We start from the raw sequence: 72,089 nt of genomic DNA, 5'->3' as shown, positions 1-72,089 counted from the left end.
GCCTGGCCAGGTGCTTAGGGTTCATCACTCGCAGTCTGAGAGTCGCAATTTCGCATCCCCGTCCCATCAAACATTCTTGCTCTTTCAGTCTTGGGGGCATTATAAAGTGATGGTTAATCCACTGTTTAATATTAAAAGAGTATCTCAAGAGTTATAGGTGGGTGGCGATGACTAGCTGCCTTTCCTCTAGCCTTACACAGCAAAATTATGGACGGCTGGCGAAGATAGCTCTCGTGTAGAAAGACAAGCAATAAAAAGAACATTTAACAAAAGGCTTCATAATCTATGTTATTTTTCTATCCTTTGGCTAATCAAAGCTTATTCAAATGTTAAGTACGATTGTGGTTCATAAGGATAACATAATTACTATAATTATTGCTCTCTGCGTAAAAATAAGGACGTATCGTGAGTCTAAAAAAATCTTTTCAAGACTTTGTTGCAGAATAAGTGTGACGATTCTTCGGAAAGCGTGTTTTACGTATATATATATATATATATAGTTATGCATGCCGATAATTAATACTTCATGTAATTATTGTGGTTACAAGAAAGTACTGAAAATTTATTATTTCAAAAGGCCAGGGATAGTCAGTTGGTTAGGGCACTCAACTCGTAGATTTCGTAGGTCGCGGTTTCGAATCCCCTTCGCACCAAATATACTCACCCTATCAGCCGTGGGGGCATTATGTGATGGTCAATCACACTATTCGTTGGTAAAAGAGTAGCTCAAGAGTTGGCGGTGAGTGGTGATGACAAGCTGCCTTCCCTCTAGTCTTACACTGCTAAATTAGGGACGGCTAACACAGACAGTCCTCGTGTAGCTTTGCGCGAAATTCAAAACAAACCAATACATCAATATCTCTCGACATTCCACTTCATGTGAGAAATATTTCTAAAAAAATTTGTTTATCTCTCACAAACAATAGCTGTGCTGGAAATGCCCTTTAGAGTTCATTCTTCAAATTAATTTTATAACAAGCTTAAATGACAAACTATATAATAACTTGAATATTCAACAAGTCTTTATCCTACAATAAGTTCCATCCATCTCTCACATTGTGTTTTTTGTCATTTATACTTGCAACGTTTTCTATCATCTCGTTCTTTTCTTTCACGTTTTCGTATTGTTATTGTTACTGTTATTTTTCTCTTGAATTCTTCTTTTATTTTAGTAATCTTATGATATTACCTCAATCATTGGCTCAATAATAAGTTTGACGGCTTATATTGTTAAAAATTCAGCACTCAATTCCTTAAGGTGAGCACAGCTCAGACAGCCAAGTGTATTGTTTTGAGCTTAAATCAAATAAATAAACAATATCATTTCATGTTTTCGCTTTTCAAATTCTCTGTAATTTATTGTTACTGTTTCTTATTTCACACGTTTAATACTTTTCCCTCTTTCATTTCATGCAATGAAGGAATCAAAACTAGATACATAAAAAAACAATAAATTCGTAGTATTTACAAAAACCCACTTTAGTTCTTTCGATTCCTTGTAACATACAATTACATAAGTTACTATTTATGTTCAAGATATTTTACAAAACTAAAGTTCAAAATTCAAATTAACTGTTTACAAATTTTTCCTCTCACTTTCAGGTCTTATATAAGGATATTTTCGAAAACTGTCGTAGAAACTTTTTTTTAACCTAGAATTGTCTTGCTATATTAAAATAATATATTTTGTCTCCTTGGTTCTTAATTTTCTGAGGGTCTTCTCTCTAGTTTTATACTGCTAAATTAGAGAAGACTAGTGTAGATAGCCCTCGTGTAGCTTTGTGCGAAATTCAAAACAAACCAAACCAAACTTAATTTTCACACAGAAAACTTTCTCAACTAAAACAAACACAAAACATTGTCCATACGCCTAAAATCACCTTTCTCTATAACGTCGTTAAAAATAAGTCGATAAATGAAGAACTCTGATTTTTTTTTCATAGATTTGTTTGTTTGTTTTGGAATTTCGCACAAAGCTACTCGAGGGCTATTTGTGCTAGCCGTCCCTAATTTAGCAGTGTAAGACTAGAGGGAAGGCAGCTAGTCATCACCACCCACCGCCAACTCTTGGGCTACTCTTTACCAACAAATAGTGGGATTGACCGTCACATTATACACCCCCACGGCTGGGAGGGCGAGCATGTTTAGCGCGACGCGGGCGAGAACCCGCGACCCTCGGATTACGAGTCGCACGCCTTACGCGCTCGGCCATGCCAGGCCATTTTTTTCATAGAACAATCATTATTTGCTTATCTAAGTAAGATTTTATACGAACCTTGCTAGATTACACAAACATGTAGCGCTGAGACACTGGTTGGTCAAATCCTTGATCTATCTCTAAACCTTCGTATCGCCATCCTTTGCGAGGTAGAAGTTTAAAGATGCACTTTACAAAATAAAACTTTTGAGACGGCTTGACTGGGTCCCGAAAAGCATTATTATGAACGTACAGCTATAATAACTTTTCTTCATTACCCAATCAAGTCATCTAAAAACTTTTACTTTCTAAAAACTGGGGTCTTCGTTATCAAGTTTTAACACACTTTAAAAATTTATTAAACTTTGTGTCGGGTTGTCAGGGTGGAGTTTTTGTGTTTGTTTGTTTTTACAGTGATAGTATGTCTATCTGTCAGACGAGTATTCTAATATCAGAATGTAGTAATACTATACAGAAATAGATAATTTGTTAATACTACTTTGGAACAGTTGTAAAAATGCTATTGAGAATTCATTTTTGAATCTTTGATCGCTGGAATTTGTAACCAGTCCCTTTTAAAATAAATCATAATTATGTTACCCTTAATATAAGGTTTTAGTGGTATGGGAATTAATTCGCTGATAGTGAAAAAAACAACAACAACTAGCTAACGCAAAAAAACAAACATATATATATATCGAGAAATAATGGAAAACAACAAGCTAGTAGGTGGAAGTTAGCTGAAAGGTAAAGAAGTGTTTCTGATTCGAGTAGCTTGTTTATTAAGGCTCGTTAAGGTAATTACAACGTTAATTAAATGTCTTTAATTATATACGTTATATAAACCAGATTTGGCCCGGCATAGCCAGGTGATTAAGGCACTCGACACGTAATCCGAGGGTCGCGGATTCGAAACCCCATCACACCAAATATTCTCGCCCTTTCAACCGTAGGGGAGTTGTAATGTGACGGTCAATCCCACTATTAGTAAAAGAGTAGCCCAAGAGTTGGCAGTGGGCGGTGATGACTAACTGCCTTCCCTCTAGTCTTGCACTGCTAAATTAGGGACGGCTAGCGCAGTTAACTCTCTTGTAGCTTTGATCGAATTTCAAAAAGAAACAAACTGACTAAAACAGATTTTCTGTTACTTTCCAAAATCACTAGCCGTCAACAGTTGAAATAATCGTAAATATTCTTCACGTACTAGTTGGGTTTGCGGTAGAAATTTATCAATTGATAAATCATTGAGATTTGTACAAATGTTTTGATTGAACAACATCAATTAAGTAAATAGCATAAAATAAATATATTTCCAGTTATATAATAATATAACCTTAATAATATATGCTAAATCAAACGTCAAGAAGGAGAAACTGGTGAAATAAAAGTAGAGAATGAAATAAAACAAAGAGAAACTACGTGGTTGGCGTGAGTTGTTAAGCCTTGTACACTGTATAAATATGTATCTAATAGCGAAAATCTTGTAAATACTGTACAGACGAAATAGGTTGATAGGTGTTTTAATTCTTTATTTAATGTAAATACCTTTGCCCAAGACTGATTCTTCAGACGTTAATAATATTTCTAAATATAATGTCAAAATAGAGTTACAATTAATTTTTCTTAATAACAAATAAAAATTATAAAGGACAAAACCATGTACGAACTCCATGAATTGTGTGATGGTTAGAATAATTTTATAAAACTTCCTTCTTATGCTTTTCGCTCTATTTCGCTGTTAAAATAAAACCAAAACATTTTATAAGATGGAAGAATTAGAAATTCTCCATTGCAAAAAGTGTACAAATGTTAACTCAATGGAATTTTGCGTGTTGATTGATCGTGAATTTATCATAAATGAATCAGCTCTCTTCCACACAGTTTCTTTCCAATTTGAGGTTTAATTTCAAAGGTATTTGGAACTCTTTATACAAATGTTAGGTTGTCATATCTACAGTTCATGTTAATATTAACTTTGAAGAACTTACTTCTAATTTAATCGTGATTTCCTTTTCGGCTTGTTAGTATTTACATATGTCTGAAATAAATTAATGTATTTATCTAATTATTCTGGAATAAGACATCCACGTAATAACAGTACTCACCTCAAGGGTAGCATATAACACTAATACATGTGTGTATATATATATATTTGTGCATTTAGAGAAGAATGGTGTATCGTAAAAGAAATACATAAGCCTTTAGTACAAATGATTTATGATATATGTAAGGAAAACTCGAACACGTATATTAAAACATTTGTTAACGAAACTTCTGGTGGACAGGGCACTGATAGACCATTATGTACCTTTGTGAGTAATTCCAAAACAAACAAATCATCCACATTATCTCTCACAAGAACTCAAAAACTGTTTTATAAGCTCCCATTTCGCAACAGTAGGTGTCAGGACATGTTCAGATACTATGAAACTGTTAGCAACGAAATGGTACTGTGGGTTAGTGGTAAAATAACAAACAAAAAAACAAGTTTTGCCCTAGCAAAGGTATTGTGTTAAACAATATATTAATATTATATGTCGCTGAATTATATTCTTACCTTTACTTTCCAAATGGTTATACATATTAAATTTAAAATTTGTAACTTCGAATTCAGTGCTTTTACATAGTGTTTTGGAACGACATGGGATATTGCCGGCAGTATTGATCTATCTCGCGCTACTGTTTCATCCTCTAAACTAAATTAAAATAATTAAAAATATAAGTAAAAAAAAAACTAAAGCTAACCCTTATCATTCAAAGTGACTGGAAACTTGAAATTTTGAACGACTACCGTTAAAGTTTAAACTTGAGACTATCTTCATTCAAAATAAATACTTTTAAACAATTTGAATGTTTAAGGAATAGATAAAAAACTATAAAGTTAAGTAGATACAAAGTTAGTTTCATAATAATTGAAGGTAAAAGAGTTAGCATTTTTTCTTTAGACTTTAGGATGACGTGATAAGTGGTAAAATTGTACCTTAAACTTTAATGAGGATCCCCAGAGTAGAGTTCGTTTTGAAACGACTTAAAAATTAAAATTTCTAACTGCTAAAATTACAGCATCATAATTTTGATTTAATAATAATATCGAATTTGCTACGAACCTTTCTAGAACAATGAAAACTTCTAATTATAACAATTTGTTAGAATATTAGTGCAAAAAATGCTTAGTTTTTTGTTTATTCCTTTACTTTTACTCAGTTTTAGTAACATAACTTGAATAATTTGCCATAAATATTTCTATAAGCTTACTTAAAAGCCCCCAATGCTCAAAACCTGCTCTCACTTGTAACATATTTTAAACAGTTCTCACTGGTGTCATTTTGTTCTTCCTAAAAACCATTTATTCACTAATACTAAATTAGATTGAGCTCTTTCTACCATTAATTCAATTCTATACATCAAATTATTTAACCTGAAAACGTAAATAGATTTCAGTGATCTCCTTTCTAGATCTTGTACTCTTTTGATATTTAAAATAATTTCTAAATTAATTATTATTTTTTATTCCTAAAGCAGTAGTAATCCTTTGTGTTTGCTATTTAATTCTGCCATTACTCGTATCAGTTGCTTTAGTATTTGTGTCTGTTGGGCAAGAGTAGTAATAAATCAGTTTCAGACAAAACAGAATTACTGAGTGTTGGTAAAGCTCAAACATTTTCTGACTGTTGCAATCAAAATACAAATTGAGTTCTTAATCTATTCATGTGCATTTCATATTTAAAGCAAGTAGCTGTTGCAACTTTATTTACAACTATATGCAGTTTTTGTCCATTTATAATTGAAACAATATAATTATATTGGAAAAGGTTGCTGAATGATATTTATTTAAGATAATTTGTGTCCTGAGATTTAAGAGATTTTGCCTTTTTTTCTGAACAGAAAATTTAAGAGGGAACTTGTTTAAAATGTACAAAATTATTAGAAGTTTGTACAATTCCACTATAAATAGTCTGAGTTGCAGAATGGAAAATCTGTATGTTCAAAGTTCAATACATAAATGGAGTAAGAGGTTTAAACTATGAAAGGAAGGGTGCTGTTATTTTGAATTTTATTTTCCAATATGAAGGACTATGCTTTAATTTTGATGCACATTGTTTGGCTGCATTTTTGGCTAGACTTAATTTAGTGTTGATGTTTCGGTTGACATTTGTTGAAAAGTAATATTAGTGGAAATTATGATCCTTTTGCTCCTTGTATTTTTCTTGTTCTTTTATCTTTAAATTTCATACTTTAAAGAATAATAGGTTTCTCAAATGTATTTCTAACAAGATATTAGTGCTTTTTGTTTTTTTAAATTTATATCTAATAAAGATTTGGTGAGCAAATAAAACCAAAGTTTCAATAAAACATTTCGTTGAGAAATGAAATAAAATCACATGATTAAACAACATAATGTCTTCTACATAACTGATATCACCTGAATGAGAAATATGTAAATTTTAATTAATAAAATATACTCTGGTGTAGAACTATCTCTGAGGTACTATTTATAGTATTATTTCTATAACTTAAATAACAGTGTTATTCAAGTGACAAAAGAATACCTTTAATTATATTCATATGAACCTTCTACAGTTAAAACATTGTATGATGATAATGAGATTTTGATAATAGTTTTTATTAATGTAGTACTCAGGAATTGTGTTGTTTATTTTGTTCCAAGTTTATTCATTTAATTTATGCACAGAATTAATTGACAAGAATGTTATTTTTATAATGCATTAATCTCTAGTATGTTTATTTTAGTTCAGAATAAAATGGCACGGAGGTTTGTCTGTGAACTTGCAACTTTAGAAACTGGGTTTCAATACTCGTTGGTAGAGCACAGATAGTCCACTGTTTAGTTTTGTGCTTAACTTCATACAGACAAACAAAATTAAAGCTAATTCCAAAGCATTGATACTCTGTTTAATTTGTACCTTTCAATGCTACAGGTATATTGTTTTTTCAACACGTGTCTTGAAAAGAATCTGTTGATGTGTCACATTACACAAATAGACAGTTGAAGTGAAACGTAGCACGTGTATGATTTTTGTTTTCACCCAGTGATGCCAATGGAATGCACTCCTGTGTGTTTGGACAAGCAAGCATCTGAAACATTTCTTTCACTACAAAACAATATCATTCAAGTATGTGGAGTTGGTGAAGTGGAGATTCCTCCTGATCGTGGGTTATTACGTGTTACAGTAACAAGTACCAAAAGTACTTCAGAAGAAGCAGTGAATAGTGTTGAAAGAAGATTTGAATATATTCTACATACATTAAGAACACATGGGGCTGAGGTAATTGAACATTTCAAACATAATTTTCATATAACTATTTATGTTATTTTAATGAGTATGTAGTTTTCTCTCTAATATTGCCATACAATATAAAATAATTTAAGAACAGATGAATAAAAGGTAGAACAATTATAAACTGTGATGTAAGATATTATTTAGTAGGTTCCTTACATATCATACACTTTTATCATTTATTCATGTTGCTTTAAAATTTGGTAAGAAACGTAATTCTAAAGGACATGTGTTAAAGTGCTATGCAAGTGTAGTATCAAAATAAACTACAAAAATAAATCTATTTTACATTAATACTATACTGAATTTTTAACTACAATTATATCAAATATATTTTTTAAAATTAAGTGTTCATTCCCATAAGGTTATTCAAAAACATGTTGGTTACTTTTACTAAAAATTAAATTGAAATAGAAACCCTCATAACCCAAGTGCTTTGGAAAGGTGAACCTTTCTTCTTCAGGGGCAATCTGGGAAGAAGAAAGGTCCACCTTTAGAAAACACTCTGGTTATAAGGGTTTCTATTTAAGTTTTACACAGTTTTAATGTTGATAACAGTGTCATAATGATTACTTAATAAAGTGGCATGTGTAGCATCTTTATATTTGGTTCATGGTGAATTCCAAAATATGCATTATTAAAATAACACCACAGTAGTACTTGTGGTTGATGGAATATGTTACATTGCTGTCAAAGAACGTATACAGGTATAATGTGATTAACCATTTTTTTTTCAGACTAAGGTGATGTGATTAATATCATATCTTCTTAGAATTTCAATGTTTTTATTGATCAGTAAGTTACATTTATATATCTGGTCAATTTTAGTTTGATTGATTTTCTGTAATATATTTCTATTGAAACTTTATTTTGCCAATTGCAGTAGGTACCACTTAAAAAGCACAGTATAAACTTAGAGGTTTATTAGTAACTTAAAACCTGACCTTCCAAGATAATGTCAGGTCAGGCTAGGTTACAGTATTTTTGCCAACAATATTCTTTGTTGAAATTAGTTTATAATCTATAAATATAGTTTGTTTTCATGAAATTATAATATTCATGTGAAGTGTTTGAATATGATAAACAGTAATATTCAATAAATAATGATTTGAGTTAATAGAATATACTGCCACTGTTACTGTGCTCTGTAAACCCCAAAAGATTTGCCTAATGTCTTTTTATAGGAAAAAATTGCCAGAACATTTTTCTCAATAGGAATAAATTTTCAAAAATGTAAAAGAGTGTCTAAAGGCAGGTCTTGTGTTTTTTTCTTGTGTCTTCTAAGCTTCATACCAAATTCTGTTGTGTTCTATGGTATAACTACACGTATTCACATACTCACAAAACATACTATACTTTTACATCAGTTTGTTTTACTCAACATTATAAATATTTAAACCTTGCTTGTACAGATCACACCGAATTTTAACTTCACAGCTTATGGTTGAACAGGCTTGTATTCAGAAAGAGGAGAGTCATGACAGGAACAAGACTTAGGATTCCCAATCAAAATTTATGTATTGGGATATTCTAAAAATATCTGTGTTGTTTTAAACCTTAGAGCTGTATAGAAATGTTTGAACTTTTTTTTTTCATTTTTCTTTATGAATTACACTAAATGTTACAAGATAATAAAATATAAAATTTAAGATATATTTCTGAGTAAAAAATGATTGAAATAGAATTGGAATTATTATTCTCACTTAATTTTTGAAAAATTTGCAATGCAGATTGTGATGGAGTTTAAACAATTTGGAGTCAAAAGACACAACAGTACAAAGACTGAAACCTTTGTTGTTCCTCAATAAAAGAACTTAATGCAGTGGAATGTTTTTAACAGTATTGGATTCCAAAATTATATCCAAGCTAATTTGGAGCACACACATTTGTAAAGTGAAAACTATGGTTCATTGTAATGAAGTTGGACATGTCAACTATTAGGTTGAGGAATAATTCGTGAGCGTTTTTAAATAATTTCATTCAAGCATTACATGCAAGACTATACAATACTTCAATGCATGAACACATTACACCCAAAACATTTATTATGATACTTTATTTCATGTAATACCTAGGTATATAGTATGCATTGTTTTAAACGAAATTGCAAGAAATTAAATGCGAAAAGCAGATGGTGTCAAATGCTCGATTTTGTCCACTTGACATTCCATTTAATGAGCTGAAAATGAAAGCAAAAATTAAAGACATATGAAAATCAAACACACCATCTATTAGAGCAAAAAATTATCTACCAAATGACATGAAATATTTTGTGAAAGCATTTCATTTATGAATATATTTTTTTTAACTTGAAAAAATGCTCACGAATTATTCCTCAACCCAATAGTATTATGAATTTTACAAAAACTCATAAGTCAAAATTTGTCAAATATCTAGCCACACTTTGAAATAACAACAGTTGAATAAAGTGAATTAATATTAATTTTATTTAGCCATTTATTTGTCATGTCTCATGATGTAGTCTTAATATGTCAAAGTTAAAGTGGTCAGAATTTAAGACTGATTGAATCCATCTGTGTAAGCGGTATTTGTGAAAAGTAACAAGTAAATTTCTCAATCTCTAAGAATTAATGTATTTGTAAGGTATGCTTCTGATCAGTATTATGGGCAATACAGACTCATTTTTCAGACATTCTTATGCCATACTCTGTGATATTGCTTACTGAGCAAAGTTTGAAACTTGATGTTCAAGGAGGTTACAGGGTTATTCTATGGGATTTAGATTTAGGAGTTCTTACTGGTTAGCCTATGTCCTTTATGGTTTTTTTTTATTTCAGGTAATCAATCACAATCCTGGGAGTACAAAAGTAGTCATTATTGTACATCTTAATAATAGAAAAACTAGTTTCTCCAACATGAAGACTTCTGGCTGTTTGTTCCATTTGCTGTGGGTTTTTTTTCCCCTAACTGCTACACACAGTTTTGTGCTATTTTATGGTTAGTCATTATCATTCATTAGGAGAAAATGTATTCTGGTTATAATTGTGAAACATTAAAAAAGTTCAAAATATATGTAATAAAATGGTAAATTAGCCTCTTCAGAAGCAAAATAAGAGCTGTACATCTGGTATTACTGAAACTTGCCCACATCATAAATAAGTCATCACCAGAACAGTCATATTCAAAAGTGATGACGAGAAAACTCATTTGTAGAGGAAATATATATGTAAAAACGGCTGGTTTGGGTTGAGAAAATTTTTATGTAGGGGAGAGAACATATCAACCTTCTTCGGTCATCGTCAAGTTCACAAAGAAAGAAAGAGGTAACTGACCGATAGCTGACCGCATGTTTGAAAAGGGTTGTGTAACTGAGTGTAGGAATGTAGAGGGCATGCTTAGATGTTTGATTATATTTATTAATATAGGCATAAATGTGTTTCTTTGTATTGGTTTATTTTGGGCTTGAGTTTTACAAGTAAGGCTTCTTTAATTTTGAGTTTGTTTATGTTTGTTTCTTTATTTAGTATTTGGGTATTTTCTATGGTTATGTTGTGTTTATTTGATTTACAGTGTTTGATAATGTGTGAAGGTGACTTTTGTGTTCTTTGAATCTAGTTTCCATTTTCCTACTTGGTTCTCCAATATAGAAGTCGTGGCAGTTATCACATTGTATTTTATAAATAATGTTGGTGTTGTGTTTGTCAGTGTAGTTTTTACACAGTACAGACCTTAGTTTTGTGCCTGGTTTTTGAATAAATTTGGTATTAACAGGAATGTCATATTTTGTTGCTAGTTTTTGCCAAATTTTATTTTTCTGCTGATATCGGGAATATATGGTATGCAGCAGTATATGGTTTCGTGATATTTTGATTCGTGAGATATATTTACTTTTGTTGGTTGATTTTGCTTTCTCTCTAGGTGTGTGCGTATAATATTTTTTACGGTTTGTGGAGGAAACTTACTGATGTTGATGAAGTATTGTTTTATTTTGTCTAATTCGTCATTAATTTTATCTGGTGAGCATAGTTTTATGGCTGTGTTTATTTGATTTCTTAGTATGTTGAGTGTTTGTTTTATTTCATATGCTGTGTCCCAAGGAATGTATAGTCTAGTATGGGTGATTTTTTGGTGGATTTCTGTTTTAAATTGTGTATTGGTTCTTATAATTTTGAGGTTAAGAAATTATATTTGATTGCTTTCTTCCTGTTCACATGTGAATTTAATGTTGGGATGTATAGAGTTAATGTGATTAAAAAAATTAAGTGTGTGTTCTGTAGATGTGAATCCCACAATCATGTCATCTACGTATCTGTACCATTATAGTGGTGGATGCAATGCTGTGTTAATTGCTTGTGTTTCAACTTGTGTCTCAAAAATGTTGGCTAGAACTGGTGATACTGGGATGTCATATTTAACAATATTGTACTGACCATACTATTCTTATCTTGACTTTCCAGCCATGAATTTGTCATTGGTAGAGATATGAATCCATGACCAATCTGTGAAGAGTAGAGGTGCATATGGCATTGTTACAGCTTCTGGTGACTATAGTAAAACCAAATGTACTTTGCCATTAGCTGTGAGGGTGAAGCAGATCTTCTTTATATTAAGCCTTAGATAATCACTTTGTTTGAAATTAATATTATGTCTATTAGTAGTAAAGTGTTAATTCCTAATGACCATATAGAAGTAATGATGATGAAATAGTGTAGTTGACTTTCTAAGGCTTTGTATGTTTAATGCTAAAACCAGTTTTCTTGTATGCCTGCCATTCCATTATGGATCTGACAAGAATGAGTTGCCATTTGTCTGTCTCTGCATTTATCTCATTCTAACACCAGAACAATTCCAAGACACTGAACTTCTGTTAAAAGCCACTGCCCATCATCATAAATTTGTTTCAAAGTGTTTATAAATATCACCAAAATCAAGACAACTTTAATAGGATTCATTTGTTTTTGACACTTAATTGTTACTATGTCACCATATGTTTGGTCAAATAACTTTAAATTTGTGTTCTTATTTTCCAGTGCTATAATAATCTATTCATAATATAATTATGTGGGTTAGGAAGAAAAGAACACAGTCACTCGTCACTTAATACGCCAAAGTCCAGACAGTTATATCATGCAAGCAGATGTAGAGGCATCTTTTAGAAGAATTGAAGATTGTCAGACTGCTGCAGTAAAACTAGTCCAAAAACTGGACTCAACTGTCCATGTGGGCAAACCGGAGTTTTATCATAGCTCTCCTGCTAGAGAAACAGCTAGGTGAGTAGAAGAGAAGTTAAAAAGCACTGAAAATATTGTCTTGCAGAATATATATATGTAGAAATTATTTAAATCATTGAGATGGAAGAGTATCAAGCTTGTTAGCAATGAATTGGTTATTCTTATTTTACATGAAAGAAAAAACATAAAAATTCACGGGTGTCATATATCAATATCTGAAATATGTCACGTATAGAGTTTGATAAGTATTATTTCCTTACATTCCAATGTGACAAAAATCATATTAAAGTATTTAAGATAATGCAAAAACAATTGCACGTTATAAATTTTTATATGGTACTCACCAATTTCCTTATAATTCATGCCACAAACCTTCTTCACCCCCACACTATTGAAGTCGAGAATTCTAACATTTATTTCATGCAAATCATCATGCATCATCTCTACAATTAAGAGAGCACCACCATAACGTGAAATGTGACACCATCTGTGTGCCACAGTTGAACCATTACTTTTCATCTGGCATTCCTCAAGTTCAGACATTTTTCTTTTGTTCCAGTTCTGCTCGGAGTAGTTTACCTCAGTTTAGCTTGCACTTCATTTATTTTCAAATAGTTTTCACTTTCATTTTGAAAGTATTTATTTACCCATGTTTTGTTTCCAAATATTTTGCTTGCTTATTTGATGTCAAGCATATACTTCAAGCTCACGCTACCACTTCAGGTCCATCTAATTTGTCTGAAATCATACTTCAGGATGTAGCTGAGGGTGACTTATCAGCATTTATTTCCAAGTAGATCAAGCATTATATGGAGACAACATTTATCTCCACCATTGCTCCTCTTCCTCCTTAGCCTTTCACTCTTGGCCACGTTGATGAGAATTTTGTTTGTTTGGTCCCCCACGTGGAGCTCTGTATGCCTTCCTGAGGATACTGTTTGGCCCACATTAGCTTTTTCAGATTTTATTTCTCAGGTATGTGATGTCTATTGCAACTATTTCTTATGAATAACTCAGGTCTTTCCCTTTTTCATGATCCTGCCTCCCAACATTATTTAGTTTTCCTCCTTTTTCTGATATTCAGTTTACTACTGAGCATTTTACTTTCCAGTTAGGTGATGGCATGGGATTTGCATGAATCCACTCTCCCTCATCATTGGGCAGCCTGTCCTTGTTTGGACCAACTTCCCATTCATCTAACAAATGCCCAGTTTCCCACTCTTCATTTTACCATAATGACTCTGCAGTACCTCATCTTTATCCATCTCCTGTCAGAGGCTCTTCACAAGGATTTTCTGGAGACATCCTCTTACTTTCATATTGGTTTACCTGTCATCTTAATCTCTGGCCTTGGTGTGTTTTTTCTGGAGACATCCTCTTACTTTCATATTGGTTTACCTGTCATCTTAATCTCTGGCCTTGGTGTGTTTTTAGAGTGTTTTTCTTATAGCAAAGCCACATCAGGCTATCTGCTCAGCCCACCGAGGGGAATAGAACCCCTGATTTTAGCGTTGTAATCCGGAGACATACCGCTGTACTAGCGGGGGGCCTGGCCTTGGTAAATACCCAGTAGGTTTAGGTCCAGTGACAGCCTTTGTGGTTTAAGGGGTTTAATCCCCACTTGTTTGTGGTTCCTAAAAAACTGGGGACTGGAGGCTAATCATCATACTGTCTCATTTCAGTCAATACATTTGTGTCTGATGCTTTACCATTAAATTCCACCTTACTCTTATTTGGCCTAGTTATCAACCTCTAATTTCAATCAGTATGTTCAGGACCCATGCTTTACCGTTACTCTTTTTTGTGTTTTTCTCAGAGTCCTTGGATTATCAAGATGGACATCTCCAGTGCTTATCTACATATTCCCATCTCTGAGCATTCTCATCCTTATCTTCAATTTGTCTATTGTTAGATTGTGTAATAATTTCACACCCTATCCTTTAGGCTGGCTTTGGTACTGTACATATTTTGTCAAATGGTGCTAACCTTTGCTCTGTGTCTTCAAGCCCTGGGGTTGTGTTTTCTCTTTTAAATGGATGTCTGGTTTCTTCTCACTTATTCTGAACAGCAGTAAGCCTGTTATACTCATCAGCTCTTTATAAAAAACAGCTTAGATGGGCTGGTTGACAAATCAGAGAAGACCTTCCTATGTTTTATTCAATATTTGTGCATTTGGGTGTTTTCTCCAATACTCATCTCAGTTGGGTCCTACCTTCTCAACTCCAGCTTTTTTCTGTGGAATTAACTGTTTCAGCACTCTTTTGGGATGTGGTTTTTTAATAACTCCTCTCATATCCCTCATTCAGGCTTATGTGTAGTCCCTTCACTGGGTTCTCCACGATAAATGGAATCTTGCTTAGGATCCCTTGGATTAATCCATCATCTTTTCTTCCTATATTATGGACAATCTCTAATGGTGTTTGTACAATGTTCATATTTCAGAATGCATTATGCTTCATCCACCATGACCAGGTTTACATGTGTCAGCAGATGCATCTCTTCAGAACTAGAGTGTATGGGTTGACCATCAAGTGGCTTTGGGTTGTTGGTCTGTGGAAATTCATTAATATCAACATCCTTAAACTCTTTGATCATTTTCCACTCTGACATCTCAACAGTGAGGGGTCATATCAATCAGCAAGGAGGCACCAGGTTGAGATCCCTGTGTTATCTCAACAGTCATCACATTCATTTGATAGTGTGTCACATAACAGGTACTTTCAACCTTGTGGTGGATCATCTTTTCCAACCAGACCAGTTTTAACCAGTGGAGCGGTCCATTCATCCCCTTGTTTTTTGTAGCTTTGCAATCGATGAGATATTCTTCATGTCAATGCATTTGCCACCTTCTTCAGTCACAAGTTATGTTTGTTTTGGCCCCCTGTTCCTTGTTCTTGAGCTTTAGTTATGGATACCTTCAGCCAGGATTGGTAAAAAATTTCCTTTATGCATATCTTTTTATCCTATTACTTCATCAGGTAGTCTCTCTCATCTGTACTACTCTGTCCAATGTACTTCTGATTGCTTCTTACTGTTCTGCTGAACAGTTTTCTCACTTACTTCAGTTACAGTTGTTCCTTCCCACTTCCCTTATTCCTTAACCTCCTCCCTTGGTGTGGATTGCTGTATGTGGTGAGGGGACCTCCCAGGGAAGTTTCTATTCTTTCAGTTTACCTCCTCTGGAATCTAAACATCCACCCATGTGTTTGCTGTGCGTGGTGACCCATGAAGGGGAGGAGAGGATCCTGGTGGTTGATGGGTCCAAACCTAACACACCACTTTGGCCTTCAATCCTGTAGATGGGAAGCCTTGGGGTAGCCCCCTAGAGTCAATCAGCTGGGCCAATTCAGCTAAGGTTAACCAAGTACCAATGTTGGATGTACTCAACAGGTGTTGTGGACATTTTATCTGATGCTGGTATTTGGGTATTGTGCTCATGAAACCCTGGTGTTGCTGCAGTGTCCTTGTTTGACATTGTAGTGTGTCCCCTCATAGGGCTACATGGTGGGTGGGGTCAGTGGCCACCAAAAATTCATTTTTTATCATGGATTCTTCAAATAAAAACTTAAATAAAATAGCTAAAAACAGTCCAAAGATAAGCGTCCATGTCTTGAACATTCTGAGCAGCAATCTTCAACATCTGTAACTCCTGTACCTTGTTTTCTTATACTACATTCTCTTTCAGACAAACCTTTAAGGCAAATGTCTCCCTTTTTCATTCAGAAGGGACTAGAGATACTTTTTGGCTCTCCAAAGTCAGTAAAGAAGCTTTGCTCTGGTGCCATATTGGTGGAAACATTCATATCTCAACATAGTGAACTCCTCTTACATTCAAAAGCAATTAGGGATATACCTATTGAAGTTATGCCTCATGCTACTTTGAATTCATCATGAGGAGTTATTGTTGAGAGGGATTTGAAGAACATTTTTGAGTTAGAGATTCTCGTTAGGTTTCTCTACCCAAGGAATTTCTGTATTGAGGCATATCTCCACTTGCAAAGATGGAATTGTGATGCTGACCAATGTCCTCATTTTAACATTTACATCACCACATCCACCTCCCACCATCAAGGTGGGTTATCTTAATTGCAGGGTACAGCCATACAATTCAAACATTCATAGATGTTTCCAATGTCAGCAGTTCGTTCACTCAAAGACATCATATTGTGGTTTTCTTTGATGTGTGCTTATTGTAGTGGCAAGGACCACAATGCTTATGAGTGTGAAACAGACCATCATTGCATCAGTTGCAATGGCTCTCACCCATTTTACTTTTGTTCTTGCCCTAAATGTTTGGAGGAAAAAGAGATGCAGTGTTTGAAGACAATTCAAAACATTACTTACACTGAGGCTCGAAAGTTGCTATCCACCATTTCATCTCGGACGTATGCTGCTGCAATTCACTTCACAACTACAGTGGGAATGCAGAAGAATCTCTCTGTGCCTCTGAAAGAATCATTCTCAAACCATATGAAAAGGCTTTTGACCTCCATGGTTAAAAAAGTTGATGAATCAATGTCAACACCCATCTCTGTCTGTAACATTCATTTCAGCAAACCCCAAGATCCACTTCCTTTGGTTCTAGATATGAACAATTCCTCAGGTACAACTTCTCCCACCCCAAGATGCAAAATGATCATTTGTTCATGTCCTCAGTTGCTGGAATCCTCTTCCAAAAACAAAGACCTGTACAATCAACCCAGGGCAGGATCCATGAAGGTCTCAGATAAAGACAATAAAGAAAAAAGATGTGGTCATAAACAGAAGGGCTTTCCACTCAATTTGCCTACACATAAATGAAAATGGCCACCTTGATACAATGGACCTGTCAAGGTTTACTTTCTAATCTGGATGACATCAAAGCACTCATTGCTTCCTACATCCTGTATGTCTTTCCTTACAGGAAACATTTCTAAAACTTGCTGATACAGTTACCTTTTGTCAGTTTTTTCTTTGTACAGAAATGACAGGCTGTATGATAGACAAGTCCATGGAAGGGTGACACTGTTGGTTAATCAGCATAAGCCCACTCTGTCTTTGCCACCCAATACACCCTTGGAGGCCATAGCCATCCGTGTTTTCTTGGGTCATACCATAACTGTTTGTTCTCTCTACCTCTCACCTGGAAAGACCTATGATCAATCAGACCTTGATGCTCTCATTGAACAGTTGTCATTTCCCTTTTTAATCCTGGGGACTTTAATGGACATCATCCCCTCTGTGGAAGTACTGAAATTGATGGGAGGGGTCATGCCATAGAGAGTATGCTCTCTGATCACAACCTTTCTCTTATCAATTCAGGTTCTTATACTTATTTTAATGTGCCTAGTCAGCCCTTTGCTGCTATTGATCTCTCAGTTTGCTCCCCTTCACTATTCTCCCACTTTTGATGGAGGATTGACAATAACCCATAAGGCAGTAATCATTTTCCTATGTAATAATTTTGAGACTGGCTATGGTTGGTGCCACCCTACCTGCATGCCCTGATGAAAACTGGATCAAGCAAACTGGCTCTCTTTCACTGCTCTTGCAGAACTTGATCCTGCCATCATCTGTAAACCATCAATAGATGACTGTGTGGCAGCAGTGACTGACTATTATATAGGCAGCTGCTCAGCGTATTCCTAAAATCTCAACATGTCTTCCACAATATCCTCATCCTTGGTGGAATCCTGCCTGCTACATGGCATGGAAGGCTCAAAAATGGGCCTAGGATACTTTTCACAGGTATCCCACACTCTTGAACCTCACCACTTTTCAGCAGGCCCATATCTTCTATCACCAGTTCCAAAGTCATAAGGGACAAGATTTGAAAGGTCAATGGGCAATATAATTCTGTCCTACTCTCGATCACACTCTCTGATGGCTAGGATGTAGCTGATATCCAGAGCATCTCCGATACTCTAGGTGAAAGCTTTTATCAGCTATCTAGCACTTCTATTTCATCCTCCACCTTCTTAGCCATTAAGACTTTCAAGCTGATTGTCTCTATGACTATAAACGTCCCTTTACACTGGTGGAATTCAAACTGACCCTTCATTGGTCTAGCAGTACATCAGTCGGAGCTGATGATGTATGCTACGAAATGCTGCGTCGTCTATCTCTTACTTCTCTTGATATTCTTCTGATTGTTTTTAACTGGATCTGGCAAGAGAATGTTTTTCCTGATGCCTGGTGTGGGCTATTGTCCTACCTTTCTCCAAGCCTGGGTAGGATCTCAAGATGCCTTCAATCTACCATCCAATTGCTTTGACGAGCTGTCTCTGTAAGACCTTAGAGAGGATGGTTAATGCTCATCTTATTTGGCTCATTGAGTCAAACAACCTGCTCTCTTTCCCCTCACCCCAGTGTGGGTCCCAATGACAGCGTCCACCACGGACCACCTGATTCGACTAGAAACGTCAGTCGGAGAAGCCTTTCTCCAACAACAACATCTTGTATCAGTATTCTTTGACATTGAGAAGACTTATGATACTACATGGAGGTATGGCATTTTGCAAGACCTCCATTTATATGGGTTACGTGGTCATTTGCCTATTTTTATGAAAAATTTTTTAATGCGCAGGCAATTCAAAGTTCATGTGGGCTTGACACTTTCCCATTCTTTTCTACAGGAACTTTGAGTCCTTCAGGGGTGTGTGTTGAGTGTCACACTTTTCAGTATAAAGATTAATGCCATCACTGAACAATTCCCTCTTACTGTTGCAAATGGGCTCCATGTCAGTGACTTTCACATTTCATGTCAGTTGTCGAACATGAGGTATATTGAGGGGCAGTTACAGACTGCCCTCAATCATTTACTGAAGTAGGCCACAGCAAACGGTTTTAACTTCTCTTTCTCTTAAACTGTTTGCATGCACTTTTGCTGCTGACAGGGTATTCACACTGATCCTGAATTCTGTATCGGTAAAGTTGTGCTACCTGTGGTCCCTGAAACAAAGTTCTTGAGGCTTATCTTTGATTGTAAACTGATCTTTTCTTCCACACATCAAGCAGCTAGCTATGGGTCAAATGTAGAAGAACACTGAACATCCTCCATGTCTACTCTTTTACCATTTGGGGAGTAGATTGATGTTCTATGCAAAAGATATATCGTACTCTTATATCAAAACTAGACTATGGGTCACTGGTCTATGGCTCTGCCAGGACCTTGGCCTTGAAAATGCTGGATCTTATTTATCATCAGGGACTTCAGATCTGCACTGGGACTTTCTGCACTTCCCCAATCCATAGCTCATACACAGTCTCATGAACCTCCTCTTCATCTTTGCCATTTGCAGCTGCCTTTACTGTGTGCTTCGAAACTTCAATCCTTACCACAGCATCTCACCTGGGTTGTGTTTTCCTTCCTCAGTGGGCCATGTTTCTTCAGAACAGACAATCTGCCATTGCTCCTTTTGGTCTTCGTATCCAGGCACAGTTGGATGAATTGGATCTGTCCTTGGACAACATTGCTGTATCCCACTGGTCAGCCCATTCCACCATGGCTTATTACAGTCCCAAATGTGACCTCTCTTTAAGTCATCTGAGAAAATTGGATACTCTTGGTTGGAAATACTGTCTGTTATTTGCCAAACATCTTTCAAACCATCCTTCCATTCATATTTATATGGATGGTTCAAAATCAGATGACTCTGTGGGCTTTGCCATGGTTTGTTGTTATTTGGTGGTTGTGTGCAGAATCTCCTCTGCAGTTTTTGTGTTCACTGCTGAACTGTATACCATTTCACTTGCCCTGGATCACATAGAAGCTAAGCAGTACTCAAATTACACTATTTATAGTGACTTGCTTAGTTCTCTTCTGGCTGTGGAATTGTTTCACATTTGTTCTCACTGATATTTAAAACTGTCTGGCCCATTTCTCTTTAACATCTCCTTCTATCCGGTTTTTTGGATACCAAGCCACATTAGTATTCACGGGAATGTGCTCGCCGACACAGCAGCTAAATCTGTCTGCTCTGGCACTATCACTGCTGTGCCTACTTTTTACATGGATTATAGTCTTGTATTCAAGGCTTGGATCCATGCCAGTTGACTTGGAGTGAACAACGTGAAAACAAGCTTTTCCAAATAAAACCCTCTATTGGAGTTTGGCTTTCTTGCTTCCATAAGGATTGGAAAGAGGAAGTTGTCCTAACTAAACTACACATTGGTCACAATTTTTTAACTCATTGTTTTCTTTTATCTGGGACTGATGCACTAATGTGTTGTCTGTGTAACACTCAGCTCACAATAAGACACATTTTACTGTCTTGCTGTCATTACGACTCTCAATGACAGCACCATTTTAAACATGTTTTGTTACAAGGTTTATCCGTAATGTTAGACAGTGTTATTGGTGATGGTGACACTGTCCATCTCTGAGATGTTTTTAGTTTTTTAAAGGCCATTAATCTTTTTAATGCTATTTAAGTTTTTAATTTATAAATTGTACCTTTTTTAATGTAATTCCCTTTTAAAAATCAAAGTACATTTAGTTCTACTTGAAATTAGTAAATAGCCATAATGTCAAATAACTTGAAAACAGGACTGGACAGGCCAACTTCACGTGTCTAACACTGATGTTTGAACAACCTGTTAGTCATCCTAGTGAGTTGTAATAATTAAAATTTTGCTACAAGTCTTTTAAAACTTGTATTACTTTCTGAAAAAAGCCATAAAGTCAAATAACTCAAAACCACAACTGGAAATGCCAACTTCAGGTCACTAACGCTGATTTTCTCACTTACCCGTTAGTCATCCTGGCAAGTTGTGACATTTACAATTATGCTACAGAAAGTCCTTTACAACTTGTATTACTGAAGTTTTTATCTTACTTCTGTAGACAATAAGCATAAAAATTGGATTTTTATGCTATTTATGTTTTTAATTCAAAAATTAAACTTTGTTTTGTTTTACCTTACTTTCTTTTTATGAATTTTAATAATATTACTTTAATTTTAACTTTTTATTGGATGTTTGGTGCAGATAGTCTGGTTGCTTTGTGCCATAAAACACCAAGCCAACCAACCAACCTTAGCCTCCTCCATCCCTCGCCTCATGTCCTCCGTTTTCATGCCTGGCTTTTGTTCATTCACTGGCAAGGAGATCTGATTTCTGACATTTGGTAGCATTCCTATTAGCTCATTCCAAGAGATTAAATTTGAAGCAGAGGACCCTGAAAGAAAAGAAAGCATTAATAAAGTCTTATGTAGTGTCTTAGCTGCACAGAAGTCTTAAGTATAGCTATAGGTTGTAGGTAATACTTTGAGGATACAGAAACTATCATGTGTTAGAGATAATAAGAGACAAACAACTGAAAAGTGGTTCATTTGTCCAATTGCAGAATTTCATCCAAAGACTGACCAAGATAAAAAGCAAGAGAAAATGTGACATTTTGGATTTAATTGGAGATAATAAGTCATAATGTACATTGGGAAGGGGACAAAAAGAAAAATGGAAAGTATGGGATAGAGCTACATAAAATCCAGATATCAAGAAGACTGAATACCCCTTCCCAAAAAGCTATGAAAAAAATGCAGAGATATCAGCAACCATTGGACAAGAAGCTGGCACCACTTTGAGTCAGGAGCTAAGTGCAAAAAACATTCCATTTCTGATTCAACATAATCTGGAGAATCAATAGCCTTGTGATATATGCTTTATAAATAAGTCCATCCTAGATCATACCACCCACAGATGGCATGGATGAAGCAGAAAAGAACAGCTGCCCATCTCTACCATGTCTAGATTGAATAAAGCAGTATGGTCTGCTTTCCATAATTGGGTTTTGTGACACACATTGCACTGTCTACTGTGTAGAAAGCATTTCATCCTCTTTTAATGATGCATACAACAGAGTGAGATGTCTAACTACGTTTCACCTTTTCTTATTGAACACTCTTATCCTACTCTTGCATGGATGTCAGGTACACCATGAGCTGGTTTAGGATATCTAGTGAACCAATCAACATAAGACCTCACACAGGTTTTGGGTTGTTCATCTTCTTCCCTCTGTATCATGGGTCATAGAAAGTATACATGGGGTGTTTCCATCTCTATCCTGAACATTCCCTCATTTTCTTTTGTGATGGTGATATTATTGACTGTTGAATGTTTCAAACCAATCTCATGATCATGGAAGTTTTGCATGAGATGGGCTTCTCTCAGATACTGAAATGACACATTCCTGGATCCCTGGTTTAATGCCACTTGTGTCATGCTGTGGAGTGGGTCATTTCCTCAGATCTTCAAATTTAGGGCTTGAAGGGAAAATGGTATGATTCTCATCTTACCTTTATGTGGATGTTGGAACCCAATAAAATGGTTTTGTACATAACTGACTTACTGAGTATTGTCCACTCTGCCCTAGCCATTCCATACCATGAGATGCATCCTCTTTTACCCACCTCTGTGGGATTGAGTTGTTTATTTATCTTATTTGAATCACTTTTCTGGATTATTTTCTCACATTCAGATGTGGTCCCTTCCTTTTCTGTCATGTGTGTTCATAATTGTTCATGGCAATAAGATACCTGGTTCAGAAGGAGTACAGTGCCCCTTCCTCAGATCTTATGATCTGTTTCTTTCCTATACAGAGCTATACTTTGAACACTTTTGGGGGCATGTCTGTTATTCCCTTACACTGGTCCCTCCTCCTTTTCAGTATGATATTCTAGCTAATCTTGTGAGAGGAGGGAAGTACCATATCAGAAGTTATAAGTTTCCTAAAGTAAATATGTTTCCAATAGGTACTTTCTTCTTCTTAAACCTCCCAACTTCTTCCCAACAATATTTCAGTACTTACATCTTTTTCCAAACTTCAAAGTGATGGTACAATAGTGATGCCTCATATGATGGTGGAAAAATGATGCATGGTGATTTGCATGCGAGATATCCTGTAATTTCTTATTATTTCAGTTTGGTGTGTGGAAGGCTTATGGTTATATGCTTTATTAAAAAGTTTACATGTAGAGGGCAGCACAAAATGGGACAAGCTAATGTTGTGAGTGGAGGAAATTACCTGTTGGAAATACATTTTCAGTTCAGAAAACATATAAAAAATATATGACTTTGATAAGATATTTTTTCATTTGTTAAGAAAAACATATTTTTCAGAAATGAGTATTATTTAATACCTAATATTTTAAAACTTTGCAAAATAATTTGCTTTATAGTAACAATTTGAAAAGTAAGATTAAAAATAATTGTCTACTAAATGGATACTTTAAGAAACTGATATGTTCCATAGTATTTTAAAAGGTTTTTGTTTTGTATGACATGTTATTTTCAGCATCATTTTTAATGTGCTGTATTATTTTTCATGAATAAAATTAAATATTTCTTTAACATGTGCATACTAAGAAGTTTTAGCCATCCTATGAATGGAAATGCTATGTCCCGTAACACAGTGATTGAAATGTTATATAGCAGCAGGAAGGCTAGACTTATATAACAATAGTTTAAACCTGGTACTGCAACCAAATGAGATTGTTTTTTTGTTCATTTAACTTTTGACGACAGATAAACAGAAAATTAATTTTCTTGCAATATCCTCTTTATTGTTTGTGTTAGTTACAATAAGTAATTGAATATATAGGCATTAAGAGGATTCTTGTAAAGTTACATAGCTTATTTAACCATTCATAACTCAAAAACTCTTCATCAGTGAGCTATGATTTTTGATAGATAACATAAGATGATGTTAAAAGTCTAGCATCAAAATGAAACCTCATCAGGAAACTCTAGTGCATTTTACATATCAGTGACAAAAGAACATTAACACATCAAGATATATTTTGCCAAATGAAGCGACTCCTTGTAGTTTCTCTCTGAATATTAAAATTTTTCTCATACAGTATTACTGCAACAAAGGCAATAATTCTGGCAAATCATTAATATAAAAATTTTAAAAACAGTTAGATGGAACCAACCAAGGGTAAGACTTAAGGAAAGCTTATAGACAAATTTCATCAGGGAGGATCAAGTGCACCTTGGAAAGTATTATCATTTGTAATCTTTAAAGAATAATTTTAAATGAAAGTTCTTCATACAAGATTGAGTCCACTCTTCTTTACGTGGACTTTCCATATGTATATTTTCCACTTAAATGACCTGGATAACCTTCATATCTCATCCATGTACTTTAGTTGTAGGGCTATCCCAAGTCTTCAGTTCCCTGTAATTGTTTCTGATACCTTGACTGATCTAAAAAAACTATAATATAACACTGAATAAAGTGCAGCAGTTGGAGGTCAGACAATACCATTTTGATGTTTCTCATACTCTCGTGAATGGAAACAGTGCTGGACATTATTCATAGTCACACTGACCATTGTGTGTAAACTGATCAATTCATATCTTCTTGTAGTAATGTTTCCAGCACTGGAGTCATCATTTCAAATATTTCATCTCTCTGTTTACTAGTTTTGAAACTATATATGTCACAGTATGCCAACTGACTTTAGCATAATTCTGTATTTAAATTGACACTAACTTTTTCACCTGTTAGAATAAGATATGTGTACTTGTATTTCATAAATTATGCTTTGAATATGCAAGCAACAGCAAATACACAAGGAAAATCCATTCAGATCTTAAAATGAGGCCTATTGGTTATGGCATTCAACTTTCAATCCTCAGATTTCAGATTCAAATTCTATCTATATGTCACAGTATGCCAACTGACTTTAGCATAATTCTGTATTTAAATTGACACTTTTTCACCTGTTAGAATAAGATATGTGTACTTGTATTTCATAAATTATGCTTTGAATATGCAAGCAACAGCAAATACACAAGGAAAATCCATTCAGATCTTAAAATGAGGCCTATTGGTTATGGCATTCAACTTTCAATCCTCAGATTTCAGATTCAAATTCTATCATTGAACATGCTTGCTCTTTCAACCATGGGGTTTTTATTATGTGATGGTAAACTCCAATACTCAGTTATAGTTGCCTAAAATTTGGTATTGTGTAGGGTTGACTACTCTTATCTATCACTTACAAATTAGGGGTGGCTGTTGCAGATAGCCCTGAAGTAACTTTAGAAAAATTCATTAAATAATCTTAAAATATTGCAAATTTTCTATTTGATATACATTTTTAATTTAAATAAATGTGATTATGAAGTTATTATGACCATTTTTCATGTTCTCCAAGATCTAATTCACTACTGTTTTGTTCCAGAAAGAAAGCTTTTTCTGAAGCTGTTTGTAATGCACAAGAAAAAGTATCTGATTTAGCTTCAGTGTTTGCAGTAAAAACTGGCGAGCCTTTGTTGATCCTTGAAGAGTACAGTGAAGTACATCCTTTCAGAGAAACTAGACAGTTAAAAGAAAGCAATGAAACAGTAAGTCCACTCAGACGCTCCTTACAAGAAGAGACCTATTTTGCCAAGAGCAAAATACTTGTAAAATTTGAAATTGGTACAAAAACTACTCAGGAATGTTATAAGAAAGCAGAGAAAAAAAATTAAGTGCACTTAGAGCATCAAGTCTTAAACCACAATATCTGAAAATATGCAATACTTAGCATATTGTTTTGAGTGTATAGTATGAAAAAAATATTGATTAGTGGATATGACTCTTAATGTTGTCTATTCATCAAAAGCTAGATATCCCTTTGTTTATTAATTTTTTCAAATGCATTAAAGTGTAAAAACATTTTTAGGTCATAAATATTTCATTATCACAAAATGTTCTTGAATTAATTGGACTGTACCTGATATAATCTGTCATTAGGGTGGCATGACTTTTAAATAATGATAACAGATACAGTAACCATCGGTTACTAATTAAAAAATAAATACATCCTTTCTGATATGTTATAGAAAAATGGAGGTTTAATTTCATTTTACTGGTTATCTGATGTTAGATTTCCATTTTTTGCTCTTTCTAAATGTAAGTAGTGTTTACATTATAGTTTGACATATAATTGAGTGTATCATTTGGAATATTTTTTCAAGTGAACCTAATAGAACCATGAGATCCACAGTGAAAGAAACAACATGTATTTTTTATTTGTAATTTAAGTCATACACCTAATATTTTAAAAGTACCAGCTAAACACCTGCAACATTTTCCATATAAATATGATACCATGAAAATTTAGAATGTGCCTTCTAAAAATTCATAGTGGAAACTTTCATGTAATTACATTTTGTAGATATAGATTTGTCAGAAACATTTTATCTTGTACAGTTATGTATTCTCATCCTGTGGGTTTTTCCATTATGCAACTTAGTAAAGCTCATATAAAAAGTAACTTCAGTGCTTATCATCAGAAAAAAAAATCAGTCCATTAATTTTATTCTTTTTTGAAAGATATCTTTTTAGAGTTCATAGTTTAAGATATTTTGAATAAAATTGTTTAATAAAAATACCAACAATTGTTCAGTTTCTAAAAATGTGACTGCCTCATATGAAAAGCAGTGAACTAAGATGAACCTTTCCAAATTCCTTTCATTCATGAAAAAAAAAAATTTTTTAAAGAACCAAGTTTGGACAGTTTCACATTTGAAACTGTATACAAAGTAACACTAGCACAAGAAGTTGCTTCGAGGATGAACCTTTGTATTGTTATGGTTTTATGTTTTAGTGGCATGTATTACCATAAGTATACTTGAACGTGGTTAAATTACTAACTATATTGTACATTTAGTTTGTTCGTGATAATAATCAACTGAGGGAAATAGCATTTGTAAATTACCCAATTGGAGTCACAAAGAGGCTTTTTTGTATATTGGATTACCTTCAGCATCTAGAACTTTAACTGAACTTTTGTCCAGAGGAGAACTAGAAACACTCTAATCCAGAAGAGAGCTAAAATCTCTCTTTGATTCCAATTTCTAGCTCCCAATATGAATTTAAAGTGATATTTTCTCAGTATCCTCACGAGTTTCTAAGTAGTGTACATAGCTACCCACAAGTAGTTCTCACACTTCATTGGTTAATTTCTACAGCTCATTATACTTATCACAACAAAACTCTCAAGTAATTTGTCACCTGTGTGGAGCAATGAATCGGTAGCTTTCCAACTTGGATGACTACACCACAATCCATAACTGATACAGCCTCAAGAATTCCAACTATAGTAGTGTTAACCTCAACTAGTTCATAGCTTCCACTAGTACTAAAAGGTTAAATGTCATCATTGTCAAACTTGTGGTTTATTTATACTGGACTTTCCTTCTATAAAGCAATGCTTTGATGGCTATGAGCTCTGTTTTTTCTATAGCTAGTTGGTTAACTGTACTTTGCCTGTTTTCAGCGAGAGCTAGACAATTTTTTCATGTCTTCTTTCTTGCATGAGTGAGAAGACCATAATCTTTTCTCACTTTTTCATATTTTATTTACTTATCTGAGCAATTGTAAGAAACATTTGATATACCCCAATTGCTTCCAAACAGTTAAATTGTACATGTTTGTGTGCAACTAGTTCAGTAAATAGTATTATTAAAAGAGTTACCAAATAACAAAAATACCTCTACACCTTAATTCCTGGCATTATGTTTTTACTTCTATCATAAATTTTACAAATATGTTTTAGTATACAATAGGTTTTAGCTAAAAGTAAAATGACAAAAAAATCACAAAAGTTGTTTTAATTCTTATTTTTCAAAAAATATAAATACTTTGTTATGAAGATTTTTTTTGTTTCTCAGTATAAATTTAAAACTCATACTTTGGTTGTTTAAATTTCAAAAGAACTTTGAGAGCAATATCTTAATAATTTCCAAAATAATGTAAAATTCCACATGGAGGTATGACTGTACTACAAGCTAATTTAAAAAAAAACACCCAAAGTTCATACATTACAATGATTATGAAAGTGCAGGAAATAAAAATTCTGATCCCCTGCTGGAACAGCAGCAAGTCTGTGGATTTACAATGCTAAGATTAGGGGTATGATTCTCTTTGGTGGACACAGCAGATAGCATGATGTAGCTTTGCTATAAGAAAAAAACAAACATTTAGAATGTTTTGGGAATGTAATCCATTTTCGAAGGTTCCTCTGAAACTTTTAATACAGTATCCAAGAAAATAAAATTTTGCAGGAGGATTTTAACAGAATTTTCCATTAGCACTGGCTCTATTAGAACTATGGGGTTATAAGTCAGTTTTTACAGAAACTCTTTAGTTTGCTTTCATGCAGGATTTTATCTTTGAAAAGAAGAATGAAAAAAAATTGGATTGGTAGAGTGAGTGTGTATCAAAACAGTGTTGGAAAGGAAAAGACATTAAACAAAGATTATATTTCAAACTTTCAATAACATAATTTGTGAGATATGATTATTGTACTTTTTTAAACTGATTAGCTAAAACAAAATTTACAGTTTAGAAATTTCATTAACTTTCTTTAACAGTATTTTACTTTTAATTACCTGATGAGAAAAATTGTTTGATGCAACTTGTAATGAAATAATTATCCATCTAAATGAATGCAACAAATAAAGACCCACAAGTCAACAATAAATTTAGTCATCTAGTTGTAAAAAATATTTCCTGGATTATATTAAATTTTTTTCTCTGTCATTGTACATGAAAATGAATATTACTTATTTACCAGTTTTGTAATTATCCCTTTTTATTTCTCTCTGCAAGATCAACTTCTGTTTAGACTCCAACTGAATCACTTAGCATGCAACATGGTTAGAATAACAATACAACAGTAAATGTAATTCCCCAGCACTGTTGTTACCAATATACAGGTAGCAGTAGTTGTTGCATATTAAAAAAATAATCAATTTATTTTACTACTAGAAATTTTACTTCTTTTAACTTTTATCCTGATAAAACATTTTATGCAGTATATTGAATTTTGTGTTCAATTACATATTTAGTCATGCTTAGGACTACCAAGATAAAGGGAACCAATCCAGTTGAATCTTCAGTTTTTAGTGCCAAGTTTTTCCCAGCCAATAAAAGCCATCTCTGTGTTGTTCCTTATGAAAGGGCAAGCATGTTACTATTTAATTAGAACATCTTATATTCAACATTTGAAAATGTTTTATGTGTGTATATATATATATATATATATATATATATGAGTGTTCCATGATGGAACCTCCTTATGCTCTTTATTTATAACACAGTGTCTGTTTGAGCCTTGGATTTACAGCAGTTTTTTTTATTGTTATATTTTGTTTTATTTCTTTTGGTTTACTCTGTTCACCCTTGGCTAAATGGTCAAACTAGCAAAGCAGCAGAAAAAATTGGGGTTGTCACCCTAGTTTCACCCCTGATTATCCCTTTTCTAGGCTTATGAGTCATTTAAAGTAACATCATCTAGGCCACCAGATATTCCACCTTGGGCTACATAACAACCACCAATTGCTCCATGGCTGCTTATTGATTTTTCATAGCCAACCACTATATCTAGAAGCCATTCCACTATCTAATACTTGTGAACACACCCAGTAGAAGATGTAGTGGGTTAAGCATTAAAAGATATGTTGTTTAGTCAGGTCTTTAGCAACACCTAGAGGTGTATATCTTGTCAATGATAAAAAATACCAATACTGTGGAATGTGGGTTCACATGCACAGTAAAGTGTGTTATTTAAATACGATGCTGTATTAAAATTGGCATTATTTTCTGTCAGTTTCAATATTCCAAGAAAACGTCAAACACAATGAAAAACAGATGAAAACAAAAACAACTTGGTAAAATTACATGTTGAAAGTTTATTGTCTTAAATTCCTGTGAAACTACATCCCTTCCAATTCATAATTGTCAAACAATGAAAAAATATATTTGACTACCTTGACACAAGCATTTATTAGTACATTGGAATAATTTGAGATGTGGGTGACCAGAAAGATTAATAAAATAACAAATGAAGTTTTGGGATGGTGATCATGAAAAGATATCTTGTACTAACCATCAACAAGAGAAAAGGAACATATGTTGGCCATATGATTAGGCATGACAACATCAAATAGAAGGGAAAATTATGGGGGAAACCCAAGAACAGAGTGGATTAAGATAGTAAAATATGAAGACTTGGTAAGAAAAATCACAGAACACAGAAGTGGAGGATTGTGATAGCCAACCTTCTTGAGGAAGATGGTGCCTGATGATGAACAATGTATTTGATATTAATCATGTTTTCTATGATTCAGTATTACATTTACATATTATACTATCATTTCATTTGTAATTTTACGAGTTTAGAAACAAATTGTATAAATTTTTACTTCACAGATTTCTTTATATCAGTGGATAAATGATCAAAGGCCTCTTATGTTTCCTGAAAAAACGTTTCCAACTCGAAATGTTGGGTAGGCACTTGTTCAGTGTCTATTTTCACAGATTATTTTTATCCCATACAACAAACTGCAATTTCTGAATTTAATTTCACAAATCCAGACAACTGGTAAGTTAATATATTCATTTAATTGGTTAAAGAATGTTAAATTCCAATGATGACTAACTTAGTGAGAAAAAATTATAGTAGTTGTGATACTTATGATACAAAAGTAAAATTATTCCAAAATCCACCATTCTTAGTGAGCATTAGTGAAAAACGTTATGTACATCCCTCCATGATTGTAATATTGTAACGACTAGTGATAATTTCTACAATCACGTTCATGCTAGAGTTAGCACATATTCACTACATTATGTTTTGGACTAAATTCCAAATATGTAGATGTCGATTTACTTTTTCGCAAATATTGTTTGACTGACAATCACTGATAACTTAGATTTGGAATTAACAAAAATGTTTCTAGTGATAAACAGGTATTCGCTAGTTTAACTGCATTATTATTTCCTTGTATCTGTACTGTAACGTAACTTTTCCCGATGACTAATATTAGTTACAAACATTTTATTTAATACCTCAAGATTATATGTTGATCATTTAAGAATTTTGGAATTATCTGAATGTTTGGTTATAACTAATTACAAACTTAAAGTTATTTATCATTTTATGTACAATATTATGTTTGACGAAAACGAGGAAATATCAACATCAAAATAGAAAATAACATTGAAACAAGCAAACGAGTTCAAATATTTGGCACCATTCATATAAAAAAAGATGGCGCATTAGACGCAGAAGTCGACGTCAGGTATATGACAGCAAATCAGAAAATAAAACAATTAATGTATTTGTTAAAACAGATACCCCTTGAAATAAAATGAGCCGTATACAACACTATTTTTATAGTAATACTTTGTTACCAGTGCCAAACATGGACATTAACATTACGAAATAAAAGAAAGAATACAATAACAGAAATATATTTCAGAAAAAAGGGTTAGTATTACCATCACAGACAAAATAAATAAGACGATATAACATATTTCATTAAAAGACGAGTTTCCTTGGACACATAATCGATGGAGATGGAATGTTTGCAGATCCCAACTAAAACTGAATCTGTTAAAAATGGCCAACACCAGAGAACTTGTGTGAGGTGAGAGAACTTCTTGGACTGTGCTCTTGTTATGATCCTTTTGTAAAATCATTCTTTGAGACACCTCGTCCTTTAAACACATTTCTAGGAAAACAAAAAAATTAAGCTGTTGATTATGATCAAGCATACAACAAACTTGCATTAGCATAAAAACTGTTGATGATCAACTCATTAAATAAGATGTCAGTTGTTTTGCTCTGGGATCACTGTTATTACAAGAGCAACACTAGAAAAATCATGTTAAAGCCTATGAAAGCTATTATAGTAAAACAATAAATGCTGTGAAAAAAGGCACTGTACAATTAAAAAGAACAACTAAATATCATTCAAAGCCGAGTCATTTCCATCAACACCTATGTGGATAAAAGATTATACTCCATATCAATCATGCAGCATTGAAGATGAATATTTATAGTCCAGAAGGCCAGAAAGCGATACGACTTAAGAAACTCTAGGAGTGTATTACCTTGAAAGGAATCATGAAAAGGCTGATGTATTATTCCAAAGACCTTATAATAATGAAATATGTAAACACTGAAGAATAAGAAGTATGAAATAATAATAGTATAGACGACCAACATAAAGTACAATAGAATAAAATCCAAGATAGAAAATTTAAAAAATGATGATGAAGAAATAATGATCTTCAACTGAAAAGTACTTAGCAAAAGATATGAATATGAAACCAGTTATTCAGTAGATCAAGAATGGCTATTGTGGCACAGTAGCTTCATTTACCACAAAGACGTTCTGAGCACAGTGTGATTTATTATGCCTACAATAATGCTTCTAAATATCTGAAATGAGAAGATACAAGAGGAAGAAATGGCATTGTCATCATAGTCGATATGCTGCATCATATCAATTACTTTTCAATAGATAGACACTTGGTCTTAAGAAGACACTGGAGCAAGTAAACGAATTCTTCTATTTGGTTAGGTGAAGTAAATACACAGTGTATTAGTGTAAATTATGTAACCTATACTGTGTTAAAAACGATATACCAAAGAAACAAACATGAGCAACTACAGTACTATCACTTGAGAGAGTTTCTGTCTATGTTTGTTTGATCCTTTACCATATAACAGTTTGTTTGTTTTTTGAATTTCACACAAAGCTACTCGAGGGCTGTCTGTGCTAGCCGTCCCTAATTTAGCAGTGTTAGACGAGAGGGAAGGCAGCTAGTTATTACCACCCACCGCCAACTCTTGGGCTATTCTTTTACCAACGAATAGTGGGATTGACTAAACATTACAACGCCCCCCCCGGCTGAAAGGCGAGCATGTTTGGTGTGACGGTGATTCGAACCCGCGAATCTCAGATTACGAGTCGAGTGCCTTAACTATGCTGAGCTTCTAAGAAAAGAAAAACGGACTCCTCTTAGATTATATTATCGTATACAGCCTCTTAAACGTAACGTGGCTTAGGGTTTCAGAATCTCATAATCTAGCACTAGTGTCCAGAGATATATGCTGTTCCTAACCAAGAACTAGAAACTCTAACAAGGAACTAGTCGGTGGGTTTGTTGACGATTTGGTGCCAACAATACTTCACTCGGATTAAGATTAGAATGTAAATCATAATATGCGACAACAGCACGAAAACCCTGAATCCATTGATTCAAACTTTAGCACGTTAACCATTCTATTACGTTCTGTTCCTTACTTTATGGAAATATATATGTTTAATCTTTATAATTTTATGAAGTCATTAGTGTTATTTTCATATTGGTAATAGTCGTAGGGTATGATTATTCAACTAAAATAAAAATATTTACCTTTTAGTTAATCATTATAGTCACCCCCATTAACTCAACAGCATATCTAAATACTTATATGGCTCAAAATCAGGTTTCAATACCCGTGGTTGGGAAACTACAGATAGCTCATGGTGTACATTGTGTTGTACACAACTGCTTCTTGCTCAATACAGACATGAAAAGTATTTATTTATTTAATATATTAATTTGTATTGCCTAAAGAGAGGGCAGCACGAGAGACAAACGTAAAATTATTCGTATTTTTGATGCTCAATGTCTATCGAGTATCTTAGGAAATGTCGGTTGTAAAGGTATTTTTCATTACCTCTTTTCACAGAACCAGTTGTGCCGTTAAACTTAAAATATTCAATTTGAAAAGATTATGTTGCTCTTTGTCAAATTTAATAAAGGTGTCTGTTGGTAATAATGTTAATATTAGACCTAGCAGTAGCAGAGCCTCTGTTGCTTGTGTTAATAAATCTAATAACGTGAAGTGTGAGACAAATATTTGGTTACCACTATCCGAATTTCATAATTTTAGTGAGGGACTTAAACGAAGAAATAACCTCAGCGTTAAAAATAAATGTGTTTTATATAGCATGCAAGCAAAGATAGAGGATAACGGTGAATGGAAATGCTTGAAACAGTTCAGTATGTTGCCTACTGGAACATCCATGAATTTAACTTTATCTAGGGTAGTATCTTCAGATCCACATATTCTTAGTACCAGGGGATTGAAATGGCTGACTTGGCCAACAGATAAACTCCCTGTTTCATGGACTCGGCCTGAAAAGAAACCCCATATATTTAATTCAGGTACTTACACTGTTATTAGTAATAGTACTCTTAGTAGCAGTAGCAGTTTTCTACTTCACACTTGTTTTAATTTAAAGTTTAGGCTGTTAATTGTACTATAAATTTCTTGAAACTTTTTTGGTGGCTTACAAAATTTAAGTGCTGTATGTTTTTATATGTGTATGTAGAGTAGAAAGAAGGACCTGACTCTTATTTATTGTTATGTACCTCATTGTGATTTTTTAGAACATCTGAAAGAATAGCCAGAAGTAAAAAAAATGGTTTAAATTTATCACTGATATATGGATTTCTAACCAGAGGAAGCTATGTGCTCATGTCGTAGTTCTTATATTTTTCTAAAGTACCATATCTTGATTGTTTTATAACATCTGAATATAATGGCCAAAATTAAAAAAACTGTTGGGCAAAATTTATCAACTATGTATTAATATTAGTCTTCCATCAGAACAAGCTAGTAAAATTAATAATCAATCTGCCAAGTATATTATACTTTCCTTACCATTTTATAGATAGAAATAAAAATCCATTCTGTAATCATTTGGGTACCATCATGTTTAATAATATTTTTTGGTCATAAACATTACTGCCCTTTCAGCTTGTGCATTGTTACTTGATTAAGGCAGCATACAATATTTACTTGCTGTGCAATATTGGAATACTATCACCATATACAGTATTTAATCAATTCCAAAAATTTGTTAAAATGCCATCACTTGTATGTAAGTAGTAAAATTATTACCATCAGTTGTAGAACAGTTATAAACAGTCCAATCCATAAGAGTGAATACAATCTATAAAAAGTACAAGATATATTTTGTTTCATCTGAGTCTGTTAAAAGCAGAATTAAAAAACTAAATAAACTACATTTTTAAAATAAGTCATAAAGTGAGACCTACTTGCCAAAACCCACAAAGTTCAAGACCTGCTATCAGCCATCAATATCATTAGAATATTATAAAGAGCAAATAAATATACAAAATTTAAATTTTCTGAGATAATTTTTACTTTTCATTGAAAAAGTAACACACATTTAGAGTTATTATTACTTGTTAAGTGCTGAAACCTGTAATAATATTTATTATTGGTAAGTAAACTCAGAATGGAACTATTGTTAGAAATCAGTTTGATATTTTTATCACAAAATTTTGGTGCATGTTTTCTAGCCAAAACATAATATATTCAAAAGACAGCTATTTCAGTTCAACTTATTAATACAGGCAGACATTCATACTGTCATCAGTATTGATTCCATTGGTTATTTTTACGATATTATTTGCATCCGAGCTTTGTTTTTATTATGAATTCTTGAACTTCAAGGTGTAAGTAGAGATTCATTTCTTTGTTGAGGATGCTGCAAAACACCAGATGTTTTCAATACAAAATTAGAAGTTGGTCAAGAAATTATTTTTGTTGTATTTTCTTATTTTTAAAGAACAAGAGAATGTGGTGTTTTGTGCATAAATATTCACTTTTATTTTAAAAAGAAAAAAGTGTGACTACATAATGTGTGTGATGTGAAATAATCAGTTAATTGTAATTATGATTTAGTCTATTAATGTTACAAAAATTACCCATTAGCACTTCTAGTTTTACTATTTTAGATTATTCCAACTACCCAGTAATAAAAATGTAATTATGATTTTTAATTATAATCTTTTATTCATTCAGATTTGTCAGTTGTTGTGACTCACAGAAATAATTGACTGATTAAAATTAAAGTTTCTGGTTACGCAGAGCTATAATAGGCTGTCTTTGTTGTGCTGACCATAAGTATTGAAATATGATTTCTTGTCTCTGTTTTAAGTCATTTCATGTGAGAAAAATATTTTTCTTTTTTTTTTCCATCACACTGAGAATGATTTATTAGTTTAATGTAATCATTTAATAAACCCATTAATTAATTAGTTAAGAAATTACCCTAACTGCCTAACTCTAGTATTCAGGTTTTTTGTCATCATTTCCATATTTTCGTATAAAAACTTGATGTTTTTGTTCTAAGGCTAAAGGTGAAACAAAAGTATATATAGAGAGGTTACTTTCAATAAACAACTTCTTGTCTGTGTACATTCAAAATTAGGTTTGTAGAAATTCATATTATGATTTAGAAATAAATACTGCCCCTGTGGTTCAGCACTAAATGTATAAACTGACAGTAATCAAATCCAGGGTTGGATTTCCTGGGATGGACACAGCTGATTGCCCAGTGTGGCTTTGCACTAAAGCAAACAAGAAATGAATACTTGTTTTCATATTTTGTTATATTAAAGCCTATTTGAATAAAATTATTAAAGTCTGTAATTACAGGTGACTTGGAACAAAATATTGGATCAGTGGACTACAAACAGCTCAGACTGGGGTTTGAATTGTCTGAAGAATTAGAAACGTAAGCCTTTAAAGCATTCTTTATTTCATTGTTTACTACATTCATTGTTTTGATAGTGCAAGTATTAGTGTGCAAACTGTCATATTCTCCCACTGTCTTTAACGTTAACAATACATTTGTCTATTAAAGGCAAAAGTGTTTATAGATGTTTTGTTATTAAAGTGGTATATTTTGTGTTGTAATGTATTCTGTTATTAGGTAAGTTTTTTGAATTAGTTTATACTTGTTAAATTTCTTCTCACTAATAAGTAAATAATAAATTATGTTAATTGCCTGAGTAATTGAATAGATTAAAACATTAATACAATATTAAGTGTATACAGTTTATTTAGATTAATGTTTTTTTTCTTTTCACAACAACAAGAAAAACTTAAGAAAGTGTTACTCACACATACTACCCAAAAGAAACATTGTTTTTGGAGGTCAGAAATTTTTGATAGCATTAAGAACAGAATTTGATAGATCTTGACCATGTAGTGACTGTCCTCACATAAATTCAGCTACATGTGACTCTGGATGATGACATGCAGTGTCTTGGTACTTTTTACTTCTCTACTTAGCTGATCCCCAGAACCTTTTGATCCCGTGTGCAAGTACCAGTTTCCAGGTTGACAAAATTATACTTGTAATTAACTTTAAAGTGTTGAAATCCTGACTTTAGTAGAAGTTCTGAATTATAAGACAGCCATTAGTCTGAGTAAATTATTGATTCCTGGGCAATATTCTCTTGTATAGTCTCCATTAGAGTAGAAGTAGTGCAATGAGGAACTTGAACTAGAAAGCATTCATTCAGTTCCTTCAAATACCCCTTGCTGTGAAAGTTGACGACCAGCATTGTTCTTTTGTTTACTAAAGAGACTTTCATCAATCTCTACAGTCAAGTTATAACCTCCAATTGTCTTAGTATGTCAAGCTAGTAGAGCATCTGCACATACTTCTCTGAGGTAATTATTTCAGTCTGTGGTAGTTTTGTCCGACATGTCTAGTTGGCTATGGCACCAATCTGTCGAAGTCATTTCAAATTCCCAGCAGTGAATAAAACAAAGACTTGTTGCAAAAGGAAGTCATGATCCCATAAATCAGTTCCCAACATGTATGTTTACTTTAGTCAGCAACTTCTAGCATTACAGCACCATTGAATTCTTTCTCCAAAGTACACTTCATCTTGTGACCTTTTTTGCATATACATTAAGCAGGGAGAATTCAGTTGCCTTGCAAAAAAGAGACTGCATCTTCTTCACTTTTAGGTAGATCCCAAATTTTCATCATTTTTGGGGTGAGGATAAAACATGGCTTAAGGAAAAAATTGTTACTCACATGAAATATAATCACATTATGTTTATATTAAATTTGATAACAAATTAATTAATTAATGCCCCCCCCTGTTAATATGCAAGTATCCTATTTTGACTTTCCTACTATTAAGCTCAAAAGAAGTTCAAAAAATTTCCAAGCACTTATGATTTCTTTGGCAGCTCACTAAAATGAGCTCAAAATAAAATTGTGATTTTTAAAATTTTCCTCTATTTAGATTAAGTAAAAGCTTTTATTATTTAATAAATTTAATCTGCAAATGAAAGGGTTAATAAAGAAAATAGCCAGAAGAAACAACAATAAATTGTAACAGTGCCTGGATGTATCCTGAAAAGTCTGGAATTAAATATTTTTGTACATGTAAATTTATATGAAGTATAATAAAAATTGTTTAAGAACTGATAGTCTGTATGTTGATACTTAATGGGTTTTAGTATATTTAGACATTAAACATTGTTGAATAATGGATGAATGTACTTCATATCAATGAAAATATGCTTTTTTTGTTGTTTTTTTTCAGTGCCAGTGAAGATGTAAGAAAACTATTTACCCTAGAGTTTGCCCCCAAGGTTAGTAATTTTCTTATGTTTCCTTAGTTAACATAAGATGTTAACTTGCAGTCTGAAATTACCCCAATTAAAATGTTTCAATCTGATATAATCAGTATTTATCTATTTCAATTAAACCTACTTGAAATGTTTCTCAGTTATTAAAAGTCCCACGCCGGTATAGTGGTAAGTCTACAGATTTACTATGCTGAAATTGGGTTCAGTTCCCTTCAGTGGACTCAGCAGATAGCCCGATGTGGTTTTGCTATAAGAAAATAAACAAACAGTTGTTAAAATGTCTTGTTTCTGAACTGATGACTTGTAATCAGATACATGAACCTCAACTGTTAACATGTTTTGGCCATAATTTACCTTAATTGTTGAAATAGTTAAGAGATCAAATGGCTTAACTGCCAAAATAGCATAACTGTGTGCTTATAGCTTATCAATTAAAAAATGACATTTATTTGTATTTAAAAGTTTTAATATCAGGTAAGAACAAGTATATGCCAGCTTGTTTCTTTGTTTTTATTTATTTTGTTTGTTTTTTTACAAATTTTGATATGAAATAAAATCAGTTAAACATAATTGTGTATTATATTTCCCTATTTGAAAGTGATATAAAAAAACTATATATATTGACTGCAATATGCAAAACATGTTTCAATAAGAAATTTCTAAATATGTGGACTTTATTGGCTTTTCAGATACATCCTTCTAAGTTATGTGTACTAAAATTGTTCCCTGATAACACGAGAGTTGCACAATGAAATTAAAATATTGTCAGCATTACGAGGGCTGTTCAAAAAATACGCGGACTGACGTCATAAAACAAAATGTACTTTATTTAGAAGTTACAGGTCTGGGACTCCTTCAAAGTACTCTCCTCCCCAACGCACACACTTATCCCAACGGTGTTTCCACTTGTTGAAACAGTCCTGGTACGCTTCTTTTGTAATGTCCTCCAGCTCCTTCGTCGCATTTGCCTTAATCTCGGGAATCGTCTCAAATCTTCTTCCTTTCATGGGTCTTTTGAGTTTGGGGAACAAGAAAAAATCGCAAGGAGCAAGGTCAGGTGAGTAGGGGGGTGGGGAAGAACAGTGATCGAGTGTTTGGCCAAAAACTCACGGTTCTGAGGCACAAATTTTGCAGCAACGCGGTGCATCTTCAATTTTTCGGTCAAAATCTCGTAACAAGATCCAACTGATATCCCACACTCTTCAGCAAGCTCCCTGACAGTCAGACGTCGATTTGCCCGCACCAGGGTGTTGATTTTGTCGACGTGTGGGTCGTCAGTTGACGTGGAAGGACGTCCAGGACACTCATCATCTTCAATGGACTGTCGACCGTCCTTAAAATGTTCATGCCACTTGAAACATGCCGTACGATTCATAGCAACCTCACCGTAAGCCGTGTTAAGCATAGCAAAAGTTTCAGTCGCAGATTTTCTAAGTTTAACACAAAATTTCACAGCAAGTCGTTGCTCCTTCAGGTCATTCATTCTGAAATCTGCCAAACAAAAAAATCGCACTTCACTTAAAACCGCGTAGCTAATACACAAATGAAGATATCTGCAATCGGGAAATGGCGTCGTAATCAGCTGATCCGTGCGAACCTAGCGACACCAAGCGGATTCCCCTGGAACCAACTGGAGCTGCGCAATTCAAACAGTCCGCGTATTTTTTGAACAGACCTCGTACAATTACCCCAACTAATTATTGCTAGATCCCTCATGTATTTTGCATAGAAAATGAATGAATTCACATGCATTAAAATGTATGCAGTATGTGTGAATACCACTAGTAGTGAATAATACAGAAGTTTGCCAATTAAGGGTTAATGTTATTGTGTTGAAATAAGACTACTGGGGCTATGGAAGAAGAAAATTATTTGTATTTGATCAGTCTCGCTCTGGCTATTTTCTGCTCCAGATGAGTTTCAAATATGGTATTGTCCTTCTCTTTTTTTCCTTTGTTTTTACTTTCAGTTATACAACAAAAATGTTGGACTGCAAATGACATTTAGTGTTATTTATTTATTATGACACTCATGCCACATTAAAATTATAAAATTTTGAAAATTTTATTCTGAAACATATTTACTTCCTCTCACACTTTACCTTTAACCCAACAAAAGTTTCTATTGTTTATGTATCTAAGCAGTGGTATGAATTCTACATTATTTTTTCTAGTCTTTATACCACACTGTAGCACTCCCTAGTGATTTTAATTTTGTGACTTTGTCTGCATATGTCAATGCATCCTTTATGCCTTATCTGCACATAAGCTCTTCATTTTTCTTGGCCGAACATGGCCAGGTGATTAAGACACTTGACTCGTAATCTGAGGATCGCAGGTTTGAATTCCAGTCACTCCAAACATACTCGCACTTTCAGCTGTGGGTGTGTTATAATGTGATGGTCAATCCCACTATTTGTTGATAAAAGAATAGCCCAAGAGTTGGCTGTGGATGGTGATGACTAGCTGCCTTCCCTCTAGTCTTACAGTGCTAAATTAGGAATGGCTAGTGCAGATAGCCCATGTGTAGCTTTGTGCAAAATTCAAAAACAAACCTTTTTTTTTTTCTTATCACTTTTTTGAGACTTACAAGATAATCAGATCTGAGCACCAAGTATCATGGGGAGGAAGGGTGGAATAGTCTGAGACAAGGTTATTGTTATTATCAAAACAAAAATGTATTCAGTACAAGAAAACGTAAACTTCAAAATCACACTTATTTGCATTCACACTTTAGCTATAATCACACATTGACCAGTGAGGGCAAGATCCACACAGAAATTATTTGATATAAAGCAGGTATGCAATAGTCAGATATAATAAAACACACTAATGTGGTTCCACACTTTCTTATTAATTTTTTTCTCATTTGCAAAAATGGTTTTATGTATTTGCTGCAGGTTTTCAGGGCTCTTATTACAATTGGAATGTTTTCTTTTGAATTATTTTAGATCTTTTTCATGGGGTTTGAGTTTATTTTCTTTATTTTATAAGAGTAAAAAATTTTGATGACATTTTTTTTCAAGTATGAATACCAACATTCATGTCCTAGATGCAAAATCACTTGATGCGCTTTCTCATGATTCTAAGATTACTCCGGCGTGGGATGGAGGTTGCACTTTTGTGGAGGACATACAGTTCATCATACACCAGTTATTTATATGTTCCCTCTGATTATCTGTTTTCCATGGTTTTAGCACTGAGTTGCTCCATGTTCTGTTGAATTTTTCTAATAGCATCATTGGTTGGACCAATCCTGATATCCACTCCTCCGGTATCTTCAGGAGAGTCCACTTTTTCCCACTCTTATATAAGCCTTGGTCAATTTGTTTTTCATCCAGTAGTCAGTATTAATCAACTTCACAACTGGCTCTTATGTTGTTCATTGCATGACATTGTGTATTGACACCTCAAGTGGTGTCATTATTAAATTTCATTAGCATTCGTATTTGAAGTGTATTAAAGGAAATGGTTCACTTATTATCAATGGTCTCTCAGACACGTGTCCCAACATATTTCTTAATATTTGGCACAGTTAGTTGTTTGATGAAGGTTTGATGCCTTCAACCTCAGCTGTTACCCTTTATAAGGCTGCATTATCACTTCTGTTTTGCTTTTCTATGCAAAAAATATACTTCTGGTTTTGTCATTACTTTTCAACTCATTTCAGTTTATTCATTCTCATTGTCCTTTTTGAGTTCTTAAGTGGGATGTCACAGTGGTTCTCCGTGCATTATCACATCCACATTTTTGAGCATTTGGGGTCATGTTTACTGTATTATCTTTCACTTAAACCATGTTTTATTATGTTATTGGCTGATGGGGTCAAAGTTTCATTGTGTTTTCACTCCATATTCACCTAAACTTGCAACAGCTAGCAAAGTAAGTAAGACTTCCTATCATGTTCATTTTCCCTCCATTTCTATTTATCCAACCTTTTGAATTCAGATTGTTTTATAGACTGCTCTGTTCAGTCTCTTCAGTGTTATATGATATGTAATGAAACTTTTCAGGGATCAAAAGTTCTTTATTCATTAGGATCCTTTAGTTTCTCACATCTTATCCCCTGTCATTTTAACAAGTTGAATTCATCAATTAGTTCAAATAGCTTACTCTGGTCTTTCATTGGAAGAGTGGAGTATTTGGATCTCATCTGATCATGTTCAAGATATACCTCTGTCCTTGGCAGCCTCAGTTGCATTGTCTGCTGGAGGAAATTGTAGATGCTGGTGTGTGGACTACACCTAACACTTTTATATTGCACTGTTTACATGAAATTGTCTCTTCCTCAGATAGGTTTCAGCTACCACTTGTGACTACTCTACATGCTCAGGATCAGTTTTAACAGAGGTAGGTAACTATTTCTTTTTTCTTCAGAGACCTTTTCATCATTCTCATTTGCACTCCACTCAGTGGTGAGTGTTGCTTGGCCAGGCATGTTTTTACAAATCCATGCAGGCTACTAGTAAACAAATAAATAAATTCCTGGTACCAGCAAGCTTTATAGAGATGGGGTGTTCCATGAAACCACTTTGTTGCTTTCTGTGAATGATTGTTAAATATCTAATATCACATACAATACTGGACTGCCACTCATGGACTATCATGAGTAAAGCATAAGCAGATTTTGTCCATCCCTGCTAACCCCTGAATTGAAAAATTGGGGTTGTTTGCTTTTCAAAATTGGAAATGTGGTTCACCTATTGCACTATCTCTGAAGCATTATTTCTAAGGACTCTAAAACACGACTTTCCTTCTCTCTTCTAGTAGAACAAGGGAATTCTTACCACTCTTGCTTTCCAGTTGCTAGAGTGGTGGAAAGGGGTCTTTTCTTCCTTTTTGATGTTTGTACTCTATTTATCTCAAGGAGAAGAGGGTAAAACTGATTATCCTCCCACTCTAAACTTTGTATGATTTTCCTAGATGCCAGATGTGGGAACCTCCTCATAAATTTTCTTCAGAGATGATACTTTGCTATTTGGTTGTCTGAGTGTGGTCCTTCATTTTGGTCATTTTCCTACTTTCCATGATCATGGAAGAGGATCCTTGATTTCTCATTACTCTACATACTGAAAACCACATCTGGTAACCTTTGGTTAAACTTTGTTCCACATCCTCTTCATAATTGTGGAGACATGTGTTACCTTGCCTCCTAGGTTGAAACACTAAGAGTTCAGTTCATAATCACAGTTCAGATTATCTCTGTTTCTTCAGGTTGAGTGAAGTATGAATTAACTTCATAATTCTGAGTTTGTTTAGTTGCATTTTGTGCTTCCTCAGGTTAGAGTGAGAGCTTTTTCACTTAAGTATTGCCTGCCTTATCATTGTAATTCCAGTGAAACATCTGGTAACTTTCAGGTTTGGGTCCCTTCATATCATATTTCACAATACCCTAGCCACTACACCTTGAATTTAGCTTTGAGTTCACAATCCTGTAATTCAAATGATGAAATGTTGAACCTCATCTGTGTGTTAGAGGACTGACCAATCTTATGATAATGAACAGTGTTGACTCTGTAGCTCGTTGGCCTTTTCTCCCTATGTTTAGATTTCACTCTATCTTGGAGAAGAGCATACCTCTTACAGAAGTACTGCAAACCCCCACTAGTGTGCTTTATTATATTTCGCTATTACGCACCAGCTTTTCTACACACGTATTTTGTGTGGATTTTGCCCTCACTGGCCCCTTCACCTGTTCAGTGTGGGATTCAAGCTAAAGTGTGAGCAGAAGTAAGTGCACTTCAGAAGCTTACAATTTTCTTATACCAAATATATAGTTCTTATAATAATAATAACCCCCTCTCACACTATCCCACCCTTCCTCCCCACAGTTGGCTGTGTTCATGTCTGATAATCTTGTCAGTCTCGAAAAAGTGAATAAGAAAGAATGATGGGGGAAAATCACAAGATTGAGATCACTAGGGGTTAGAGAATAGAGTAAAAAGATTGAAGAAAGTGGGGAAGAATTCATATCATTGTTTAGACAGACAAACAAGAGAACCATTAATCAGGGTAAAACTAAAGTGTGAAGTGAGTTAAGTGTTATCAAAAATATATTTTGGGTATAGAAAAGTGTAAACTTGTGTTTGGTTTCATTCAAAGTTGCTTATCGCTGCTTCAAATCAAACTTGTATGCAGTTTTATGCTTGATTGAAATTGTTGTCAGTTTTATTTGTGTCATAATTGCTTTTGGATAGATTTTAATCAATTTCAGTTTTTAAAAATTTTATCTGTGTAATGGTGCAAATCTTAATGTAACAAAGGACTGTTCTTGCATGTGTAGTGAAATGTGTTTTGCACAGCTTGGCATTAATTGCTTTACTATCTAATAAAAGAAATTGGAGATCTGCACATATTTCAATGGGAATCCTTTGAGCTTGTTTTCAAAATGTCAACAATACAAATTGAAAACTGAACAATGAGTTCTTAACTGAGACTTCTCAGAATACTGAGATAGTGTTGATGATTTTGTCAAATAAATCAATCTAGAACACATGCTCTGATTAAAGGATGGGTTCATGAAAACCTTTGTGCAAAAGCTTTTCATCGAAACATTAGCTAATCTTGAACTAATGAAGGAAATCTTCATTGTTATTTTTTTTATTTATGTAGTAGCTCACTATTGACATACTATTTTGCCATAAATGTGAAGCTAAGTATCTTCATAGTGACTGTAAGGATATTGTCTTCTGCTATAGAGAACAAAATGTCATACATCTATTACAGCTAATATTAGAAAGCATGAACAGTATCTGTTCTATTTTCCAATCATCTTTCACTCAATGCACTGTAGTTAACTCAAGCTTTATATCAGTGCTTTCAAACAAGTATTGAAGTAATAAGTAGAATGTATATGTTTTGAATTAAATTATCATCACTACCTTTGTGCAACAGCTGGCTGCATCTCTCAGCAAGAGATTCAGAGTATGTATTACATTAAGATACTTTTATCAAAAAAATTCTGAACACTTCCTTATGTCTTTGGGTTTAAATTTGGTTCATTGTTCATTAGGAAGTTCCAATTTCTTATATCCAGGAGGTGTCAACTTGATTAATTTTCATAGACTATTTATATTAAGAATTTATTTTCCCTATAAAGTAGTCACTTCTTCCATTTATAAACCATAAATAAACACTGCATAAATTGACAAAGTTTTATTAGTGACATGTCACCATACTTTTGACAGTGGTGTCAAGTCAAGCTAGGTAGTAATAGTTATGCTAACAGTATTTGTGGTTGAAATCAACTTATGCTTCATAAATATACTTTGTTTTCTATAAATTATAAGTTGTTTTGTGTGAATTGTTGACATATGATAAACTTCACATTAATATTCAATAAATAACTACTTGAATTACTGGAATATTAAGCTTTGCTACTGTCTTCTCTAAGTCTAGTAGAGCTTACCTGATGTCTAGACAATAGAAAGCAATTTCCATAATTTTCATAAAAACGTTATTAAACATGAAAGTACTTTCAGGATCAAAAAAATATCTAAAGGAACTATGAAAGTACTCCCACTTCTGGTGTTAAAGGAACTATGAAAGTATTCCCACTTCTGGTGTTAAAGGAACTATGAAAGTACTCCTGTGTTTGTGGGAAAGTCTAGTGATTCCTATTGTACTGGTGTTATTTTTGAAAACAGGCAACTATGTTTAATAATAATCAGTGATGTCGAGAAACCCACTTGTTGAGCAATTTATATGCAAAAACGGCTCGTTTGGGTTGAGAAAATATTTTACATAGAAGAGCAAACAACATTTCGACCTTCTTCGGTCATCGTCAGTTTCACAGGTTCATCAGGAACCTGACGATGACCGAAGAAGGTCGAAACGTTGTTTGCTCTTCTATGTAAAATATTTTCTCAACCCAAACAAGCCGTTTTTGCATATAAATATGTTTAATAATGCTGAAATATGAATTTAGGTATACACCTTTTTTTTTGCATTTTCTAAATGCAACTCTATAACTGTTTGCCTTTGTATATTTTTGAAACAATAAACTGGTAACACTATGGTAATTTCTCTTTAAAATTGCCATTTGCCAAGCAGGAAGTTACCACAGTGTTTAAATCACTCCCCCCCCCCTCACAATACGTAGGTAAGTACATTGCTGAAGATGGCTATAATACTAAATAAAGGGTGGAATGAAAATTAATTAAAACTTTGCAGAAAATGAGTTGATTAATATATTGTTGGGATAATGAAGCATTTCTCAAACACTAATCTTTGTTTTGTTTAATACTTGATGACCATTATGTGTGGAGGAATGCACACTATGATGTCAGAATGCTGCACTAGTCAATTAATGATTAGCATATATCAGTAATCATCTAGCTATAATAAGTAGTCTTCTAGTATCATTCCTGGTTTAAGAAACAGTCAGTGGGTGATTGGAGGTGTTTGATTCAGGTATTCAAGTTAGTTAAGAAAGTGGAAAAAAATGTAGATTGATGCTTTAGGTCGTTTTAACAGCTTTGAAATTTGTCAAGTTTTTTGTTTTCTGACACAAAACTACTAGTGATATGTTTTGTGAAATTTCCTTTATGTGTGACATTACTACTGGTTTTTCATGTTCTCATAATTTTTTACAGTGATGGCCCGGCATGGCCAAGTGGGTTAAGGCATTCGACTTGTAATCCAAGGGTTGCGGATTCGAATCCTGGTTGCACCAGACATGCTTGACCTTTTAGCTGTTGGGGCATTATAACGTGATCGCCAATCCCACTATTCGCTGGTAAAAAGAGTAGCCCAAGAGTTGGTGGTGGGTGGTGATGACTTGTTGCCTTCCTTCTCATCTTACACTGCTAAATTAGGGACAGCTGGCACAGATAGCACTTGAGTAGCTTTGCACAAAATTCAAACAAACATTTTTACAATGTTTATTATTGATGTCAGTTTTCCATTCTTCATTTATTTTGTTTTCTTGAATAATTTTTATTTTTTGTTTCACTTTTGGTACTTAAAACTCATAGTACATTGTTCAATAACTTTATCATTGAAAATTTTTTTTAGTCAACAAAAAATAAAGTATTTTTACGTAAGATATTTTCTATTTCCTTATAACAGAAAGAAGTTGTTTTGTTCAAGAAGCAAGAAATGATAAAAAGAGTACAACGACATCCTTTGGATAAAAGTTCTCCTGAAGTGCAAAGTGAGTTCTGGTCTCTCAGATATTTCCTGAATGGCTCCACATACTGTTCTTATAACAATAAAATACAAGAAATTATAACCTAATAATTTGTTTTTTTATAATTGTCTCCTGTTTTTTGTCTTTCTTAAATATTGTAATGAACTGACACAAGTCTATTATGTAAGTTTATATCTGTCTCATTGACATTCAGTGCTGAATTCTCCTTTTCATTTATCTTTGTAATCTTTGTATCTTTGTAAGTATGAAAGAGTGATTTCATAAAAGTTTTTTTAGGGGGGGAGGTTGAGAAATATTTTATCATTTGTAGATGACTTAACATTTTAGACTTTATACCCTATAATTTGCACCAGTGAAGTAACAAACATTTTTGTAGAATTATTGTCCTGTTTATATTGTCTGACTGTCTTATTGTAGTTATGTCCTTAATACTAAAGGAAGAGAAAAATTGTAATAAATAATATTTCTTAATTTATTAAATCCCCCATTTATTGGTTTTGTAACTTCTGTCTAGATATTTAAGGTAAAATTTAATGATATATCAAATTGCTACTTTTAAATATTTAACTAAAAAGTGATAGAATGGTAGGAATATTGTGGCACAAGTTGAAATAATTTTATATTTACTGCAAGGCAACCATAGTTATAAGCAAAGTATTATTTGAAGTTGAAATCCAGAAAATGAGTAAAATTAGGTAGTGACTTGTATTTATTTAGTTGTTAATATTTGGCATTAAGTATAAGATCTATAGACCACAAATAGAGAAAAATATTTCGATAAAATTTTTATCAGCCACTAATTAAAATTAACAAATTATAGTTACTGTTTTGTATATGAACCATGTGTTATATGTCATTGTTATGTTTTTCTGTAACATTTATATACATTCTCTTCATCTAGTTGCTGAAAATACTTTCAAAGTGAGGAGCTTGCAAGAACATGTGAGAGCAAACCACAAAGTAATTTCCTTAATTTTGAGTTTTAAATGCTTCAGGGTATTATATACATGTCCCTTGTTATTTGTCAAGCATTTCCAGTAACATTGAAACAAAAGAATTGGTGTGTTGCTTCACAAAAAATGTGTTTTACTTTATTATCACTGAAATTAGAAATATTCTTATCTCTATACATCATTTAAAACAAGCTTTAATTTCTTTTTCATGAAATCAATTCTACCTGCAGTCAAAGGTGTCTAGATGATTATCTCCTGTGGTAAATCTCTTTTTCAAGCCTATTGTGGACTTATCTTTAATCAGACTTCTTGCTTTTCACTTAACTTGTTCATTGCCATGAGTGTATCTTTATTCAGAGTTAACCTGAACTTGAATGTCTTTATTGAAAAATACTGTTAGAACTAAACACAAAAGAACATTTCTTTATTCACTTTTCTGTCTTGCATGGGTTATTCATCATGAGTTAAGTAATATTTTGGTTAGGTGTAGCTCCCCAGGACCTTGTCTTGACATATTCTGTCTGTTCAATATCTTTCGTCTTCATACTGCAGTGATATTATTAGCTGATACTAGTCTATCCCTTCAAGTAAATAGAACTTGCAAAGTATACTGAATAGAGAACATGGTTATGTTTGTCAAAAGGTTTTAGTAACCGTTCTTTCAAGTGCAAAGAAGTGTTTTTCTTTTAATGAATTTTATTTTAGTTCTGATATGCTTTCATGATGATAAAAAATTCCTCCAATTGTGGACAACATAGTAACTTAATTGAATCATATTTGTATGATGTTTAAATACATAAGTTGATATCATTTAATAAAAACTTTTTATATCTTCTGTTCTGCTTTTACTCTATATTACTGTAAGAACAACAGTGAGATAAAAGTTCTATGAAAAGGTCTTCTAGGGTAGTGGTTCCTAAAATGTGATGTACACACCCCAAGTATATGTCAACAGTTGGTGGTATGTGAAAGTAATTGAACAAAAAATAATAATATCAAAGATCATTAGTATTAGAATGCAGAGGATTGCAATCTAATGCTGTAGAACAATCTGGAAAATTTTATTTGTTTTTTATGTTACTTCACAACATGTTTGGTTTGGTGCAGATAGCCTAATTGTTTTGTGCCATAAAATGACAAGCCCACCCACCATAACACTAGGTAACTAACTGTGTACTTCTTACTAATGCTCAACTAGGTGAGAAGTGTTTAAGTATTTGGATTATTGTATCATTGCCTGATCTGATACTTTACATCTCATGAAACTTTTCTTTTAAGTAAGTAAGTTTAAAGCTTTCAACACTGGAGAGTAAGTGTGAATGTTATGTTTAATTTTTTTTAGGATAAAATTGCAAAGGTGAGCCTGCTTCATGCTGTACATCGTCGTAACAAGTTGTTGAAAGAACTGAGAAAGGTAGACTACCGTCGTTTCAGCTGGCTGCTACATGAGCTACAAATTGAATACAGACCTTCACCACTTAACTATGTCCCACCAAAAGTAACACGGAAAGGGGAGCTTCGAAGGCTTATTACAGAATATTGTGAAAATATGAAACAAGAAAAATTAAAAAAGTATCGTGAAGAGCTTGAAAAACAACATGAGCTATTTATTAAAGAAAAGCAAGAGGCTGTCAGTTGGTTTGAAAAAGAGAAAAAAGCTTGTGAGCTGAATACAGATGAAAACACAAAAACATAGGAATGCTTAATTGGTTTTACATTACTAACATTTGCTGTCTAATTTCTTTGCATTTTTCATTAAAGTATTAGTTTCAATGTGTGAAAACATTATAATTCTTTTACCCTAAAATTGTAGTTATTGTTTTTTTATTTAAAAGTTTCTATAATGTAAAGCCAGTGTATTGTTGTAAGCCTTTTGCTTGTACTTCAAAAGCCAGTCAACACCCTTAAGAGAATCTTATTAGAGAAATAACTTATTCTTAAATTTTTGTAGCATTAACACTTAAAAACGCTTGTGTTTTGTCACTCTAAATAAACTTTGTAAAATCACAGATGTGCCCCAAAGAGTAAGATCCATTGAATACAATATAAGCATTGCAGTATCAGTGTTAATAGAAAACTAAATTCAATCTTCCTACAAATGACAAACAATGGCTTCACCTATCTGTTGTGCATAAGCATTTTGCCAAGAATGGTAAAGAAATTTGTTTTTATAGGGAGGAAGTAAATTAGTATTGTACTTCAATAAAAAAACATTATACACTGAGTTATTTCTTTTACTCAAATATTTGTTTGACTTTTCAGATAAGTTAGAAGGTTATATGTGGTATCATTGGAAATTATTGTGTTCTATGATTAGGCTTGAACTGAGCATAGAAGTATTATTACTGAAAAGTGAGTAATATTACTGGGACATATGCATATGGATCCATTTAAGTAAGTTATAAATATATAGAAGAACAGAGTGAGTACTAATCTAGCATCAACATTGTATACAAATTATAAAAATATTCATGTAATATCAACATAGTTAAACTTAATTTGCTTAATAAATTGTTCTATGATCCTTGCTGTTGAAGACAGATAGGCCTGGCATGGCCAAGCGTGTTAAGGCGTGCGACTCGTAATCTGAGGGTTGCAGGTTCGCATCCCCGTCGCGCCAAACATGCTCGCCCTTTCAGCTGTGGGAGCGTGTTATAATGTGATGGTCAACTCCACTATTCGTTGGTAAAAGAGTAGCCCAAGAGATGGCGGTGGGTGGTGATGACTAGCTGCCTTCGCTCTATTCTTACACTGCTAAATTAGGGACGGCTACACAGATAGCCCTCGAGTAGCTTTGTGCAAAATTCAAAACAAACAAACAAATGAAGACAGATAAATATTACATCCTATAAGAATACAGTAACAAACATTTGTGGAATAAAAAGAAACCTTGTCTGAATTTTTCTTTACCTCCTAGTTATGAGAAGAGTTGAGAGGGTAATGATTTCATCTCATGCGAACAAATGTACGTCATGTGATTTTATCAAAGCCAATAATATAAGACTAAGATAGTAGCTAGAAAACCAATGGACATAGCATTATTCGTTCATGATATACAGACCTTTAATTTACCCAATTTGAGCCAAAATGTACTTTCAAGGTTGTAATCTGTCTGTTATTTAATTGTTATTGCATTTGATCTGGTATAGAGAGGACGTGTAATTAATACATCTGATAATATCAGTATTTGTGAAGGGTATATTATATATAGTTTGAATTGTTAAGAATGTGTGTTGAATTGTTAAATTGGGTCAAGTCCAGTAATAAAATTCAGTTTAATGTTTTAACAATAGTTTGTAAATTTCTTTAATGATTTGTATTTGACAATTTATCAATATCTATTCTTCAGATTTGGAACAGTTACTGTATTTGATATTTTTATGATTTTCATGATATCTCACAGCCACTGATTAAACTAATCTTTTGGATACAAGGTTTCTACTTAAATGTTTTGGCAAATTTGTTCTGTGTGCTGTTAATGGCATTTGACTTGCTGATCTAAGTGCATGTTTTTACATTTGGTAGTAATGGTGATATACAATTATATCTTATTTAAAGACAAGTAATCATTCGTTGTTCCAGATCAAACCAAAAATAAAACTTTGTGTTAAATAGATGGGAAATTAATTTCATGTAGTTTGTATGAACATTACCAAATTAGTTAAATTTAAAAGTAATTCGAATGAAGTACCCCTTACTCATGGGCACGTATGGTATTATATTTCAGTCTCAGCTTCTCAATTTTCTAACAGTTTTATTTAGAAGCTATGCTTATATTTTGTCTAGTTTATTTTAAAAGGGGAGTTGCATTAATTATGACTACAAATTATTTTTTATTACTCATTTCTGTTGTTACGCATTCTTTATCATATTAATTTTTTCGTAAAATGTAAGTTCATATAGATTGAAAAATTACACCGTAGCTAAATTATGAATCAACATGTCTTTCATTAGTTATTGTTTTCTTCATAAATATAGAACCCTAATAATTATTAGTCTCATAAATAGATGGCGCTAAATACCTTCTGTATTAGTATATCGTCGATGAAAGGTTCTTGCCAAAATATTTGAACAAGTAGGAAGTATATGTTTTATGTGGGTAGTTAATAAGAATTTTTTTATAATACCAAGGGCGTTTACTAACCCTCTGATAAATCGGAAGTGTGTGAAAAAGATTCAGGCCACTAACCTAGTTAGATTGTAGGTTGTCGTGTAGGAGGTGATCAAGGGTTAAGATGCTCCGCCCAAAATGTTACTACTACCCAAGTTTCTTCAAAAGAATGCATATCCTGGGTGTCAGTGAGTATTCTATACATGGGATTGAATGAGAGAAAGCCAAAAGTCAGGATACGCCTAGATAATTATCCAGCCCATGGATTTATGCATACTGTTAAACCCAGTCAAAAGATACCAGGTACTTCAAATCATCACATAATGAAATATTTACGTTCAAATTCATAAAAAAAAAAGAATAATACGTATTCGTCACTAGCAGAAATGGTGTTTCTAATGATGAATAAATTCCTGTAGAAAGCATGAGCTGGTACAGCAAAAAGTTAAATAGGAGAAGAACAAAATATTTAGGAGATTATGACTGCTGCGGACAATATTAGATTTTAACCTACATCAAAATAATTATATAGGATTGAGTTAAATAACGCATTGTGTCAAAAGTAATTATTATTGGAGCCGCTTATGAGACATTTACGATTGTTTGGAAATTACCCTTTTATACTTCAGAACTAAACCTGGCAGAGAATACGTTTACTGAAAAAGTGGAAAACACGACAGATGTCGCTTTATGAGACCGTTAAAGATTATTTTTTAAATTATTTTACGTATGTTAACGTTTTCTTAAAGAATAACGTCCCAACAAGCATATGGCATCTTTTTTTTTTTTTCTATTACCAAGAAAGAAAACATTTCTTGGAGTGTACATTTAGAAACCGGGTTTATGTATCCGTGGTGGACAGAGCACAAATACCTTTTTGTGTAACAAAGAACAACATCCCTTCTAGGATTAAAATATTGTTTACAATAGGTAAAAAAACTACATTGTCAAAAAGAGTCCAAAGTGTAACTATCTTACTTTCCATAACTTAAAACAGAGCGCCCCTTTCAATGCGTAAAACTACCAACTTGCAGAGTAACTGAAATGAGATAGTTCACAATAAAATTTTCATCTCTTGTTTGTTCACGAACTAGCTTGGCTTCTTATACAAGTTGAATGTTATTCGTTTTTTTGTTTTCATTTTGCGCAAAGCTACACGAGATTATCTGCGCTAGCCGTCCCTAATTTGGCATTGTGAAACATGAAGAAGCAGTTAGTCATCACTACCCACCGCCAACTCTTGAAGTATCTTTTGTCAACGAATAGGGGGATTTATCGTAACTTTATAATGCTTTTCCGGCTGAAGGGGCAAGCATGTTTAGTGTGACAGGGATTCAAACCAACAATCCTCAGATAATGAGTTGAGCTCTATAACCACCGGGCCTTGATACAATTCAAATAAATAAGTAAAACTATGACATACTACTCTAAACAAGTATCGGAACCAGAAATACTGGAGAGTATCTGGCACACTATATTTTCATTCTATTTTAATGAACCAATTGTCATGCTTTCAATTTACATAGACATTAATAAAAAATACAAATATTTGAGTGTTCCAACTGTAAGAGTATTTCACCATCAACAACGAAATTATTAGGTTCACCATGTTTCTCATACTGTAGGTTAGGAATAATTTGTGCTTGCTTTTTGATTTTGTCTTATTCAAAGAAAAATTACCAATTCTGCAGTTTAGAACTATGCTAAACACATTTCTTTCCAGCATTAAGTGAGTAAGCAACTAATATTCTGTTGTCCAACTGAAAAATTCGTTTCACTTCCCCACAAGTTACGCGATCAGACACAAGTATTTTAAGGTGGCATTCAAAGAAACACAGATTTCACTGTAACATAACAAGAGCTTTACAAGAAGATGTTTTACGAAGAAAAGTTTAATTCTCTGACCTCAGCTGAGTTCGAGTCAATTAAGAAGGCTGGACACAAAGGGGGAAGAAATGTATTATTTATAATCAAAGTTTGAAAACACATTTATCGTTATTATTGAGTCATCAAAAAGAAATATGAAATCCAGACTGAGAAAACATGGTATTATAAGCTAAAAATAATTAATTCTTTTTTTCCAGTTTCAGGCGCTTCCAAGGTGTACAAAAAATCACCCTCATTACAAAATAAAGATGGTTTTCCCTGAGAAATCACCTTACTTACAAAGGAAAAAGTCACTATTTGTTCAGTACAGAATGCTCCACTTTACAAAATTATTTCCTATATACAAATGCAAGTGACAATTTAATTGAGTGACTTAGAGCTGTGAGTAATTAGAGCAAGAATAATTTAGTGGTTCTCTCAATTGACATTCCATATTTATCCTACACACACATAATGTAGAATATTTTTATAGTTATTTGCTTACAAAGGGATTAATGTCGTGCGTGTTTTTAGATAATGAATTTGTAATGTTCGAGAATATCAAATTATATTTTGTAATTATTTCTAGGTGTTTTTTCAATAATTATTAAATGTATGTTAATGAAAATGAATGTTTACTTAAGCTGGAAATTATATATATGTTTAATAAACACTTTTGTATGTTTTCACATAATATCCACGCGAGAAAAATGTGTTGATCTATTAAACCTCGACTTTTTTGCTGTCAAGTTATAGTTTTTGAATTACGTTTTACGTCGATTGTGATTATTTCGTTTTCTTCCCTCTTTGTGCTTTATCCTAGATAATCCACTCTTGTCTCTGAATTAACTGCATGAACCAACATAACCAAGATTGGATTATCATGTATTCGCTTTTGTGTTTTGTATTTAAAGCAAAGCTACTGAAAATAACTGAAACCGTCCCTAATTTTGAACTATTTACCAGAGGGAAGGCAGCAGAATCCACTATTTACAATAAAAGATGGACTGTTGCTGTTATAACGCATTCACAGCTTAAAGTTTTGGGACAATTCTGTAGTATTGCACCGATTCTAATTCAGCTTACTAGCTCGGAAATTCAAAGCGTTATCACAGGACCAATAATCAGACACTGTGGTAATATTGCATTTGTCTTGACAAAATTCGAAACTGCTGTCAAATGCGACAGGATTACACACGTTCTATCGATACACTAGGTCCAAAATAGCAGAGGTATTATAAATAACATTTGCTGCATCTTATAGGTCTTCAGGAATTGATGTTGTTCTCTTGAGTAATTTCTTTCATGACGGGAGTGACCAAGAAACCGTATGGAAGTTGTTCAGCGATAATAATTCTAGTATCAGCACCACATTTGACAGTATCATGCTGAAACGATTGGATTTGATTTGGCAGAATGCTCTATCCATAAGAAATACTCTTTGTTGAATCCTTGCCTTGACTGTGTGTTTTCACATATTAGAGTATCATTGTTCAATGGTTGTCAAGTTATTATGCAGCCCATTTTATATTCACGAGCCTAAAGACATCTTGAACCTGATGTGAACTGCTTGCAGAACTAATGGGATGTTTCTTTAAGATTTATAGGTAACAACATGACAAATTATTATTTGTTGACAAAATCAACTTGTGGCATGAACCAGTTGGACAAAAAGCATCAGTATGATGATTGGCTAGACAGATAATAGTATGTGTTCACTTGATCAGTTATTTTATTTTTTAATAGTTGCATCACATCTGATAGTTATGCTAATTTATTTATTGGTTATGTCAGACTGCCAATAGAAGTCCCCCAGTAGCTCAGCGGTACGTCTGTAGACTTACAACACAAACAACCGTGTTTCGGTACCCGTGGTGGGCAGAGCAGAGATAGCCCATTATGTAACTTTGTGCTTAATTCAAAACACCAGCAACAGAAAATGTTTTACAATCATTTCTGGGCTAAAAATACATTAAGGTTGCCAGTTTAGAATTACCTTTAATTCAATTAAGATCAATACTGGAATAGAGAACATATTATACCGGTCTGTACAGAGCTCAAATTGTAATTTCAGTTTTATTTTGTTTCTTTTTTACATTGTCGTGGAATTGTTAAAACTAAAACTGAGGAGCATAGTAATCATTGTTATTTTACCTTAATACATACTTATAGTGTTAAAACTTAACAAAGCCACAGCGGACTATCTGCTGTGTTTACCAAGAGGAATCAAACCTGTGTGTGGTTGACAAAATAAAGTGTTACAAATTACTTTTTAAGAGTATTGTCTCGCATTAAAAATACCTACACTATCTATGTATACATTTCTTTTAAAACATGCCATTTGAGAGACATAATTGCCTGCTAAAATAATTAGACAGTAACCAAGTATTCACACCGTTCTTGCTTTATCTCAACTTCACATATTTCACTCAACAAATATTACTTTAATAGCATAACTTTACGAGATGACAAACAACAACAAGAAAAGCAATACAAATCATGGCAGTTTATGGATCTAATTATCAGAAAGCATAAGCTAAGTAGTTCCATTTCATCCGTTTCTATGTCGTGATTCTCCATATTCATACACGACTGCGTCAACACAAGATTTACATTGACAAACCTTCTGGAAATAAAACGTGTAAGGGCAAAAATAAATAAATATATTAAGTGTTGAATAACAAAAAGCACGTTTAACTATAAATGCTGCCAACATAGTTGTAGCAGAATCCACTTTGTTTCTTAAATTTTTACAAGTATTACATTTTACGTAGTGAGGTTTACAATTATCTACTTTTCGTTATTTTATGCTAATGTATTTAGATATTTGAATAATGTATGCTGCCTCGCACGAAGTTTAAATGTAATTAAGCCTACTTTGTATTGTTAGATTCACAGACCTGGTCTATGAGCATGATTTTCTTGGGACACGGGCAATGTCTCACCGAACAGTCTCATCAGGTTTTAGAAAAAAAACAATGTCTCACCCAAATATTTTTATGTAATCCACTTTTTAGTTTTTTTGTTTAAAGTTAGAACTTGATTATGTCAGAAAAATTACTTCAAAAGAGTATTTGTTTTCAAGTGAGAATCTAATTAGGTAGGTAATTGTTAATTTCAAGATAAGAAATTACACATTGTTGCAAAAAATTTGCGTCTCATTAGAAAGAAATGGTTTTGTTTTAATCAAAAACACCAAACATGCTCTCCATTTCAGCCTGGGAGCGTTATAATGTGTCAGTCAATCCCACTATTCGTTGGTAAAAGAGTAGCCCAAAAGTTGGCGGTGGGTGGTGATGACTAGCTGCCTTCCCTCTAGTCTGACATTACTAAATTAGAGACGGCTAACGCAGATAGCCTTTCGTTTAGCTTTGCGCTAAATTCAAAACAAATCAAAAATTTTCAAAAATATGATTGGGAAATACAAAAAAACATACGAGAAAAACAATTTTGTCTGAACACAGAACAAAAATATGACAATTCAATTTATGTAAAGAAAACTTAGAGCAATTTCCTACGATTGAAACATTGTTCAAAAACTTCTTACTTATTTACAAAAATTAGAGAAATTTTGGCGGTCGATTTCATTTATTACCGCATTCAATTCTTATAGTTATAATTTTTCACAAAGCATGCACCTTATACTTCATCAAAGTAACGCTAAATTTGTGGAACAAAGTACCAAATTTTTGCAAAACTCTGAATTTATTTATAGGAACGCATCATTTTGTTTGTTTGTTTTTGAACTTCACGCAAAGACTTCAGTGTAAGACTAGAGAGAAGGCAGTTAGTCATCACCACCCACTGCTAACTGTTGGACTTTTCTTTTACCAACGAATAGTGGGATTGATCGTAACATTATAACACTCTCACGGGTGAAAGAGCAATCATTTGAAGGAATGTACCATGAAAAGCTAGTTTGTTTTAAAGCAGGAGTCAGTGATCATGGAGGTGAGACATTGTTCTGGATCCGATTTTCTTACATAAGACTTGGTTTTCCTCCAAAATAACAATGGCACCTAATTCATCAGATTCAGCAAATAAAAATGAAGAACCAAAAATTGAAGCAATGATATATATAATTGTAAAATTGAAAGTTATGACACAGGATTACTATTTTGAGCGAAAAGTATAGAGTTATTACTGTTTTAAAAGTGTAATTTATTATTACTATTTTAATGTAAAACGTAGATTTATTATAATCCCAATAAAAAGAAAATAAATAATACATATATGTATACAATGAAAATCTTTATTAAATATTTTGTAGCATTAACGATTACCTTTAAGGATTTACCATTCTCAATGTTATAATTTGTCAATACATTCGTGGTTACAAATAGTAAAGCATGTGTCTGAATTGGACTGCAAAAGTTCTCTGTAAACTTTATCGTCCTATTCTGTATCAGACTCATCAACAGAACATTTTTTCTACCAAAAATAATCTAAATTTACACAGAACTAAAACATAAATAAAAGTACGATAAGTCTGTTATATTTCTTGTATTTTACACTTCTCAACAGAGTTTCTTCTTTTTCTCGTTTTGAATTTCCAATTAGTGAGATCAAAAGCCACCACATATCGTGCGAACACAATCAGTACGCAAAGCATACGAATACTGAAAGAGTCTGGGGTCACGCCCTCTAGAAAATTTGAAAAATGAGTGTTGCGACATTGAAACTGGAAGCAATTTTGTAAAAAATAGTTTAAACAGTTGCATGGCTATTCATATAGAATTCACAAATATACATTGAAAAGCCAGTGATCATACTGCGTGGGTAGCTAGACTTAAGTTAGCATAAATATATATGTTTTATTATATTAAAGTAATGTATTATCCAGATGCAAAGTAATTATTAATTTTTATCATCTAAAAATAAAGGTGGTTTTCGTTTCCAACTTTATTACCAAATCTGATGGGGCATTCTCCAATATGGATGAAAATGTTTAATTTATTTCAACAACGATCAATACCAAACATCCAATAGTTCGGGTGTGTAACGTTCATTTAATTTCCACGTTTGTGTATAATCTACTTACAACTATACATATTGTTTAGAACGTAGGTTCAAGAAATCACTTAACATAAGATTACAATACTCTATAACCCGAGGGCTTTTAAAAGAAGGATCTCTCCTCTTCAGAGGCAAACGGGGAATGACCGTGTAAAGTAAATGAAAGATAAAGTGAAGTCTGAGTGACGTCATGCACGTTACCATGAAAATCCGGAAGTGTTTTGGACAGCTTTCAGCGTGTCGTTATAGGTGTTAAGTGATTTCTTGAACCTACGTGCTATACAATATGTATTATTATAAGATTATACAGAAAACCTACCGAAAGACCACAGTATTCTAGCTGTAAAAGCTGTCACCAACACCAATCACTTTAAACTCCTGCATTCTGATAAACTTTTGCTACAACTGAATGACCACTTTAGATAAATATTTTTGAAGTTCCCGTAGTCTCTTTCAGTGAGAGCAGAAGTCTCAAAGACGTTCTTTTCAAAACAAAAGTGAATTACAACCCATCAAAGAAAGGTTGTCATCTCTGTGATAAAGCTTCTTGTCTGAACTACGAGTTTATATAAAGCACCGACTCTTTTTTCTTTCGACAAATATCACCATAAACAATTTTTTTAAAGAAATTACTTGCACAACAAGAAATACCATTTACCTCATACAGTTTTTTTATTTAAAAAAAGCAATCAGTAATACGTAGGATAGATCCAGACGACTCTTAGAGAGCGTTTTTACAGCCATAAGTTTTCTATTAACACCGAAAAATACCTTCCTGTTACTCAACATTGAAACAGATTTCAAAACTAAAGCTGATAGAGAGATAAGAGAAACATATTGGATTACAATTGTAAATACTGTTCAACCTTGAGGAATAAATCTAGATCCTGGAATCAGTGTGTGTGTGTTTTTTGTCCCTGTAGTGTGAATACTCAATTTTTACCCCTAATATTTCTCGTAATTATTATTTGTTTATGATAATTTCAATGTTATTTTTAATTAAGTTTCACATTTTTTAAATAAGACTTCATATCTCACATTTATTTAACTTCATCAAAACTCGTTGTAATTTCTCTTTACCAATACATTTTCATACCCAACATTCTTGTTTCTGGTGGTATTGCACAGAAAATGAGATATAAGACATTTAAAAAAAATGTCGGATTTGATCCTCGGTGAAACATGTGTATGTCTGCGGACGTATAACGCTAAAACCGTGGTGGGCAGACCACAAATAGCTCTTTGTGCAACTTTATGCTTAGCTGGAAAACAAACAAAGCTTCAAGCCTGCATGATGTCATTCAAACTTTTCTTTAACTCACAATTTACACGGCTATTCCCAGTTTGCCTCTGAAGAAAAAAGGTTCACCTTTCGAAAGCGCTTGGCTTATAGGGTATCGTGTTTTTTGTAATATATTGTTTAGAAAGTGTGCATGTGTTTTTCTTATAGCAAAGCCACATCACACGATCTGCTGAGCCCTCCGAGGGGAATCAAACCCTTGATTTTAGCGTTGTAAATCCGTAGACTTACCGCTGTATTAGCGGGGGGGGGGAGGGGGAAGTGTTTAGAAAGAACATTACCTCAGAAGTACAAGGAAACAATATACAGCTATTGTAACAACTTCCAGTACCATTCTACCAGTGAACGAATAAATGGCATTTGCTGAATCGCATTACCCATAATTTTATGGTGTGGTAATACCAATTTATTTGATGTTATTTGTAGTACACAAAAGTTTAGTAATCGCATGTTTGTGTTAGGATTGAGGAAAACCTATTAAGTTAGCCTACGCATTATTGTTTAAAAAACTTAAATGAAATTTGTAGTTGAACACAAAGTAAAAATGTTTGTTCTTCAATTATAAGTTACTTAGAATGCTCTCATGAAGTTACCCGTCTATAGACCTTATAGTTAAACCCAGAAGATACTTTGTTTGTTTTTCGAGTATGGATCATTTTCATTATCAAAATAAAACTAAGTATATTTTAGTTCAGTAAAATCGATTTGAATTTCATATCTACAAAATTATTGTACCACATGCAACATTCAATGGTAGGATATGAAAAGAAGCGTCTAAGCCATTTGACCCCAATGGTTCAGTGGTAAGTCTGAAAGCTTCTAGCGCTAAAAATAAGTTTTGATACCCGTGGAGAGTGCATCAGAAATAACTCATTGTGTAGCTTTGTACTTAACAACAAACAAACTAACTAACAAATCGCTTACCTAAATATCCATAACAACATGGCTTTTATTGCTTATCCTTATATCCAGTAATAACCAACTGTTCTGATGTAATTAACTATTGAATGCAAGAAAGGGCCTTAATAACATTATTTCTATACACAGTGGGGGGAAGGTATTGGGCATCATGTTTATCTTTTTGTTCTGTTTTTATTCTACAAATTCACCCCCCTCATAAATTATAACATTAAGAACCTGGATTCGATATTCTGTGATTGGCCCCGCAGTGGTCCAGCGGCATGTCTACGGACTTTCAACATTACAAACCGTGTTTCAATACCTGTAATGAGCAGAGAAGAGATCGCTCATTGTGTAACATAGTGCATAATTACAAACAAAGTCTAGTGTACAGAGCACAGATGGTTGATTGTGTAGCACTCGATAAAATAAACAAACTTTCTTTAAAACTTCACGGTTTTAAGCCTTGTATTTTCACTGAAAATTATTGTTGGAAAATATAAAATAATTTTGAGATATGCTTCTTCTGATCAACATTATTTTATTCACAAATATATTTTAACGTAAATGTTATATGACTGGAAATGTATAGGAAATATCTCCAATTTAAATATTGTATATCACATAAAACTAAAAAAAAACACCCTAAAATATAAGTTTTAAACTTACTTAACAAACAGTTGAGATGACTTTTCCGTTTGCATAGTATCGACCAGCAGATCGTTTTGAGGCCTGGCATGGCCAGGTGGGTTAAGGCGTTGTGGTTGAGGGTTGTGGGTTCGAATCCCCATCACAACAAACATGCTCGCCCTTTCAGCCGTGGGGGCGTTATAATGCGACGGTCAGTCCCACTATTCATTGGTAAAATAGTAGCCCAAGAGCTGGCGGTAGGTGGTGATGACTAGCTGCCTTCCTTCTAGTCTTACACTGCTAAATTAGGGACGGCTAGCGCAGATAGCTCTCGTGTAGATTTGCGCGAAATTCAAAAACAAACAAACAGATCGTTTTGAAAATAACAACAGTGGTTCAATAAATTAAAATAATTATTAATAAACCATTATATTATATTCTGCGAATTATGCGATATTAAACGATATATTTTATAAACAAATATAACATTTTGTTATTAATTGCTGTAGTTTACTGCACTACTGGTGTTATTTTCAAAACGATCTGTTGGTGGGAACCAAAGGGAAAAAAATCCCAACTGCGAAACAATAAATTAGTATTAATACATTTAAATCAAGTTCAAAATATCTTAAGATAATGCCAGTCATAACGTATATACTTTTAAATCGTCACGATCTAATGACTAACGTACGAATAAGGTATAAACAATTGAAAGTGAGTTTGTTATAGTTATCGCTGTTTTAATAGCAACAATGGGATATGTACGTTCTGTTAACCACAGGGAATCGAACCTTGAATTTTGGGGTTGTAACTTCGTCAACTTACCGCTTAACCAAAAGGAGGAAACCTTTATAATGACGAGAAACCCACATGAAGCAAAAACGTATTCTCAAAACTGCTTGTATGAGTGTTAAAACTTTAATTAAAATAAAGTACAGAACAAGGTTTCGACCTTCTTAAGTCATTTTCAGGTTAACAAAGAGAGTTTGCAACTGGAAAAAAAAGGAAGGAAAGCTTTTAAGGGAGGAAAACATTCTTGCATATTTCAAATTCACAAAATCTAAAATAAATTCGTGTCTATAATGTATTTACCTTTTTGTGAACAAAATTTTGTCATATACGTTTAAAACCACGTAATTTGGTTCTTTGTTGATTTTTTAGATGTTTATTAAATTAAAGCTACAAAGCAAGTCAGTGAAGTTTTGAAAACTAAATATTATAATTATACATAAATTAATTAATTATGTTTGCAAAAGCGATTTTAAAAACTTTAGAGTTAAGATAATAATATTAAATACATTTTAATAAGGACGATATTATAATATTGTTTATAATATTAAAATTAATTTTACCTATTTATGTAAATATTTTATCCCATTAATTATAGCTAATGGAATTGGGTAAAATTTTAAGCCTAAAAGAAATTACATTATATCAGTATGTGTAACTAATCCATTTAAATTAAAAGTTTTAAGTACTGGTGCAAGAGGTTGTTTACATTTAGGAATAACGTTTACCTTCATACTACGATTTCACTCAAGGCCCGACCACTCAAGGTTGTTTTTTAACCTTGACCTTGGTGATGTTTCTGGTTGCTGGGACATATTTTCACGACACTTACAGACAGGATTAAGTAGCGGGGAGCATCTTTTGTTAGCATTCACGTAACGGAAAACAAAACAGACTAAATAAACTCTAGAAATAGCAAAGTATTTTTCTCAAGTAACCATACAGAACAAAAACGTTTTTTATGGTTAAGTTAGTAATGTTTTATTTATGTATATATGTGTTTGTTTGTATATATACAGGATTATTGGCCTAAAACAAAACCCGAATAGTTTTATCTATTGGGTTGAGGAATAATTCGTGAGCGTTTTTTCAAGTTAAAAAAAATTCATAAATGAAACGCTTTCACAAAATATTTCATGTCATTTGGTAGATAATTTTTTGCTCTAATAGATGGTGTGTTTGATTTTCATATGTCTTTAATTTTTGCTTTCATTTTCAGCTCATTAAATGGAATGTAAAGTGGACAAAATCGAGCATTTTCGACACCATCTGCTTTTCGCATTTAATTTCTTGCAATTTCGTTTAAAACAATGCATACTATATACCTAGGTATTACATGAAATAAAGTATCATAATAAATGTTTTGGGTGTAATGTGTTCATGCATTGAAATATTGTATAGTCTTGCATGCAATGCTTGAATGAAATTATTTAAAAACGCTCACGAATTATCCCTCAACCTAATATATGTCACGTGAAAATCTGACAACAAGTTTCAATGAAAAATAAATTTAGAATTTTTAAGTTAATTTTTAAATTTTAATTTTAAAAAAAACTCGCGGTGTTTTGTCACGACGTTTTTAACATATAAGTTTGTATACGACTTTTATGTTTTTCGGAATACCTTGTGTATACAAAAAATTAAATAAGAAAACAGACTCACGCCATATTTGGCATTTCAACTTGAAACATCTCATGTGAAGCGAGGATTAAACGGTAGTGTCAAAGATCAAAGGGTTCAGGCGTTAGGCATCCCTAATTTGGAAATGTTGACCAGAAGGGAGGCAACCAGTCAACAACACCCACTACCAACATGACTAGTTTGAACGAAATACTAGGGTTTATTATCACAGTTGAATGTGGGGAGTGTGAAAAGTAGCCTATCGCAGACTCGAAACTTGGACCTTCATATATGCAGCCCGCAAGCCTGGCCAGATTTTTGAGATAATGTGCATAATATTAAATCTTTCGTATTTTCGTGAGATTTATTTACAAATGAATTATCGAGACAACTGCTCTTACTACATGAAAATCTCACACTTTTACGTTTGTCCCTAAAAACATACAGTTTTACAAGTGTTCTACTTCTGTTTACAGCAAAACATATAACCAGTGTTCATGAGTCAAACTAGTAAAGTGGATATCTTTAGGGAGCTATGTTCTCTACGTGCTATTTAAAAGGATAGTTTGTTACACCTGTTATATGGTTTTAAAGGAGTCGTGAGTCAAGCTAGTAAGGTGGATATTTTTAGGGACTTTGTTTTCTATGTGCTACTATAAAAGGATGTTTCTATCTACCTGATGTATAGTTGTGAAGGAGTCACTCCTCGAGTGCTCTCTAAAGGGTCATCTTTATGAATACTTTGTACCTGAACACATCACTATATTTCATTTTACAAAACAGGAATCTTAGATAAAATCAGTTTTTAAAAGCATTTTTGGATGATTAGTATATGTTTAAAATACGCATCTAAAGCCATCTTGTGGTAAACATTATAAAACAGTGATAATGTCATTTTGATCCTAAAAAACAATCAGTCGGTTATTCAACACTGTTGAATCAGCTTAGAAACCTCACGAATCCTTAGCTGTTGCTACTTTAAGCTTTATTAATCAAGAAGACATCGTTATTTTTAATAGCAACATTATGTATACATTTTGTATCTCAGGACGGCTAGTATGGGTATTAACATTTTTACAAATAAAACAGAGAACAACGTTTCGACCTTCTTAGATCATCTTCAGGTTTCTCGTCATTACTTATACATTCAGTTGAGCAGTACTATAACATATTCGTACACTTAATTACAACGTAGCATTTTACACAAGTATAGGCAACAACGTGGTGGTATATCCTACGTATCCCATCTCGCAACAGGGACATGTGCATTATATTCTGACCTGCTGAATAGTAATAGAATACACTGGTTGGTTTAATTACGATGTGGCATTTTATGCGAGCCTAGGCATGAACATAATAGTGAATCTTGTCTATTCAATTATGCAGCAATGGCATATCTCTCTTTACTAACAAATTAACTTTTAGTCTTAAAAACAAAAACTAAGAAAATATCATTTTGAGAACTGTTTAAGTAAATATCTAAGTTGAATTTGTGGAAATACTGTGTCGACATGAGAAACTGGCTAAGGCTTCTTTACCATGTATATCATTGTACTTTTGTAACATCAAACTAAAATTTTAGGTGTGGTCCTTTTGTTTAGTATTTCACAGGTGTTAGGATGAATTTAAACTGTTGTTCAGTACACAAAGTTTCACGACATTTTCAATTAACATTATTTTTCTAGAAAGGAAAGGGATGTTTTTGGTGTAAATTATCAAATTATTTCCATAGAATCCTGTTGTATAAGAAGTAAATGTTACCTTCAGTTATCACGTCATGAAATATTTATTTAGTTGCTGTATGTATTTATACAAGTTTATTACATAATTGTTTACAATTAAGTACAAATTATTCTTTAACAGTACGAACTATAGCAGGTCTGCAAGTCTACAAACCAAGTATTTTCCATTTTTGTTTTGGAAAACACAAATATTGCCAATTCATATTTTTCTTTTGTTGTACGTATTGACTTATGTTTATGACTACAAGCAAATATATTATTTTAAACGTTCATTTTTCATAATGTAGTACAAAGTATTAGTTGTATTTGAGCCATTTGCAGTGAGAAATGCTAAAGAATCTGACACGTTATTCATTAAAATATTAATGTATTTTGTTGCACTAGCAATGAATCTGAATGTTGGAAACTTTCATGAAATTTTTAATAACTTCACCATGTAGTAATTGATGCGGTAAGAAGTCTGTTTTCATTAAAACTTTCATTTATAATATTATATGTAAATTTATGTATGATGTATCGTCATAACTTACGATTTAAATAAATATCTTTATTCATTTTTTTTTTTTGAATGCAAGTTTGAATAAAAAATCTTGTTTATCTGGATCAGAAAACTAGTTTAAGTGTTTCTTTCTCTGTGTGATGCCAGTTTGGGCGATAAGGTTTTTTTTTTTTTTTTTTTGGAAGTGACTGCCTGTAGTGTTGATCATATGTAAAGATAAGGATGTTTGGAATCCACGTTTTCCTTTCCTAAAATGGAACAAACTAGATGACATAAACAGCATGGACAATGTGAGGTCTTGGAGAAGCTTGGGGGTAAATATAATCCCCAAAAAATGTTTTTAGTCTCATTTTTTATTCGTTGATCGTATTTCAGAACACTCATACGTATCGACAACAGCCAAAATGCAAGTGAAGATAATTCTTCTTAGAGTTGTTCATTGCGAATAAACAGGTCACAAATGTTTAAAAGAAACTTATTTTTATCTGTGAAAATTTAGTGTTAATCGGTATCTTTAATTTATTATTGGTTTGGTTTCTTTTGAATTTCGCGCAAAGCTATTTGAGGGCTATCTGCAATAGCCGTCCCTAATTTAGCAGTATAAGTTTAGAGGGAAGGCAGCTAGTCATCACCACTCACTGCCAACTTTTGAGCTACTCCTTTATCAATGAATAGTGGGGATTTACCTGGCCAAGTAAGTCTTATTAAATCGTAAGTTGATCTGGCATGACCAGGTGGTTAAGGCACTCGACTCATAATCTAAGGGTCGCGGGTTCGAATCCCCATCACACCAAACATGCTCGCCATTTAAGCCATGAGGGCATTATAATGTGACGATCAATCTCACTATTCGTTGGTAAAAGAGTAGCTCAAGAGTTGGCGGTGGGTGTTGATGGCTAGCCTTCTTCCTTCTAGTCTTACACTGCTAAATTAGGGACGGCTATCGCAGATAGCCCGTGTGTAATTTTGCGAGAAATTCAAAAGAAACCAAACTAAAAGACGTATTTTTGTTTCGCTTAGCAAATTCAGAAACTCTTCGATACTTGGGTTTAAATGGACTTTCTTGTTGGTTTTTATGTACATCTTAAAATACTATAGTAATAGTTTTTAATGTTTGTGACACATTGTGTTTCTAGTTTCAAGAACATTTACAGCTTTGCAAACATGTTGTCTTTTTGACAGCTAAATGCAAATTTATTGGTTTACCAATAGTAACATTTTTAAGTATTATAAACTTATTTCTTTGTTACTAAGCGCAAACTACAAATTGGGCTATCTGTACTCTACCCATCGGGTATATCAAAACCTGATTTTAACATTATAAGTCCTCAAACTTTAGCGCTGAGGATGAGATTGCTGAATGCATGAAGGGTTTGCGTATGTCTATTTCAGTTAATTAATTACATGGTTCATTAGTCATTACTTAAAGTTCACAAACGAAAATAGTGGAAGTAAACTTAGACTGTCTTCAAAAAATATATATGTAAAAACGGCTGGTATGGATAGAGATAGCACTACTAAAGGAGCGAACAACGTTTTGAACTTCTTCAGTCATCGTCAAGTTCACAAAGAAAGAAAGAGGTAACTGACAGATAGCTGACCACATGTTTGAAGGGGGTTGTGTAACTGAGTGTAGGAATGTAGAGGACGTGCTTAGATGTTTGAATATATTTTTTAATATAGGTATAAATGTGTTTCTTTGTATTGGTTACCTCTTTTTTCTTTGTGAACCTGACGATGAGCGAAGAAGGTCGAAACGTTGTTCACTCCTCTGCATAAAAAAACAACAAAAACGTTTATCAACCCAAACCAGCCGTTTTTACATATATATTTTTCTCTACAAGTGGGTTTTCTCGTCATCACTGATTAGACTGTCTTTGATAGATTTGTTTCTTTTTTTGAATTTACAGGCTTTGGAAAATAATCTTAATTTGGAACTAAATTTCAAGTACATCTTTAGCTTTTTATAAATATTTCATTCTGCATAAATGAAATATCCACCTTACACAAAGATGTTGCCAAAATCGTATTTAGTTCTGGATTTTAAGAACTTGTATCTTTAAAATCTATTGATAGATTTTTTCGCGCTTGAGGCAAACTATAAAAAAGCAGCTTTTCAAACTTCGCCATATTGAAACAAATCCAGATTTGTCATTAACACATTTAAATTATCTGTTTCTAACATTTATACTAAATTACGTTTATAAAAATATTTTAAACTTAGAAATAAGGTTTCCTACTTGGTATATTTGATATTGATTTGTAGTGATTAGAAATTAATGTGCTCTTAACAGACCCATACATTCGACTTCTTTTAGACTTGATGGCCAAGTGGTTAAGCGCTCGATTGGCAATTTGAGCGAAGCGGTTTCAATTTCCTATTCCACCAAACATGCTTTCCGAGAAATCGTTATAAGGTGACTGTCATTTTCATAGTTCGCTGGTAAAAGACTAGCCCAAATGTTGATAATGGGTGTCTAGATGACTTCCATGTTGTCTACCACTGTTAAATTAGGACGGCTAGTGCAGTTAACCCTGATGTAGCTTTGCCAATATTTAAAAATAAACAAACCGTATGACAGATTATTTTATGACCTGAAACAGATAGCCAGGAACAGCGAATAAACTTACATGTGTTTAGAACTATAAATTTTATTTTTTATCTAAATATATAACTTTGATATAACTGTATTAAACTTTGAGACGTGAGACGTTTGACATAAATAATCATAAAATTAATTTTGTATAAACAACTTCTCTTTATGCCAAGTTTTAAAGGACAGAGAATTATCGAATGTGAGCTTCTCAAAGCAAAAGTAGGGTTTTGAATTTACGATGCATGAAACTGTTCAAGTTATTTAAGCGCACATGAACTAAACGGCCTGGTTAAAGATCCCTTGGATTCAAATACATCCGATCCTAATTTTGAATTACTGACCAGCGGAAAGGAGGCCAATCAGCTACAGTCTTCGCAACTAAGTCTTTGCTCAGTTCTTTGAGCCGAATACTGTGATTTATTTAAAGTTTTATAATACACCCACAGTTGAAAGTGCTCAGTGGCATCACACTTTGAACCTTGAACTTCTCTGTTCACAGCCCAGTACGTTAATAACTATGCTAAACCCATTTCATTTGCAGGCCTAAGTCGTGAGCAGCATTTTATGGAAATAAATATACTGAAAATAAGTATTTAAAAAAAATCAACCTACCTTTAAATTTAATGCCTTGTAGATTCTTTAGATATTGAACACTCTCGAACCTGTTCCAGAATATTTGTTTTTTCAAGTGATAAATATAAATTAAACAATTAACATTAAAGTCAAAACTGAACAAAAGTTACCGCCAACTTAACAGCTGATCACTATAAGATATAATGAAGTTTCAGAAACATATAGAAACTTGTTTTGATAAATTAACACTCATTTCTCAATGTCTTTTTTTCCAATATTATAATAACCTATCATTTCATATCGTAGCATGTCCACTTTACACAGGCAGAGTTTTTATAAATAGCTGTAAGACCAAGCCTAACTTTGTGTTCAGCGTTCTATGATGCGATCACAAGGTGTAATTCTCAAGCTCGTGGTTAACCACTAAACGCGTTCGGCTTTGTTTGTTTGTTTGTTTCGGAATTTCGCACAAAGCTACTCGAGGGCTATCTGTGCTAGCCGTCCCTAATTTAGCAGTGTAAGACTAGAGGGAAGGCAGCTAGTCATCACCACCCACCGCCAACTCTTGGGCTACTCTTTTACCAACGAATAGTGGGATTGACCGTAACATTATACACCCCCACGGCTGGGAGGGCGAGCATGTTTAGCGCGATGCGGGCGTGAACCCGCGACCCTCGGATTACGAGTCGCACGCCTTACGCGCTTGGCCATGCCAGGCCCGCGTTCGGCAGTTTCAAAATTGGTCGTTACAGCTGTGATAGTGAATTCCACTATACAGTTTAAGTAAGAGTAGTAGCATAGCCAGCAAGTCTCATGACTGGTATGACCACTTCTGAAACTTACGATTCCCTGACCTGAGTATTTAACCAAATATCTATTTAGTTACTCTACTATCCAATGTTTTTATTTCCTATGAAATATGTATTACATAAAATTTATTGCATAATATTCATACAGATAAACATCATTCCATAATCATTTAACTGAGAGAAAAGATGAATAATTAATAATTTTATAAGCTCGAGATCAAACAGTGGATTAAGACCCTTTACCTTATATACCAGAAGTTAAATTTACAAACGAAGTAACTATTTATATTTGTTCTCTTTATATTCTAGAAATTACAACTAGAAATAAAACTGGTCATTAGCAATACTTAAAACTTTCCTTAAACATAGAAAGCTACAGTAGAAATCACAATGGTTATTCATATACACGTTCCTACTGTATATTCATACGTGATAAAAGCCCCCCGCTAGTACAGCGGTAAGTCTAAGGATTTACAACGCTCAAATCAGGGGCTCGATTCCCCTCGGTGGGCTCCGCAGATAGCCCGATGTGGCTTTGCTATAAGAAAAACAACCAAACAAAACTTGAGAAAATGAGCAGTCTGATACATAGGAAGAAC

General features: G+C 33.3%; 2 protein-coding genes across 2 annotated transcripts; both read left to right on the top strand.

Annotated features, from left to right (window-relative positions):
* Positions 1–4,555: 4,555 nt before the first annotated feature.
* LOC143229287 (interleukin-1 receptor-associated kinase 1-binding protein 1 homolog) lies at positions 4,556–26,665 on the top strand. The gene is made up of 4 exons (XM_076461418.1): positions 4,556–4,701; positions 7,250–7,485; positions 12,529–12,728; positions 25,859–26,665. The coding sequence occupies exons 2-4, from the start codon at positions 7,252–7,254 to the stop codon at positions 26,145–26,147; spliced, it is 723 nt and encodes a 240-aa protein (XP_076317533.1). The 5' UTR covers positions 4,556–4,701; positions 7,250–7,251; the 3' UTR covers positions 26,148–26,665.
* A 7,416-nt stretch (positions 26,666–34,081) lies between these two features.
* Positions 34,082–52,656, top strand: bonsai (28S ribosomal protein S15, mitochondrial). Its single transcript, XM_076461417.1, has 6 exons — positions 34,082–34,671; positions 36,977–37,055; positions 38,890–38,938; positions 48,004–48,088; positions 48,987–49,045; positions 50,381–52,656. Exons 1-6 carry the CDS (start codon positions 34,152–34,154, stop codon positions 50,732–50,734), a joined length of 1,146 nt encoding a protein of 381 aa, XP_076317532.1. The 5' UTR covers positions 34,082–34,151; the 3' UTR covers positions 50,735–52,656.
* Positions 52,657–72,089: the final 19,433 nt, after the last annotated feature.

This window comes from Tachypleus tridentatus, chromosome 10 (assembly GCF_004210375.1).
Source record: "Tachypleus tridentatus isolate NWPU-2018 chromosome 10, ASM421037v1, whole genome shotgun sequence".
NCBI lineage: Eukaryota > Metazoa > Arthropoda > Merostomata > Xiphosura > Limulidae > Tachypleus > Tachypleus tridentatus.
Note: the sequence above shows the minus strand (reverse complement) of the source record. Positions and strands in the feature narration are given on the sequence as shown.

Coding starts and splice junctions, on each gene's coding strand:
- LOC143229287 (XM_076461418.1), top strand. CDS start 7,252: ATGCCAATGGAATGCACTCCTGTGTGTTTGGACAAGCAAGCATCTGAA. Junction 7,486..12,528: donor TAAGAACACATGGGGCTGAG/GTAATTGAACAT, acceptor TATGTGGGTTAG/GAAGAAAAGAACACAGTCAC. Junction 12,729..25,858: donor CCTGCTAGAGAAACAGCTAG/GTGAGTAGAAGA, acceptor GTTTTGTTCCAG/AAAGAAAGCTTTTTCTGAAG.
- bonsai (XM_076461417.1), top strand. CDS start 34,152: ATGTCGGTTGTAAAGGTATTTTTCATTACCTCTTTTCACAGAACCAGT. Junction 34,672..36,976: donor ACCCCATATATTTAATTCAG/GTACTTACACTG, acceptor CTGTAATTACAG/GTGACTTGGAACAAAATATT. Junction 49,046..50,380: donor ATGTGAGAGCAAACCACAAA/GTAATTTCCTTA, acceptor AATTTTTTTTAG/GATAAAATTGCAAAGGTGAG.